The sequence below is a fragment of the Myotis yumanensis genome, unplaced genomic scaffold (genome assembly GCF_028538775.1).
Source record: "Myotis yumanensis isolate MYYU_CA2020_CCGP unplaced genomic scaffold, mMyoYum1.0.hap1 SCAF_2, whole genome shotgun sequence".
Lineage (NCBI taxonomy): Eukaryota > Metazoa > Chordata > Mammalia > Chiroptera > Vespertilionidae > Myotis > Myotis yumanensis.
The window spans coordinates 94,277,201-94,349,289 of NW_027223753.1; the positions used below are offsets into that span (position 1 = coordinate 94,277,201).

The following is a 72,089-nucleotide window of genomic DNA, read 5'->3' on the forward strand; positions in this document are numbered from 1 at the left end:
CAGCATCCAGTGTGTGTGTGTGTGTGTGTGTGTGTGTGTGTGTGTGTGTGTGGTTGTGGTGGTGGACAGGTGCAGCTAAGGAGGAAGAGAAGAAGATAATAGGAAGATATTATTGTCTTGCTTTTCAAGAACTTACAATTTAATGGGGGTAGACAAGATGGCCTCATGAAAACAAATAAACAAAAGGAAAAACTGAAATGGGAGAAGACAAGAAAGTATAGGATGACAACAAGAATTTGTTGAGTGATTAATAAATTGCCAGACAATGAACTAAGCACAGTGTGTGCGATATCCTATTTAATTCTCTCCACAACCTTATACGTTAGGTGATATCATTACTCCTATTTCACAGATAAGACAATGAAGGCTCTAAGTGTTGGGTACTTGGCTCAATTTGCACAGCTACTACTTATAAGTGATGTGTGGTTCTGGGGCCTGAGCTTATAACCACTTCCATGTCCTTGTTGGGGGTGCAATAGAATTGCAGGACAGGTACAAATCAGGAGAACTCAACAAGGCAGAGGTTGCACAGCTGAGCTGGGCTTTAAAAGACAGACTTCAAAGGGCAAAGGAAGGGCATTTTAGGAGGCAGGAAGGAGGATGGTAAGGATGTTATTAACAGGAATAGCAAATGTCAAGAAATGTCAGGTCAGGGGCCTGGCACAAGACATGGGCTCCATGTGGCAAGGACAGGCTCCAAGCCAGAGAGACAGTGGCTCCGGAGGCCACAGGAGCTGCGTAGGTGTCATTCTGGGTACGGCTGGTGCCTGCAGGATGAAGCAATGGGAAATCCCCCATGTTTTCCAATTTTTGGTTTAGGTTTTTGAAATTCCTTTTCTTATATGGTAAATTTAATTTTGCTCACTTCTGTGAGTAATGACTTTGAAATCAGGTCTCAGAAAGGTCAGAGAAAGAGACATCCTGCGATGGATGACCACCTGCAGTGTTGGGTACAGATTCAGTGTGAAGAAGATGGAAATCAAAGCGTCCTGAAGGCCCCGCGCCAGCTGTCTAGGAGTGTGGTTTCATTGAGGGGATTAGGCAGAGGTGCCGGGTAGGGAAGGATGAGCTCAGATTTGGGCCCTTTGAGTCTGAGATGACATCAGGGAGCTGGTGAAGCTGTGCCATTGGCAGCCAGGCTGCAGGTCCCAGCTGAGGACACAGACATTTCTTCTCTTCATGTCCAAGAAGTTCCATGTTACCACCTCCACATCTTTCTTTTGTTTCCCTATTAAATAATAGATACCATATTATTCCAGAGCCAACCAGGCACTTTCAGTCCCAGCACACTCCTAGCCCTTCCTAGGCAGCCCATCTGCACCACAGCCTGGTAAAATGCCTCACCCCAGGAAACCGCTGCTGCTGCCTTGCCCAGTGTCTCCTGGCAGTCAGCTCAGACTGCCTCTCTGCTCTGGAAGAGCGGCTCCTTAACCATGGTCGGTGGTCAGGATATAGCTGTCTGCATGGAGGAAACCGACTTCAACCAGGTCTGCAATGATGCGCTGTCCTGGGGGCCGGCTGCCAGAATCTGAGAGACACAGATGGTGACAATTTCCACTCACAGGTCATCTCGTGTGTGCTGCCTGTGGGCTGGACACTTGGGTAGCGTGAGCTCACTGAACTCATTCAGAACCCACACGGTGTGGTGCTGTGGGCCCAGGCTGGCCAGAGGCAGGTCCCTGAGGCAGGGGGAGCTGGGAATGCACCGGCTGACGTGGGCTCTGTTACAGACCCGGCAGCGGACCTGCCTGGGCCCAGAGAACTCAGGAAAGGCTAGGGCCCATTCTGCACTTCGCCACGTGCTTAGAACCCTAGACTCGCAGATGATTGTACCCCTGAGTTCCACAGCTGCCTCTGTCCTCTCCAGCTGAGAAGAGACTGGGATTCCTTTCTGGGAGTGGTCAGAAAGCACGGTGGGCTTTGTGGGGTGGCTGGAGTTGGAGGAAAGGTCAGTGTGGCCTCTGTGGGTGACACCCTGCAAACCAGTCTGAGTGGGCTGCTTGGAGCACCTTGGGGGCAGCCCCGGCTCCTGGGTTCTTCTAATCACAGTGAGACAATGAAACACTGAGGCTGGGAGCAGCCCCACAGCCATCACACCCAGTCTTCCCGGATAAAGGCAACACTTAGAAGCACAGAACAGGTCTTTAAATTCCCCAAGTAGAAGTAGAAGTAGAAGTGAGAACTTCGACCCAAGTGTCTGAAATTCCTTCACTACCCCCAACCACCTTTCAACTTCTTTTCGACAGGATCAGTAAGGGAAGTTGATAATTTGTCAGGTGTTGTAGCTGCTTTATGAAAATAGAACTTCAGCTTTCTCTGAGGCTATGTGACATTCCCTTTCTCACAGTGCTATGACTCCTCCCGGCCAGGTTATTAGAAACACTAAATAGCTAGCATACAATAGCTAAGATTTGGAAACATCCCAAGTGCCCATCAGCAGATGAGTGGATTAAAAACTGTGATACATCTACACAATGGAATACTACACTGCTGTAAAAAAGAAGGAACTCCTACCATTTGTAACAGCATGGATGGACCTGGAGAGCATTATGCTAAGTGAAATAAGCCAGTCAGAGAAAGATAAATATCACATGCTCTCACTCATTTGTGGAATATAATGAACAACATAAACTGATGAACAAAAATAGATTCAGACATAGAAGCATTGAACAAACTATCCAACCTCAGAGGGAAAGTAGGGGTGTGTATGTGAGGGGGAGGGGGTAAGAGATCAATCAAAGGACTTGTAAGCATTCATATGAGCATCATCAATGGACACAAACACTAGGGGGGTGAGGGCATGTGCTTGAGGGTGGAAATGGCTGGGGAGAGGTCAATGGGGGAAAAAGGAGACGAATGTAATACTTTAAACAATAAAGAATTTAAATAAAAAACAACTCTACATAGAAAAAAAAAGTTAAGTTTCAAATAAATAAATAGCCAGCGTATTTCTAACTGGTGTGAAACAGGTTTCAGGCCGGCTCCAAGGCTTGCTATGCCCGCCTCTGCTCGCAGAAGCAGCCGTGGCTCCCACTGGGAGAAACTCTTCCTGCACACACAGCTCTCTGGTCAGTGTCTTCTCAGCTATAAAATGAAAGTATTACATTGGTTAATCTTTAAATGTTCTCCCAACTCTCACACCATATTATTCTGTAAAAGTAAAGCGGGCCTTCAGTCTCCCTGTGGAGGTCACTCACAGCAGACTTCACATGTGCGAACACAGAGCTGGCGCTGGTAGCAGAGGCTCACGTGCTGACAGGCTGGGTGTGCATGTGACCTTTCTAGAAATCAGCTTGACAGTATGCGTAAAGGGATTTTAAATGGTACATACCTTCATATCTTTTAAGACCCTTTCCCAGGAAAATAATCTAGAGTGAAACAAGCTGTAAGTATATTTAACATTATTTAGTTGTAAATAGTGATAAAAACATTTATTAACAATACTTATTCTATTTATTACAACATTATCTAGAAAAACAGAGAATTACAAACAGGTAAATAAGGTAGTGGTTAAATACAACCATTTTGGTAATACTATGCAGTTACTAAAACCATGTTTTCAGAAAATATCAGAAAAATACTGTACCATAATATGTTGTTTGTTAAATATAAGATATAAAAAGAATTTACAGTAGTCCTTATTTTTAGAAAAAGGATCTATAATTTATATGTGAACTTAAAAAACTGCAAATGAAAGAAAATGCTAAGAGTGAACATATAAGAAATCACAGATGATATTTTTTTAAATATATATTTGTTGTTGATCTCAGAGAGGAAGGGAGAGGGAGAGAGAGGTAGAAACATCAATGATGAGAGAATTATTGATCGGCTGCCTCCTGCATGCCCCCCACTGGGGATCAAGCCTGCAACCCAAGTATGTGCCCTGACCCGGACTCGAACCATGACCACCTGGTTCATAGGTCAACACTCAACCACTGAGCAATACTGGCCGGGCATCACAGATGATATTTTTGAAATTTTTCACAGTTTCTGAATTTTCTCCAGCAAATCTGCATATCTTTTACACTCAGAAAATACATAATAAAACAAAACTAAATCAATAGAATTTCTGCTTCTGTATAGCTGGGATAACATATTTCCCCCTATTCTACTCTCCAGGGACAGCTAAAACCCCCGGACATTATATAAAAATACTTTGAAAGATGAAGAGAAATAGACCAGCTGCAGACGTGGAAACATAAGGGGTAACATAATAGTAAGTTCCTGGGTTTTCTTTTTGCCCTATCTATACCAGCATTAGAGCTGAAGAAGGCAGCAACTCAGAAACATCAACAGGCAGAGAAAAAAGAAAAAAAAAAAAAAAGCCCCAACAGAAGTCTGCCGTCTCTTCCAGAGGGCAGAGGAAAGGGTAACTTAACCAAACAGAAGACTTTTAGACAATAACCGCTCTACTTCAACTACAGAAAACACTTTGAACCACCAGCACAAGCATAAGCCAAATGGAGAACCCAATGTTTCACCCTTGTCACAGTGTAATGAGCCAATACCCCTACAAAGTGGAGTTAGAAAAGGCCAAGCGGGGAGCTGTAGGGTAAGGAGCCACTTCCTCCCTCCTCCTGACCTCCCACAATGTTTGTGGATATCCAATAGGGAAACTAGATTTCTATCTCTACCAGTCAGTAATGAAATGAAGTAGTTGTCTCTCTCCTTTTCCCTGTCGGACCGAGTAGTGTCACAGAAAGCTAGATAAAGTAGAGGGTTTAAATGAGATTCAGAGTCTCATAACATAATGCCTAAAGTGTCCAGGCTTCAATCTAAAACCACTTATTGTACCAAGAGCCAGAAAAGCCACAATTTGAATGAAATAAAGACAGTCAACAGATGTTATCACTGAGATGACAGAGAGGTTAGAATAATTTGACACAGAGTTTAAAGTGGCCATGATAAGATATTTCAACAGCATTTACAAATACTTGAAACAAACAAACAAAAACCTCTCAGGAAATAAATAGAAAGTCTAAGTAAGCCAAGTGGAAATTTTAGAACTGAAATATACAATAATCAAACAATGAAAACTCAATAGCAGAATGGAGGGAAAAAAGATCAGTAAAGCTGAATATAGAACAGTAGAAATTTCCCAAACTGAACAGAAAGAAAGTAGCCTGGAATAATTAACAGAGGCTCACACACCAGTAAGACTATAATGAAAAATAATCTAGCATTTGTGTTATCAAAGTCCCATTAGGAGAAGATATCAAGAGCAGGAATGAAAAGGCACTTAAAGAAATAATGGCTGCCCCCCGCCCCCCCTGCAAATTTTGCAAAAAAACATAAACCTACTGATCGAGATAATTGAGCAAACTACAAACTGAGTAAACCCTAAAATATCTACAGCAAGATATATCAGGTCAAACTTCTTAAATCTAAGGATAAAGAAAAAAATCTTGAAAAGAGACCTTTGGGGAAAGACAACACAAATGACAGCAGATTTCTCACCAGAAACTATGAAGGAAGCAGCACATTTCTTAAGTGCTGAAATAAAAGAATTGTCATCAAGAATCAGATGTTGAATGAAAATAACCTTCTAGTATGAAAAGAAAATTAAGATATTCTCAGATGAAGGAAAGTGAAGATAATTTACCACCAGCAGATCTACCCTAAAAGAATGGCTAAAGGAAGGCACCAAAAATAGGGAAATAAAAGGGAATCTTGGCATGCCAAGAAGGAAGAAAGAACAACACAGAGTAAAATAAAAATAAATACATTTTTCCCCCTTGAGTTTTCTAATTGTTTGATAATTGATGTGGTTCTAAATGTATTTAAAAGAAATGTTTAAGACAATTACATTATAATTGGTGGGGGGAGTAAAGGGACATAAATGGCAGTAAGTTCTCTACACTTCACTTAAATTAGCAATATGTTGATACCAATAGGCTGTGATGTTTACCATCAAAACAGCTATCTATACAAAGAGATGCACTTAAAAACATTATAGATAAATCAAAATGGAATTCTAAAAGCATATTGAACTGAATTAAAATGAAAATACCACACAACAGAATTTGTGGGACACAGCTAAAACAATGTTAACAGGGAAATTTGTACCACCAAGTGCTTAAATTAAAAAAGAGGAAAAAATTCACATTAATAATCTGAGCTGGCATCTCAATAATTTAGAAAAAAGCAAAATAACAAAAGACAAACAGGTGGAAAAAATAAACAAGAACATCAATCAATCAATTAAAGAAAAAAAATAGAAAACTCAGGGAAACAAAAAACAGATTCTTTGAAAAGAACATTAAAATTGACAAATTCCTACAAAGCCTGACAAAGAAAAAAGAGAGAAGATACAGATAACCAATATCAGAAATGACATTGATTATCACTAGAGATTCTACAGACAGCAAAAAGATAATGAGATAATACTGAAATACATAGATTTGACAACTCAAATGAAATGGACCAATTGCTATACAGTACCAACTATCACAACTCACCCAAAATAAAATAGACAATTTGAATAGCCCTATAGCTAAGGGAATTGAATTCATAATTTAAAATATTTTCAAAATAAAATTTCCAGGCCCAGATACTTTCACTGGAGAATTCTAACAAGTGTCTAAATAATTAACAATAATTTCATGCAATCTCTTCCAGAAAATAGAGAACCAGGGGTTACTTCCCAACTCATTTTATAAAGCTAGTATTACTTTGATACCAAAACCAGAAAAAAGAGAGTACATAAAAGAAAAATACTGATGAATATCCTTAATAAGTATACATGAAAAAAATCTTTAGCAAAATATTAGCAAATAGATTTAATCTACATATAGAAATAATTATATACCATGATCAAAAAGCTTTATTCCAGTGATACAACACTGGCAAAATATTCAAAAATCAATAAAATAATATACCATATTATCATACTAATGAAGAAAAACACTACATGATCAAATTATTCACTGAAGAATAAGCATTTGACGAACACCAAAACTCATTCATGATAAAATCTCTCAGAAAAATATGAAAAGAGGAGAACTTCAACTTGATATAAAGCATCTACAAAAATCATACAGCTAAGATTATACTCAATGTTGAGAGACTGAATGCTTTCCTACTAAGATGCAGAGCAAGGCAAGAATGTCTTCTGTTTTAACTCTTAGTCAATGCAGTACTGAAAGTTCTAGCCACTGCAGTAAGGAAGGAAATGAAGTAAAAGGCATACAGATCAAATGAGAAGAAATAAAGATGTCCCTATTGGTAGGTGGTAGGATGACTTATGTGATAAATCCTAAGAAATCTATAAAAACTCCTAAACTAATAATTCTAATATGCTAATAAACTAATAACAAAGTTCTGCAACTTCCCAGAATTTAAGACCAACATATAAAAATCAACTGCCTTTTGGTCAGGCCTGTGGCACTAATGGGATGGTCAAATGATGTGATCTTCATACTGCCAGGAAGCTCTGTACTACCGACAGAATCAGAAGTGTCATGATAAACAGTATAAAAAGCTTCTTTGGGCTCTTCTCTGAAGCCAACCCTTCAGGAGGCACTTCCCATGCAAATGATATTATGCTGGAAAAAATAAGGGTTGAAGCCAAACAACTAAATTCTACCAACAGGAAGTCTGTCAGGGTCCAGGTGATCAAGAATCCTATATAATAAAGAGGTAATATGCAAATTGACCACCACACCCTCACAAGATGGCTGCCTATGACCAGGCTGGCAGGGGGTTAGTGAGGGACAACCAAACGATTGAACAAGCAGGCTGCATTGGGTGACCAGGCTGGCGGGGAGGCCATGAGGGGTGACAAGGCCAGCAGGGGGGGGCAGTTGGGGGTGACCAGGCCAGCAGAGGGGGCAGTTGGGGTGATTAGGTTGGCAAGGGGGCAATGAGGGGCAACTAGGCTGGCAGGGGGGCACAGTTGGGGGCTACCAGGCTAGCAGGGGGGGAAGTTAGGGGCGACCAGGCCGGTGGGGGGTGCAGCAACTAGGTTGGCAGAGAGGGGGCTGTTGGGGGTGACCTGGCTGGCAGCAGGGAGCAGTTAGGGGCAAGGCCAGCGGGGGGGCAGTTAGGGGAGACCAGGTAGGCAAGCAGGTGAATGATTAGGACCCAGTGGTCCAGGATTGTGAGAGAATGTCCAACTGCCAGTTTGGGCCCAATCTCTGGGATCAGGCCTAAACTGGAAGTCAGACATCCCCCAAGGGGTCCTGGATTGGAGAGGGTGCAGGCTGGGCTGAGGGGATGCCGCCCCCCCCCCCCCCCCCCCCAGTGCACGAATTTCATGCACCAGACTTCTAGTAGAAAAAATAAAAATAAAAATAACAGACTTTATATTCAATGACAGTTGCTTGAATTTTATTGATGAAAACGATAAAGTTCTGGTTGCTGGATTTGGTCACAAAGGTCATGCTGTCGGTGACATTCCTGGGGTTTGCTTTGAGGTTGTCAAAGTACCAATGTACTTCTTTTAGCCAAATGCAAAGGCAAGAAGGCAACACCAAGATCATAAGTTTTCATGTTGAAAAAACAGTACTAATAAATTTTTATATGCAAAAGTTAACTGTATTTCTATATATCAGCAATGAACATGTAGACACCAAAATTAAAAATACAATTCTATTTACAATTGTTAAAAAATAAGAAATACTTCAGTATAAATATGGCAAAACTTATAGAACTTGTATTATACAAACTATAAAATGATAATGAAAGAAATTAAAAAAGAGCTAAATAAATGGAGAGACACATCATGTTTATGGATTGAAAGATGCAACATAATAAATAATAGTAGAAGACTGAATAAAGTCTTCAAAGATATCTAGTTCTTAATTCTTGGAACCTGTGAGTGTTACCTTTTATAACAAAAGGAATTTTGCATATGTGATCCAGCTAACGAAACTGAGAGATAATCCTGAATTATGGGTCCTAAATATTGTCACAAGTGTCCTTATAAGAGGAAGTCAGAGATATTTAACATAGAAGGGAAAGTAGGAGATAGGCTGATGAAACAAGAGAGGGATGTGTTTTGAGGATGGAGGAAGCAGCCAAAGAATGCAAACAGCCACTAGAAGGTGTAACAGGAAAGGAAACAGTTTTGCTCCCACAGCCTCCAAAAGTAATTCATTTTGTCAATACCTTGACTTCATCCTAGTGCAACTGATGTGAGATTCTGTCCACCAAAACTGGTAGAGGATAAATTCTTGTTGTTTTAAGTCAGTAAGTTTGTGGTAATTTATCATAGCTGCAATAGGAAACTAATACATAAGTTTAATGAAATTCCTACCAATATCTCAGCAAGTTCTAAATTTATATAAAAAGGCAAAGAAATTAGAATAACTAAAAGCAATTTAAAGTAGAAGTTAATCTACCTGATTTCATAATTCCTGATATATCTATAGTAATCAAGGTGTGATATTAGGGGAAGATAGGCACATAAATCAATTGAACAGAATAGAAAACACAGAAATTGACGCACACAAATATGTCCAACTGATTTTTTTTTCCAGATTCACTTACTATTGTTAGGTCTGGTCAAATAATTGAATCGATACCCCCTCCCCTGGGAACTGACCTTTAGACCACTTCACAATGGACATTCCCTTTCCCTTAGACCACCTTCCATTTGCTAAGATCTTTTTCTTTCCCCTCTGGACTTTCCCAGGATCTGGACCTGCCTAGAGAGTTTCCCGCCAAAAAAGCCTATCTAGAGTACTTTAAAACCTCTGACTCCCTATCCCTGGGGGCTGGCACCTTTTGGGGGCTCAACCCATCTGGTCTCCAGATGACCTAATAAATTCATAATCCCTTTCCACTTTGGCCTCATGCATTCCTCCTTCAGTGACCCTAACTCCATTTAACTAGAAACTGGTAGTAAAGAACAAATGAACAAAAAACCCCATAAGACATTGAAATGAATTTTTCTAAAAAAAAACAACTGAGTAATTAGATCAATAGACTGTGCTGATTTTTTCTATGTGATATTTTATTCAAAGTCCTTTTTAAAAATTTATCATCACCCTCAATATATATTCAGCAACTTATTTGCTTGATGCCCATTTTACCTTTGACCTAATCTTGAATCATATTCTACATTGTTGAAATTTACAATACATGTTTACAATATTTGCAATGTATTTCTGAATAGCTATTGTTTTACAAAGCCCCTAACTGACCAATTTACAACTAAAAAACATCCACTATAAACTTATTGCCAGTTAAGTTTTAAGTTTTGCTTTATCTTAATAAAAGTAATGTTTAGAAATGATACCTGTCATCCCTCTCCCTCATCCCCAAAGGACTTATAGTATTTAAAAAAAGGGCAGTGGAATCTTGGAAAAAAAAATGGGCATAAACCCATTTAGGATTATTTAAATTTTCAGTATACTATTTTCATTTTTTATTGATTTTATTGGGAGGCATTGGTTAATAAAATTATGTTTCCAACTGAGTTTTGATAAAGATGCAAAAGCAATTCAATGTAAGAAGGGTGCTTTTTCAACAAACAGTGCTGAAGCAAGTGAACATCTATAGTAAAAAAACAAACAAACAAAAACAAAACACCTTGACCTAACCCTCACATTTTATACAACAATTAATTGAAAATATCTGATATGCTTAAATGTAAAGCTACAAACCTTTTAGAAAAAAGAAACATAAGAAAAATCTTCAGTAATGAGGGCTAGGCAAAGAGTTCTTAGATGTAACACCAAAAGCATAATCCATAAAGGAAATCAAATTAAATTGGATGTCATAAAAACCAAAAACTTTTGCTATATGAAAGCCCTTTTAAGATAATGAAAATATAAGCTACAGACTGAGAGGATATATTTGAAAACCACATATATGACAAAGGACTACCATCTATAGAACTCTCAAAACTAAACAGTAAAAGAAATCCAATTAAAAAATGGACAAAAGTTGTGAACAGACATTTCACTGAAGAGGCAAATAAGCTTATGAAAAGATATGCAACATCATTAGACATTAGAGAAATGCAAACTAAAACCACAATGAGACATCACCACACGTCTCTCAGAATGGCTAAAATAAAAAATATTGACACCACCAAATGTTGAAGAGGATGCTGAGAAACTGAATCATTCATCCATTGCTGGTGATAATACAAAATCATACAGACACTCTGGAAAAGTTTGGCAGTTTCTTAAACTAAACATGCAAATACCATGTAACACAGCAATTGTAACCCTGGAAATTTATCTAAGAGAAATGAAAACTTATGTTCACACAAAAACCTGTACATAAACATTCATATGGCTTTATTTATATCTAGAGGCCCGATGCACGAAATTTATGCAAGAGTAGGCCTTCCTTCCCCCAGCTGCCGGCACTGGTTTCCCTCTGGCACCCGGGACCTGGGCTTCCCTTGCAGCTCTGACTTTGTCCGGAAGGTCGTCTGGAAGGATGTCTGGTCTAATTAGCATATTATACTTTTATTATTATAGATAACCTCAAAATGGACATACCTAAATGTCTTTAAATGGATGAATTGTTAAATAAACTGTGGTATATCCATGCCATGGAATATTACTCAACAATTTTAAACAAACAAAAAAACCCAAAATTACTGATACATACAATAACCTGGATGAATCTCCAGAAAATTATAGTGAATAATAAAAATCTAATTTCAGAAAGTTATATACGATATGATTGCATTTATGTAAAATTCTTGCAATGATAATGATATAGAAATGAAGAACAGATTGCTATTTGTCAGGGGTCAATAGAGGTAGGACAAGAGAAGTGGGTGTGGTTATAAAAGGACAACATGAAGGTTCCTTATGGTGATGGAAATCTTCTCTGTCTGACACTATCAATGTCAATATTCTGGTTGTAATATTACACTACATAGTTTTGCAAGACATTACCATTGGGAGAAACTAAGCAAATGGTACATGGGATATCTGAATTATTTCTTACAACTGTATCTGAATCTGTAATTATCCAAAAATAAAAATTTTGATTAAATAAATAAAAGCAAATATGAATTTTCAGTTTCAGCTCTGGTCTGACATGTAAAAACCTTAGAAGTCACTATTTCCACAATTACATCAAGAAAAAGCTGAAAAAATAAAATCATCTACTTTTCTCAGTTCCATCAGAGAACTGAGGTTTGGGTAAACCATCACCCCCAAATCTGGAGAGACAGGCACACTAGAGAGACACAGCCAAGATATGCTGACCAGAGCAACAGCAGTGCCATAAACTAGTGGAAATACTTAAGCAGTACTTTGGATGAATTCCTGAAGCTGTTAATTAGCACACAAGTGAGAAATTTCTTTTTTGGCGGTGACGGGGGAGTCCCAGTCTTTGGGTGGCTACCATACTTTCTTGTACTTTACCTCTAAGAATCCCACCAGTTTTACAAGATGAAGATCCAAGAAAAATCCTCTGAAGGCTCTGGCATGGGGAGAGGAAGAGCAGTCTTGTTGAAGTGTGCCAGTGTCTTCTCCATAACAAAGGCCTAATCTCCAGGGGGAAAGAATATACCAGAGCCTTATTTCAGTTGGGGGAAGGAACTTTTTCCCTCAAAGCTCCTCTAGCTTTCTTGTCTCCTTATGAGGGATAAATATAGTCAACAGGGGTACAAAGTACAAATGTAATAAATGTGATCAGTTGTAAGCATGCTAGATATTGCTCCCACTATATCAACAATTATTTTAAATATGAATTGGTCTAAATACAGCAATTAAACAACAAAGATTGTCAGAATGGATAAAAAATAAGACCCAATATATGTTGTCTACAAGAAAGCCACTTTAAATATAAAATAGGTTAAAAGTAGAGAAATGGGAAAAATATACCATGCTAATGCTAATCAAAATCACTATATTAATTTCATACAAAGCAGACTTCATCACAAGAAATACTATCATGAGTCAAGAGGAGCATTATGTAATGATAAAGGGGTCAATTCTCTAAGAATACATGACAATCCTAAAAATTCATGCATCCAAGAAAAATACATCAAAATACATGAAGCAAATGGGCAGAACCTAAAGAAAAAATATAAAGAAATTATTATAGTTGAAGACTTTTTAGCAGTCTTCTGACAGTAATTGATTAATCAATTGGGTAGAAAATTAATAAGGATACAGAAGAACTGAACAGTATTATCAATCAACGTGAACTAAATGACAATCATAGAAGACTCCATCCAACAATAGCAGAATACACATTCTTCTTAAATTCATATGAGATATTCAGCAAGATAGACCACATACTAGCCCATGAAGTGCTCTTTAACAAATTTAAGAGAATAGAAATAAGACAAAGTGTGTTTTTTACAGTGGAAATAAACTAGAAGTCAGTGACAGAAAAAAAAAAATAGATGGAAATTCCTGAAATACTTGAAAATTGAACAATGAACTTTTAATAAAATATCCCAAGTATAAAAAAAGAAGTCTCAAGAGAAAATTTTAAATATTTTGAACTAAATAAAAATAAATATAATATATAACATCAAAATTTGTGAGATTCAGTGAGCTACACTGGCTGGGCTATGGGAACTTTCTGTACTATGCACTTTCCTGTACATCTATATATATTCTAAATAAAGATATTTTAAATTTTTTTTTTTTAAGATATTTTATTGATTTTTTACAGAGAGGAAGGGAGAGAGATAGAGAGTCAGAAACATCGATCAGCCGCCTCCCGCACATCTCCCACTGGGGATGTGCCCGCAACCCAGGTACATGCCCTTGACCGGAATCGAACCTGGGACCTTTCAGTCCGCAGGCCGACGCTCTATCCACTGAGCCAAACCGGTTTCGGCAAGATATTTTAAATTAAAAGAGTGAATAAGATATTCTTTTCTGAAGAGGCTAATATTCATATTAAAGGTCAGCCAATAATATTGCATTTAATAGACACGTAATTATAAAGTTAATCATAAAGACATATATTTTAATGCAATTTACAAATTATTTATCTATACATCTATTTTTAAATTAAAAAAATATTTTTATTGATTTCAGAGAGGAAGGGAGAGTGAGAGTGAGATAGAAACATCAATGATGAGAGAGACCACCACCAGACATATGCCCTTGACTGGAATTGAACCCGGGACCCTTCAGTCCACAGGCCGATGCTCTATCCACTGAGACAAACTAGCTAGGGCTACATCTATTTTTTTAAAAAAAAACAACTTCTGTTTCAAACCTGGCCATTATGGATGCAAAATGAAAGAAATGATCCAGGCCCTTAAGAAATGCAGATTTCCTTAAGAGTTTCTACAACTCTGGTTGTTCAGGGTTAAAATGCTGCAAATCCCTTTTCTTTGAAAGGCCATAGGCATGCAGCATTCTGAGCCTAGAGCAGGGGTGGGCAAACTTTTTGACTCGAGGGCCACAGTGGGTTCTTAAACTGGACCGGAGGGCCGGAACAAAAGCATGGATGCAGTGTTTGTGTGAACTAATATAAATTCAAAGTAAACATCATTACATAAAAGGGTACGGTCTTTTTTTTTTTTAGTTTTATTCATTTCAAATGGGCCAGATCCGGCCCGTGGGCCGTAGTTTGCCCATGGTTCGTGGGGTTTTAATTTTATTTTGTTTTTAATATATTATTTGGAATTCCCAAAATGTTCAACCTGTGAGGCAAGATGGCAGAAACCTTTCTAATGCCAGGGCATCACGGTGGACTTGGTGCTCAGATCTCTGATGGGCATCCCACATCACAGAAGGATGTGTAAGTGTTTCATGTTTATAAAGAGCCTTTTATACCTCATGTGATTTCTCTTTGTGCTCTATTTTTTCTGTTATTGGAACCCTCCAGATTCAGTGCTGCAAGCCTGGCCATGCCTATCATGTTGTAGAAGGGTTTGTAAGCCCTCTCCTGGGTTAGAACTCCTCAGTGGTCATGGAAAAGGTGTAACTTCTTAGTCATTTCAGTGAGATTTTGTCTGAACAGCCCCTCAAGTTTTTCGGAAAAGGAATGGACTAATGTGGCTCTTAGCGTCCACCCAGGCATCTCTTCCCAACTCTGCATTCAGCAACATCATGTGGAAGCTTTAAATTGACCATGGGGTTGGGGGAGAGCTTTACACCATGGAAATTGGCAAATGCTATCAATCTGGGTTTTCCCACCATCACCCATGCCCACCCCTCCCCTAGAAAGCCTACTGGTAAACATTTGCCAGCACACCACTGCCAAGGGGTGACAGCTAGCTGTACTTAGGGGAAAGGTTTCTGAATTTTGCATGGTAATTGTCTCCATATTCTAGTGAGAGTGAACTTTTTAAAAGATAAATCTGACCCTCTCATATATTTGCTTAAAACACTTCCCATTACTCTTAGGATAGAGATCTTAATATGATCTTTAAGGCCTTAAGTGGTTTGGCGGCTGTCTCTCGCGTTGGATCGCATGTAGGGTGGAATACTGCCAACTTTTTCCAGTAATCCTAGCCTTCTTTCCATTCCTTAAATGCCACTCACTCCACCCCATGTGCCCTGAGATCTGTGTACAATCTATGCCCTTATGTGTAGGTTTGTCAGGGACTGCCCCAGTTTTAACACCGAAAACATTGTATCTTGGGAGCTCACTAAGACACAGGCAAACCCTTCTTACATGGAACTGTTTTGTTTTCCATTCATTTATTTACTCTTTGTCTTACCTCAGTTCAAGGACCATCAAAACAGAGAAGTTTTCCCTGACTCTCTTGTCTTTTCCCATTTTCCTCACCCAGACAGGGTTAGCCTCTCTATCATACACTTTGATAACACCTCTACTTCATAGTACAATACTTATTGTGGATTTAATTATAGATTTATCCTTGGGATTGTTTGATTAATGTCAATCTCTTCACAACATGAGCACAGAGACCATGTCTTTTTGGTTCACATTGCAGCTATAATGCCTAGCCCATGCCCAGCACCCAATAGGCACTTAAATATCTGTTGAATAAATTAATAAATAAAAGAATTCCTCATCCAACAATCTTTCCACAACATAATTGTGCCCCTCTGGATTGGAACAGAGAATCACACGTGCGGGACAGGAGAATAGAAAAGATGGCTCTAATTGGATGGAAAAGCAGAAGACTAGAGCTTTAAAAAAATTTTAATGGCATGCAAGAGAGTTGGGAATGTGTCAAAATCAAATGCCTGCCTTCTTTACAGTTTGTGCCTGTTGTAAGCCCCAAACATGGCAGCAGCAGCCTGTGTGGTTTAAGGTGTCAACATATGACCATTGTATCTAGACACCCAAGCATATGCTTTCATTTTGGGTAAGGCTGCACTCCTATTTGAGGCTTATTTTGTAATGTTTGATCCACCTCAATATAATTGAAGTAGAAAAGCATCTTATTTAGGAACCGCAAGCTAATGCTGAAGCTCACCATCCTTTCTACAGGAGGAGCATGTGAGCAAGAGTTCCCACTGGCTGCAGCTGTGCTCCCACCACCACGTGAAACCTGACCAGATGCCCCACAGGGCTGTGGGCCCAGGATAGGACTCTGGAAAATGTAATTCCATGCACACTCCTGGTTTACTGACAACAGTTGGTAATTAGTGTTGAAATAGGAACAGCAAACACACTCTGTCTAAGCCTTGTTTATTTACTTCCCTGGTCCACCAATTAGCTAACACTTGTGGGTGGGAAGTGCTTTTGCTTTAAGGAATTAGTTATAAAGAGGATCATTTTTGCACACCACGAGGAATAGCAGCCTCCCTAGCCCCCACCACAATCACCTCATACATTCCTATTGCTGTCTGCTGGAGTCACAAGAAATTGTGCCAACTGGCATCTGTGGGTGTACGTTTTTAACTCACTAGGGAGAGAAGCAAGGCAAACATTTTTGTAAGGCTATTTAAAAATTATTTGCAAGGAAAACAATTTTAAAAATGTATGGCCATTTTCTTGATGTTGAAGAAGTGCTATACCCAACATCCAATTCCAGCAGGCCAATTTTCTCCTGCAAGATTTATAAAGCAAACACGCTAAGCAGACAGAAATCAAAATAGTCACATGTTTCACTTTAATAGAACTTCAGTAAGAATTATACCCAGACTACGCAGACAGTTTTAGAGCACTCTCGTCACGGCATCCCACTTTCTCTCGGAACCCTTGGGTGTGTTCTTGTTCATCAGCACCAGGAGCTGCCTGGCAGCCGCTGTCAGGTAGAAAATACACTGACAAATTGAAGGCTGGGCCTTAAATCTTTCAAGCCCATCAGGAGTTTTATTTTTCAGCAGGCACACATATGCCACATTTCTAAGTGAAAACTGTCATTTCTACTCAGAAATCCCTGCTTCTACTTTGGTAAATGTGAAGTCTAGAATAATCTACCTACACATACTGTTAGACCACAGCTCACTCTTAGAGGTTCCTTAGCAGGTTGTAGGAAGGTTTTATTTTTATTGTTTTTTGAGACAGAGTATCCAAACATAGTAGAGGCCCTTACATAATCACCCTGGGGGGGTGGGGCAGGGGCGGGGGATGGACATCAATGTTCTGATGTGTGCTTATCTCTGACTTGTCCTCTGCTGTTTTATATTTCAGGAGCCAGCCTTGACCCACAGTGCATACAAATCTGTGTAAGAAGGCTTCTGGTTACAAAGAGATTGGGCTGCATTTACAGTCGGATTGAGGAAGTGTGCATGTTGAGCGATGTTTTAACTTTGCATTGATTCCTTCAAGGGCTGCATCTACTTTAGAATTGGCATATCTGTGGCATGCAGGCTGTCTCCCCTCCACACTGGCACCCATTACAGCCAGTGATTCATAGCACCACTTCCTGCTGAGACCAAATACAGCCTCAGAATCTTTCTCAACACAGTGCTCCAGAGAGCAACCAACAATCCAAGAAATGGCTCAGCATTAAAACTTGCTTGCCACTCCCTTGTCTATACATTTAGACTGTTTAAACGAAACAGCACAAACTACTCCCTAAAGCAACTGGCACTTGGGGGGGCGGGTGAAGGTGGAACTATGATCCATTACTTAAAAAAACAAAAACAATTATTAACTTTGGATGCATCTCCACCATGTCTGTGTTTTCACTGTACTCAATTTGAATTGTTAGTGCCATGTGCACTGAAAGTGTGTCTGCCTTTTCTACTATGCCAGTGATGGCGAACCTATGACACGCGTGTCAGAGGTGACACGCGAACTCATTTTTTGGCTGATTTTTCTTTGTTAAATGGCATTTAAATATATAAAATAAATATCAAAAATATAACTCTTTGTTTTACTATGGTTGCAAATATCAAAACATTTCTATATGTGACACTGCACCAGAATTAAGTTAGGGTTTTTCAAAATGCTGACACTCTGAGCTCAAAAGGTTCGCCATCACTGTACTAGGCTGACCCCCTTATATTCAAGCTCCCTCCCTAGCTCCAAACATCTAATGGGGGTGTTGTTGGTGCTAAATAGATGCTCATGGACTTGGATTGAAAGCATTTAGATGACTTACCCAACTGTAGCTCAGTATTTCTGCAAGGGAAGCTAAATGCTTTCAGGAGTCCAGGCAGCACTATGTCATGGGACAAATCCAGGGATGGCAAAATGCAGGAGTGGGGGGCAGGGCTTCCAAGTACTTTAATTGTAATTAGAATAAAAAACCAGTGCCTCAAACTGCAGTTGCTAATTCAAGGTATATCCAAACCAGAAGAATGCTTTGGTCAGCAAAACTGGACAGGAAAATCTCTTGAGAACAGCTGTCTCATAAGATTTCCGTTACCTGCTGCTTCCAGTCCAACTGAAAATACCTCCGGGACAGCCTTTCCAGTGGTGGTTTTGGCACTTCTTCCCCCAGATGGAGCCCACAAGTGCAGGAGTGCACAGAAATCAAATGTCCTGGGAGGAGAGTTGATTAAATGTTTTCAAACCTCAAAAAAGAAAAAAAAATGAAGCAATCAGTTCAGGTAGAGTTCAAGTTTTGGGGTCAAGCTTCAGGGACCCCTGAGACTCTTTTGTAGTGAGGCCATTAACTTACTCCTTGAAATTGTACCCCAGAGAGCTTATCAAGAGCAACAGTCTTAGTGCACAGCACTGCCCCCTCTTTGTTTCGTGTGGTCCGTTTGTCACAGAGTGAGCCCAGAGTCATGCTGCATTCTGTCTGCTACAGGAAAATGCGAGCCAAGTCACAGAAGAATTCCTCATTCATCTAGAGTCAGATGCCGGCTTTCTTTTCCACACTTCCTTCTACTTTCCTCTTGAAATCAGAACTTCAAATGGCTGACCCCTGCACAGATCTGCTTCTCCTGCAGAGATACTATCATTTCAAGCTGCTTTTTCACATGAAAACCCTGAAAGGCCCTGGATGACACCACCACCACCCTCCCAAGATGCTGACAGATGAAGCTGGAAAAACACACATCAGTATATGTTTGAAAACTAAGAAATTCCAAGGTTTTTGCCTAGTCTTGAGCACTTTCCAGATGTTACCCAGTGTGGTGGACTTTAGGGATGCATTGCTGTTTTTCTGAATAGGAAATCAGGCTTTGTTTTTACTTGAGTGCACGAATAATTCATGAAATATCTGCCTGGGACATTTTAACTGCCCTGTCACTGAGGGGTTCTCCCTTCTGCTCCCCACCCCTTCTGTCTTTGTGATACTGTCTGCCTTTTGCTCTGTGGGAAGGAGTTATGGATTTTGATTATTCCTTACAAAAGAAAGTTAACGACAACTTTACTGCCTAAGTTGATAACATGATGACAACCGAAAAAGAGCAGGAGGAGCCCAGGAGGAAGCAGCCAGAGCCCATGTCTGTGTGGCAACAGGAGAGCCCTCAGAGTTAGCCACCCTTATGTGATGGGGGAGGGGCAGCTCAGAACAAAGATTCTTCAAGGCTTCTTTAAGCCTGTGTATTACTTATTCACCCATTTACCAAACACTGATGAAGAGCTAATTAAGTGCACTTTGTGAGAAACACAGAAAGGAATGTAGCTTTCTCTCCCCGCATGAACTAGAATGCCCCCGTCACAAATAAAGGAAAATATAATAGTCTAGAGGTTGATCCGATGTTAGAATATCTTCATCTTTTTTTACATGGACTACTAAAAAGAATTGTTATCTGGAAAGCAGCTAACAATCCTTGCAAATAGAACTGTGTTCTCATTTGTCCTATGAGCTCTGTGTGAGCACAAAATGTAATAAAGGGTTCTGTCCTTAAGCCGGGTTACAGACACCAATAGATTAGGAGGGCATGCCTCATCCATTTTTTTACAGTTTTGAATATGTGCGTGCACACACACACACACACACACACACACACCACACACACACATCTAGTCATGTGCCCCATAATGATGTTTCAGTCAACAATGGACCACATATCCAAAGGTGGTCCTGTAAGCTGGTAATGGAGCTGAAAAACGATTGCCTGGTGATGTCCTAGTGGTTATAACATCATGGCACCAGGCATTACTCACATGCTTGTGGTGATGCTGATGTAAACAAACCCTGTGCTTCCAGGATAGCCCATACATTAAGGTAGTGGGTTATACCACCTAGGTTTGTATAAGTGCACTCTATCATGTTCACACAACACCGAATTGGCTAACAATGTATTTTTCAGAATGCATCTCCATAGTTAAGTGGTGCACGACTATATATAAAACAATTCCAGCAGAAGGAGAAATTAGTATATAACAGGATGACTTTTTAAAATGTTCTATTTGAGCAAACTCATTGCCTGTAACACCATGTGGTGAAAGCAGCAATGAATGGAACTCGGGTTTTCTTTAATTCCTGACTCCCTTCCTTGTATTCCAACTACAATAGAGCTTTGCATTCTATGTTAGGTTCATTTACACTGTGTAGCTACAACCTAAAGTTCCATTTTGAAAACAGAGAAACAATGGATTAGGTGGAGAGAATAAATTGGAATTTTAGAAATAGTATTGTCATTTACCTTGCCGTATATGGCTGCCATACCAGACCACATTAAGAAAAACCCACCTGTTGTTTCATTCCGTCATTGATCTATGCAAGGTAGCTGCTGTGTACCACGTATGATCAGACATGCTATAATATGAAGGGAGACAGGATTGTATTTGGAGCAGCCCAGGGTATATGGAATAAGGAGACCCACAATGAGAGACTAAGAAAATTAAGCTCAAGAACGGCCAAGAGGTTGTCAACAAGGTTTTCCATGATATGAAGTCTTTTGTATTTTCAACATCCTCATGCATGCACACAGAATCTCTGGGTTTAAAAGAAGGGCATTTTTTTTTAACAGAAAGGAAACACATAGAAGCATAAATATATCCCCAAACTTTGCACCCAGTCCATTCAATGGCTGTGCCACTACCACTGTCTCTGTTGCTCTGTCAGTGAGATCTCTTAGCCTCTGTGTCAGTTTGGAGAACATCCTTTAACTGAAAGAAAACTTCAGCTGAGGAAAAACAGAACCACAACATTTTAGAACAGAGTTGACATGCTTTTTCTGCAAAGGAGCAGATGGGCAATATTTTCAGCTTTGCAGCCTCTGTCACAACTACTCGACTCGCCTTGGATAAAGCAGCTGCAGACGGTGCATAAGCACATGTGGTGTGTGTGTGTGTGTGTGTGTGTGTGTATGTGTGTGTGTGTGTGCTCCAGTAACACTTTATAGATAAAAACTGGCTGTGGGCTGGATTAGATCCACCTGCCATAGTTTTCTGATTCCTGTTTTGGAGGATTCAAATTTTGTTTGTTCACTTGATTTGTGGTTTTAAATGAGGGTGCGTGTGATAACAGTTGCAGTTCCTAAGGATGCCCATAGCACCTAGATATGGGAAGATTCCTATACATGGCAATACTAAGCAGGTGTGCCCATGTGACCGCATATCCTGCCAGGAGACTCCAACACATCGCTTCCTCCCCAGCCTGATGACAGGAACGCTGCTTTCAAGACTTGACCTCTGAAACAAGGGGCAAAAGTCAACGTTTTTCATCTGAAGCTTGCTACCTGATCCAGCAGCCTCAAGGGAAATTTTAATTTTAATGACTCAGACGTCCCCCCTTCCCCTGCTACCGCCCCCCTCCCCACTTCCCAATTAGGTACAAAACTAATACTATTCATTTGGGATATAGGACTCTGTTATATGTTGAGAACTACCTTATCTGATACTGATCTAAGGACCCATATCTACCCTACCAGGATCCAGACCCACTGTCCCCACCAAGAAGAGAATGACAGGAGGTCAGTGAGAGCTCACCCCTCATTCTCTCTACATTAGAACGCATGCAGAACTATCTGGCCTCACCAGTCACTTTCATTAGGTTAACATGTGCTCATTTAGTCAAACGGGTGAAACTGATTTATGCCAGACTTGAAGGACCAGGAGCTGACAAAGCAGATGGGCTTTGTGTATGAAGACTGGGATTCTTCGGGTTTGAAATTGGTGAGAAATTCAATTTAAATTCACACCCTTTTCACCTCTGAGGCAAGCCCGAGGCCACCTGAATCAAAACCAGATGGACCCTCAGGCCTAAAGACAACAAATAGTGGTTCAAACTCCTGTCGGCACAGGACCAGCAGAGCGAGGGCTGCAAACGCAGCCAGCTCGTTTCTAGAACTCACTGTGATGCATATTAATATTCCCAGATCTGGAGCGGAGCCTCAGCCCTTCTACCCCCAACACCCAAGAACATAGCATCATTGTAAACTGTTATTTGAGCTGGTTTACTTGAAACTCGGAGCTCCCTGCCCCCCAGGCCCCCTTCCTTTGCAATGTGCCCCTAGCAGGGGCTGGTTTGTTTTGGCAAGGAGAGCAGGTGCCCTCCCAGCGCTGAGATCTGAGCTCCGCTGGGAGTGTCAGCGGTGACCTGGAGTCTTGGGTGGCCGCCTTCACGCTCTCATTTCCCCGTCAGCTGATACATCTACCACCCACACACTGGAAGTTTCCGGCAAGCTCAGAGATTCCTGAAGGAGGGAGCCTTGACCTCCTCTGCTCCCCAACCCCCGCCAGCCGGACCCTCTGGAAGACCCAGAGCACGCTGGGAAATCTTGGGCTCTGCTTTTTCATAAACAATGAGGGAGGTGAGCGTTTAGAAGTGTGGTCTGTGAAACATTAGCTTCCAACTGGTCATTGAAATAGGGCCTTGTAAACAAATGATGACTTAGATGTCTCGAAGGCTCTTCTAAATTGCCTTTGAAAAGAGGAGAGGGATCAGTGGGTTGTTTTTCAGAGCCTGGGTTTGTTTGGGGACCCTAATCACATGGGCATCACTGGAGGGAACTCTGTTCTCAATATTCTATCATTAAATCTCCATGTATCACACCGCAGGCCAGGAGCTCTCTAACCCGCCAACGAAGCTGTCAAGCAGCCCTCTCCACTGTCGTGCAAATCTAGCCTGAGAAGCCCACAGGGGTGTGGTGAGCTTGGATTCCATTTCTCTCTTCAGGCACAAGACATGCATTCAGATTATGGAATAAAATCTTTCTCATTGATTTACTTCTATACCCATCACATCGTCCAGGCTCTGACCTCATTCCCACCTCCAGAGACCTCATGACACCCCTGCAGAGTTCAGAGTGAGTCCAGCCCATGTTCTTTGTGTGGGTGCAGGTGCCAAACCCCATGTAGCCCAGATATCCTGCCACAGGCCTGGCTGTCAGCTATTCACTTCTAAAAAGGAAGATGCAGGTCAAAGTGGAACTCTATGTTTTCTCTGTCCTCTTCACCACATTGCAAAAAATTCGAAAGGGAAATAATCAGAGCGTGTGGGTGCTGGGGGCTCATCCAGAAAATGACCAGAGGAAGCAGGCACTGGAGCAGCCCTCCCCACAGGCAAGGTTTCAGCTTGGTAGTGCCCATTGCCAGGGGCTTTATAGAATTGTAACTGGACTAAAACAAAGTCCTTTTTCCTCAGAGTCTAAGAGAATCTTTCCTTTCACAGAGCATTTAAAATCATTACAGGAATTAGGGACTTAGCAACTCCATTACCTGCCGATGGGGGAGGGGCAGCAGATGGGAAGTGTATGAGAGAAGACACAGGGAAGCCTTGGTTTCCATAGAATATGGTGGGAATTCCTATTCAAGAGTTTATGCCCTACAGTATTTATTTAGTACTTACTGCATGGCAGGCACACTGCTAAACACCACCTACATTATTTTGATTGATTCTCACAGAAACTTTTATCATATCCACTTACACAGAAGTAATGGAGGCTTAAAGACAGTGGCTTACCTCAGATGTGGGAGCTGATTTGTGTAGCGGGTAGCATTGACCCAAGAGGCCAGCCCTGCTCCATGACCACAGTGCTGATGTTCCTCCAACAACCAGCAATGCCAGCCTGCTGACCTATTTGTCTTGTCTTCAAAGGGTTGATGATCCAGTTGGGGTGGCTGGTTTAGGAGGCAGTGGGAATAACCCAAGATGCTTACCCAGAAGAAATCTAGGAAGACATGGAGGTTTAGAACTGAGAGCATGAGTCCTGGGAAGCAGACACACATGCACGGGCACATCCCTGCTGGTCACTAGCAGCCTGAGGGACTAGTGATGAGAGAGGGTACCTGTCGAAGAAGCAATGGTCGTTTAACTTTTTGCTCCCTCCTTCTGTACTTCACACATTGAACTTGTGACTGTGGTGAGGGAGGTGTGGGTTATGTTGAGGGTAGAGCAGGTCTTCTGAAATGTGTATTCTCAATGGACTAGTGGATTCAAAGTCAAAAGTGGAGAGGGGATGAGGCAGGACTTTCAGGCTGGGCTGGGCTTTGCTCAGGGAGGGAGTGTGCATCATGTCTACACCTTCCAGTGGCTCTCAAACCCTGCTTCCCAGCCTGTGAGGTTTTGCATTTGCTGGGAGAAAGAAGATGAGAGCACAGTACTGGCATGGCCAGGCTGGCCAGCCGGCACCCCAGGATCCAGGGTGAGCTGCTTTTAGTGCTGGAAGTCTGGGTCCAGGAGGCCCTTTCAGCCTCTTCCCAGGACAATTGGTCAAAGTGTGAGTTGACCCCAAATATTAGCATCCACCGCTAGAATAGACCCCTTTGAACTCTTAGTTTAAAACCTCTCTGTAACTTGTCCTCTTAGGTCTCAGGTGCATAAAGAGCTAAAATGTGGGGTGGAGACAGAAATAGAAAGTAAGACATAACCAGTGGTTCTTAACTCTGGCTGCTCCTTAATATGGTTGGGGAGAATGTTAAAGAATGCTGAGGCCCAGGCCCAGATGGCACGATTCAGAAACTCTGTCATGGGGCCCAGGCATCAGGTGATTTTCAAAGCTTCCCCTACGGTGATTCCACTGTTGCTACAGGGTAGACACCCACTACTCAGCTTGGGGACTGCGGGCAGGGTGGGACCAGGTCAAACCTGAACAGCAGCATGAGAAAGAGGCTTGAGCTGCAGCAAATCTCAGAACGTATTCAGAAAAATCTACATGGACATGGACAACAGTGTGGTGAAGGCGGGCAGGGGAAGGTGGAGGTGGAAGAGGGCATAGAGAGGATAAATGTTGATGAAAAAAATAAAATGAAATAAAATAAATAGCAAATCTAACTTGTGAACCAGAACAGATCTATTGAGTATATGTATCTGTGTACCAGTATATAAATATCCCCCAAAGAATATATATATATGTACTAGAAGCCCGTTTCATGAAGATTCACGCACTAGGCCTTCCTTCCCCTGACTGCTGGCACCAGTTTTCTTCCGGCACCCGGGACCCAGGCCTTTGGTCCGGCTGCAGTGGAGAAGCCAAGCCTCTTCAGTCTTCAGTCTTCAGTCTTCACTCCGGCCAAAACCTTCAGTCTTCGTTCAGCACCTGCATATGCAAATTAACTGTATCTTTGTTGGGTTACTTTGCATAGTAGCTCTGATTGGCTGGTGGGCATAGCGGAGTGACACCAATTTGCATGTTTCTCTTTTATTAGTGTAGATGTCTATTCTTATTGTGTATTTTATTGCATATATATTTTATTGTATATATAGTATATAGTATATTTTTATTGTGTAACTACACATTATAGTATACATAGGTATATACTAGTATATATATAAACTAGAAGCCCAGTGCACAAAAATTTGTGTACTCGGGGGAGTCCCTCAGCCCAGCCTGTGCCCTCTTGCAGTCTGTGACCCCTTGGGGGATGTCCATCGGCTGGCTTAGGCCCGCTCCCTGGGGGATTGGGCCTAAGCTGGCAGTCAGACATCCCTCTGGCAGCCCAGGAGCCCTTGGGGGATGTCCACTTGCCAGCAGGGACCAGGTCTAAGCTGCAGTCGGACATCCTTAGCGCTGCTGAGAAGGCAGGAGGGGCACCCGCCATCACTGCTGTGCTGGCAGCCGTCAGCCTGGCTTGTGGCTGAGCAGAGCTCCCCCTGTAGGAGTGCACTGACCCCCAGGGGGCAGCTCCTGCATTGAGCGTCTGCCCCCTGGTGGTCAGTGTGTGTCATAGTGACCAGTCATTCCCAGTTGTTCTGCTGTTAGGGTCAATTTGCATAGTACCCTTTTATTATATGCCTGGTGCATTGGTGGGGGCAGGCTGTTTTTCCCTGAAGGGTTTCCCGGATCAGGATGGGGGTCCTGCTGGGGTGCCTGGCCAGCCTGGGTGAGGGGCTGAGGGCCGTTTTCAGGTTGGCCACACCCCCTTCAGGGTGGGGATCTCTGCTGGAGTTCCTGGCCAGCCTGGGTGAGGGGCTGAGGGCTGTTTGCAGGCTGGTCAAGCCCCCCAGCAGGGACCCTCACCCCTTGAGGGTGTGGCCAGCCTGGGTGAAGGGCTGATGGCTGTTTGCAGACTAGCCAAGACCCCCAGCAGGGACCCTCACCCCTTGAGGGTGTGGCCAACCTGGGTGAGGGGCTGATGGCTGTTTGCAGGCTGGCCAAGACCCCCAGCAGGGACCCTCACCCCATGAGGGTGTGGCCATCCTGCGTGAGGGGCTGATGGCTGTTTGCAGCCATGCAAGCTTCCAGTGGAGGCTAGCTGGAAGCAGGTATCTGGGATTTATTTATCTTCTATAATTGAAACTTTGTTGCCTTTAGCGAAGGCCACAGCCAGCCAGGGCAGGCGGGAAGCTTGGCTTCCTCCATCGCCGGGGAAATCAAGCCTCCTGCTTGATCCAGTTCTGTGGCTGCCGGCCGCCATCTTGGTTGGGTTAATTTGCATATAGTCGCTCTGATTGGCTGGTGGGCTTGGCTTGGGGCATAGCAAAGGTACGGTCAATATGCATGTGTATATATATATATATATATATATATATATACACTAATAAAAGAGAAACATGGTAATTGGCGTACGACCGCTACCCTTCCCATTGGCTAATCAGTGTATCCTTATGCAAATTAACTGTCAGCCAAGATGGCGGCTGGCAGCCAGGCACTGAAGCGAGCAGGGAGGCTTGCTTCCTCCAGGGACTGCAGACTCCAATGTTCCCCGCCTCACTTGCCGGACTCTCAACTGCAACTCTAAGCAACTATTACTATGTTGCAAATAAGAAGCTAAACAAAACGGGCTTTCAGTCAGCCCCGGACCGCAACATTGTATCCATGTTTTCAGCAGCAAGGCCTCAGAGCTAAAGCTGGCCCAGAATAAAAAAAAAAAAGAAAACAAGGAGCTGTTGGAAGCTTTTAGTCAACTGCCAGGCGGAAAACGGCCCTCAGCCCCTCACCCAGACTGGCCAGGCACCCCAGTGGGGACCCCCACCCTGATCCAGGACACCCTTCAGGGCAAACCAGCCAGCCCCTACCCATGCACCAGGCCTCTATCCTATATAGTAAAAGGGTAATATGCCTCCCGGCACTGGGAACAGCATGACAGGGGGCAGCGCCCAAACCCCCTGATCAGCCCTGCTCTGTGCCTGACAGGGGGGAGCTCCCCAATCCCCCGATTGCCCTGCGGCTCTGTGTGTGACAGGGTGCAGCGCACCAACCCCCTGATCGGCCCTGCTCTGTGTGTGACAGGGTGCGGCGCCCCAACCCCCTGCCCCCACGGGCCCTGCTCTGTGTGTGACAGGGTAGAACCATAACCTCTCCATCGGCCCTGCCCTGAGTGTGACAGTGGCGGTGCCCCAACCCCCTGATCTCCCTGCGGCTCTGTGTGTGACAGGGTGCAGTGCCCCAACACCCCCCCTCCCCATGGGCCCTGCTCTGTGTGTGACAGGGTAGAGCCATAACCTCCCCATTGGCCCTGCCCTGAGTGTGACAGGGTGCAGCGCCCCAACCCCCTGATCTTCCCTGCTCTGTGCGTGACAGGGTGCAGCGCCCCAAACCCCTGATCGGCCCTGCTCTGTGAGTGACAGGGAGCAGCGCCCCAACCCCCTGATTGGCCCTGCTCTGTGAGTGACAGGGGGCAGTGCCCCAACCCCCTGATCGGCCCTGCTCTGTGCGTGACAGGGGGTGGCGCCACAACCTCCCCATTGACCCTGCCTTGAGTGTGACAGGGGGCGGTGCCCCAACCCCCCAATCAGTCTACCCTGAAAGTGACTGAGGGTGGCATTGCAACCTCCCGATCCGCCCTGCTCTGTGCATGACGGGGCGGCGCCCCAACTCCCCAATCGGCCCTGCTCTGAGCCTGACCAGGGGCTGCACTTAGGGATTGGGCCTGCCCTCTGCCACTGGGGAGCAGGCCTAAACTAGCAGGTCGTTATCTCCCGAGGGGTCCCAGACTGTGAGAGGGCACAGGCCGGGCTGGGGTACCGCCCCCACCGAGTGCACAAATTTTTGTGCACCGGGCCTCTAGTATATATATATATATATATATATATATATATATATACACATACATATACATATATATATATATATATAGCTTGTTTGTGTGTTTGTTTGTTTGTGGGATATTTGATTTCCACTGTTTACTAAAATAAGTTTCCCTGTTTAGGGAAAAGGCATGAGTAGAATTGGGTAACCACACCACTGAAGCTACAGGGGACACTAGCAGCAAGGACAAAATGATTACTTAGGAGACCTTCTACTTTTTACTTTTGCAAGAAAGAAAAGAAAGAATGGGTGAGAGGGAAGGAGCAAGAATCCCTTTCCAGAAATTTAAACCAAGCCATATCTGGAAAGCAACAAACTCCGTGACAATGCAAGCTCCAACAGAGTGGTGACTTTGAAGTCACTATCATCTACAGTGGTTCTCAACCTTCCTAATGCCGCAACCCTTTAATACAGTTCCTCATGTTGTGGTGACCCCCAACCATAAAATTATTTTCATTGCTACTTCATAACTGTAATTTTGCTACTGCTATGAATTGTAATGTAAATATCTGATATGCAGGATGTATTTTGGCCACCCCTGTGAAAGGGTCGTTCGACCCCCAAAGAGGTCGCGACCCACAGGTTGAGAACCGCTGATCTAGAAAGTCATGCTTTCAACCCAGCAGGATTAGGGCCCATCAGGAATGTGCAGGAAAGTGATCGTGCCTGTTCTGTGAGGCTACCAGTGAGCAGAGGGGAGGTGGGTTTGTCCCTGACTTGATGGCTAAGAAGCTAAATTTGTGTTGACATTATTTAAGACTTATGTATCAGGTGTTGCTTGCAGAGGTAACATCTGTCAGAAAGGGGTCTATGTACACTTTTTCAAAATCTCCGTACTTTGCAAGATTACAGTTGCCAAACTCACTGTATGGTGGTGGAGTCAGGTAGAACTGGCAATTTGTAGACATCATCTGCGCTTTCATCACCCCGTCATGAAGCATTTGCACTGCACTTTATATTTGCAGTGTACTTCACATTGTATTTATTTGCTCCAAGGTTTACTATTTGAAAAGATTTTGCTGGGTAAAGTTACAGAAGCCATTTAGCAAAACCAGTCTCCTGCGCACTATCCACATGCTGAATAACAACCCATAAAATACGTCTGCTTCTTTGTTTCAGATAATGAAATTGAGGTCCCGGAAAATGAGAGCTTTCAGTACTGTCTACACATATTATTTTCTGAGGGGGACTTTGGAAACTTTGGTCCCTGAGTTTGTACTTTATATTTTACATTTTTTTATCCTTTGTGCCATTCTTCTTCATATTCCCACACTGGGGTTCTTTTTTTTTATCTACTTATTTCACATTTTTATCAACGCATAGGACCTTTATATATTTTTTTTTGATGCGTTGGTGATCTTTAAAATGTCATTGATGAGAAGGAATATTCTCATTTTGAAATCATCTGCATTTGAACATGAAGTGTGTAATAAAAATAGTAGACCTATATAATTTTATTAACCTATGTCACCCCAATAAAGTCAATAAAAATTTTAAGGAAATTTAAAAAAATAGAATGTTTTTAATGACATAAAATATAGTAGAAATTCTATCACTTTAATGTTCATATTTTCTTTTGTTCTTGCCTCTTTCAGTGAAAATACTATTGTCACTAATGTGGGTATCAACCATCTCAAATCCTTTCTGTAAATAGGAGATGCGTGAGTGAGTGTGTGTACTGGTGTGTGTGTGTGTGTGTGTGTGTGTGTGTGTGTGCGCGCGCGCGCGCGCGAGCGCGCGAGAGCTCAGTTTTCAGACTAATTTATTTATCTTTGTAATAGCTCTATGAGGAGTGGGGAGAGAGTCATCTTCTTGTTCTGAAAGAGGAAACTGAAACCAAAATTGATTAGTCAGTGATTAAGTTCACAAAGAATCTTAGGGAAGCTGTGTAGGGGGTTGGGAGGATAGTGTTCAGAAGGTGGCTAAGGGTTGGGGTGGGGGACCATGTAGTAACCAGTGAACCAGGCAGGTGACCTTGGACAATTTACTTAATCTTTTTTTCACCAACAACTGAAATAATATCTTCCATGCCTAGGTTTCTCTTATGACAAGAAAAAAGATCATGGTTTGAAATGTTTTATAAACTGCAAATTACTATATGGGTGTCAAGAATTATTTCGTTCAATATTGTGCACCCTCAATTTGTCAACTATTGCCAGTTTGTACTGTAAACTTTATCTTTTATGCATCCCCATAAAAAAGCCTAGTGGATAAATTTTCTTTGTTCAAAGCTTAGTCTGGCTTCACCCATTATTTAAAATTAGTTAAACCTGGAAAGGAATAAATATTAAGTGAGTTATCAGCTGTTAAAATGCATATACATTTTTGGGGACACACTGTATACTTGTGACACATTACTATATATATCAGCGGTTCTCAACCTGTGGGTCGAGACCCCTTTGGGGGTTGAATGACCCTTTCACAGGGGTCACCTAAGACCATTAGAAAACACATATATAATTACATATTGTTTTTGTGATTAATCACTATGCTTTCATTATGTTCAATTTGTAACAATGAAAATACAGCCTGCATATCAGATATTTACATTGCAATTCATAACAGTAGCAAAATTACAGTTATGAAGTAGCAACGAAAATAATTTTATGGTTGGGGGTCACCACAACATGAGGAACTGTATTAAAGGGTTGCGGCATTAGGAAGGTTGAGAATCACTGCTATATATGTACCGTACACATAAACAATGCATTATTAGCATGCATATAAGCATAACTAATGGACATAAGACACTGGGGGGTAAGGGAGGGTAGGGGTTTGTCAAGGGCGGGGGGGAAAAAAGGACACTTATGTAATACCCTTTGTAATACTTTAAGTGAAAAATAAAAAAAAACAAAAAACAAAAAACAAAAAACAATGCATTATTATTAAAATTGGGTTGAAGTTATTTCATTTCAGAAAGGGCCAATGCATGCTCTAAACTGGGTAAAATAAGCTTTTGCTCTAGACCTCTTGACATAATAGAACTGATTTTTAAAAATAATTTTAAAATGAGATTCTTATTTAAGATAGAACTATCTATATATATAAAAGCCTAAGTGACCGGTAGCTATGATGTGCACTGACCACCAGGGGGTAGATGCTCAACGCACAGGCATGGAAACATGAAACAGACTGATGAATCTCAGAGGGAAGGGGGGAGGAGGTGGGTGAGAAGAGATTAACCAAAGATCTTATATGCATACCAGAGGCTCGGTGCACAGATTTGTGCACCAGTGGGGTCCCTCAGCCTGGCCTGCACCCTCTCTCAATCCGGGACCCCTCAGGGGATGTCGGACTGCCAGTTTCGACAGGGGGACCCCACTGGTGCATGAATCCATGCACTGGGCCTCTAGTCGTATATAATAAAAGGCTAATATGCAAATCAACTGAACAGCAGAACGACTGGTCTCTATGACACACACTGACCACCAGGGGGCAGATGCTCAATGCAGGAGCTGCCCCCTGGTGGTCAGTGCACTCCCACAGGGGGGAGTGCCACTCAGCCAGAAGCCCTGAGCCAGGCTCACAGCTGGTGAGCGCAGCAGTGGTGGAGGGAGCCTCTCCCACCTCTATGACAGTCAGACATCCCCTGAGGGCTCCAGCACTGCAAGAGTGTGAAGGCCAGGCTGAGGGACACCACCCCTCCCCCACCCCTGCAGTCATGCATCAGGCCTCTAGTTTATAATAACAAACCTCAAATGCCTCCATCAAAAGGTTGTTGTAAGGCTGAAGCACATTTTATGAATCTGAGTAGATGCTAGTCCTTCAAAGACATTTGGGATAAAATCACATTGATGAAAAATATATTACTTTCTCTTTCAAGGAATAATATTGCTCCTTCTCCGTTTCCCTTAGCTTATGGAGTAAATATTAGAGAAATTCTCTGTCTTTTAGAAGCCAGGAAATTTAAGAAACCCTCAAAGAGAAGCCCAGCAATATGATGGGCTGAGCCAAGGCCTAAGGCCCGAGGCACATAGGATTCTGTCCAGCACTACTTTTCTATAGCTTCACCTCAACTTATGAGTGTACTGCTGTTCTTTAGAAAGCCTCTTCAACTTTCTAGGAAACTACACCAAGAAAATAATCTGAAATGTGAATTTCTGATTTACTTGGACTGTTTAGAATAGCAACACTAGAAGAATGTTTAAATGTATGTTGTGTATGCATATGTACAGTCAGACATTAATATGGTATTTTTAAAGAATGTTCATTAATATTGAAAAATACTTTATGATACAATGTTAGAAGAAAAGGTAAAATATAAAATCAGAAATTTAATCATTCTGCTTTTATAAATGTGTATGTGAATAGAAAATATATTAAAAGAAAACATCTCCAAATAACAGCCACAGCTTTCTCCCAGTGATGGGGATGACAAAATTCAATTTCCTCTTATACTTTGCTGTGTTTTATACATTTTCTACAATAATAATATATTATAATTAGAAAAAAGTCTCACTTTATCAAGGAAGTCTTTTTCATGGATATGAGTTCTGTTCTGACTCAGCAATAATCTGTGCTGAATAAGAACTTATTTTTTCAGCTTCCAGTTACCTTTACACAGCCCTTCTTTTAAGAAAATGATGCAGCCTGGCCGGTGCTCAGTTGGTTGAGTGTTGTTCCATGCACTGACAGGTCATTGGTTGGATTCTGGGTCAGGACACATGCCTAGGTAGTGGGCTCGATCCCCAGAGTGCAGGAGGCAGCTAATTGATATTTCTCTCTCACTAATGTTTCTATCTCCCTCTCCCTTCCTCTCTTTCTAAAAAATCAATGAAAACATTAAATTACCTGCTGTAACTCCTGCCAGACTCTGCCTCTGTCTGTAACTAGCCCACCAGGGTGTCATGCCATATCGACAGGACTCACCATTACAGGAAAGCAGGTAAAGGGATTTGAAAAAACAAATTCCCTTGTCTGCTGGTTCAGAAAATACTTATTGAGCTGCTGCTCTCCCAGGCACATTTTTAGTATTTTATGTTCAGCAAGTTGGTCTGAGGGCCTGGATAGAGAGATCTGGGGCCATGATTTGAAGCTTCATTCCTTTTGGAAACTGTGCCCAGGTAAACATTTCTCCAATGTGTCAGTTCTCTGCACATATTAGAAAAACTCTGAAACATGACTTTGAGTTATTAATTTTAAAAAGTGTTCAATGAGAATATTCTGTATGTCAAATTCTAGGTCAAGAACAGTGGGCATGAGAGAATGTGCTGAGAGCTCCTCTTCTAGCCATGCAGCAATGCTTTCCTACCGTGTGGCCCGCCGACGCGACCATAACACATCACTACTGCTCACTGTGAGGATGCGCTGAGGCAACTCTGTGTGGCTCCCCACCGAGCGCTGGAACATCGCCATTGTAAATTTCCACTCTATCAGTTATACTTGATATTCAAGCGCCGCCTTTCTAATTCTTCTGGTAAAGTTTATATGCACCCTGACAAATAAAACAATGGCTCCCCTCCTCTTTGTAGATGTACTGTGAAACCTGTGTATATAGGAGACCATCATAATTTAATCTCCCATCTGCTGTAAACAAAGCTTCATTCTCTTAGTACATATTATTATTCTGAATACATTAACACTAGATTTATCAATATCACCCAGGAATTAAAGTATTTGTCCCAAACAATATACAAAAACAGTCTACAATTTCCCCTAATACTCCCACTTCTTGACACTCCCTGAGGCCCAGTCACTGATTCTGAGCTTCAGAATCAATACAGTATTAGAAGTGGGTGATAGTCAATAGCAAAAACCCTCTGCCCAACTTACTACAAGTTTCAAAGCATCTGGAATGTCAGTATTCTGTAAGCTAGCAAAGCTAATGAACAAAATCTATGGGGTGAATACTTATGACCAACAATTCATTTATCAACAAAATATAAAAAAAGTCTTTGATAATATAAAAAATGTATTTGAAACACTTTTTGTATGTAGGAGCATTATAACAGAGATTCCCAAGCTTTAGTGAACATGTCAAATTCTAGGCCAAGAACAGTGGGCAAGTCCCCTGGTATCTTGTAAGAATGCAGGTCCCAAATCTGTAGGCCCACAAATGGGGTCAGAGACTGCATTTTCACCAGACTCCAAGCAATGCTGTTGCTGCCAGTCCCCAGATCACACTTGGAGGAGCAGGGATCCTCAGATTTACCTTATAGAGAGAAAAATGAGCATTGAGGGAAAATTCTGAGCTATCAAAAATAAAGAACTTTCTTTTAGAGCAAGATAATAAGCTTCAGAAAGTTCTTCAATGTGTGGGTCTTTGGGACACTGTCTTTGGAAGGCCAGGCATGGCAGAGGGGAGTCACTGTCATGGCCAACGGCCTCAGAGGTGGGAGGTGTAGGAAAGAAGGGGGCTTTGGCCACCACAGCCTTCGTGTGGGGCCTGGAGGCAACTTATCTTTAAACACATGGGCCAAGTGAAACATGTAGTATGAAAACACTTTGCAGAGTACAATATAAATGTCGGGTGATATTATCATCATCATTATCTTGCAGAGTTCTGAATCCCGAGGCCCAGGCTTAGCTTAGAGGGTGTGGAAAATAAAAGAAACACAATGCCTATTTCAGAAAGCACTGGGAGGCACTGAAGGTTTCTTGAGATGAAATCTGGGGCCACTGGGTGGGAAAGGGAGCAATCAGCTCATTTCTTCTTACTCCAGCCCCTGCCTGAATTGGCTGTTCCTACCCATGACGACCCAACCTCGTCCCAGAATGAAGTAAGCTTGCCGAAGGACCTGAAATGTGCTGCTTGACCTTTCCAATTACTGATTTCTCTCCACAGCTTCCATACAACCTCACCCAAAGCACATGTGTACAGCAAATTTTCTCATCTCATCAACAACATCAAAGGAAATAAAACACTCTGTTTTCCCCTAATATGTTCTACATTCCACCCATCTGTCTATTTATCCAACTGTCTATCCATCCATCATCTATCTATCTACACATGTATGTTGTGCTAAATAGATATGGTACATATAATATATATTATCTATTTATATAAAAACCCTAAGTGTAACACCCATCATGACCAAGGCTCGACCAACCGGAAGGAAGTCAGTCCTGCAGGGGTCGCCTTGGCAACGGCTGTGCCCTCCCTGAGCTGTTTCTGGCGAGGGTGAGGTTTGAGGCAGGAACCAACCCTCGGAGCATGGAGGCATATCTTTATAAAGTTTTAATACATTATATTAGAGGTCGTGGTGGTACTGTTTTACCTATAGCATCTTCAGGAATTGCTGCAAATTTACTTCGCGGTGGAAGAACCTTTCATTCCCAATATAAATTACCAGTTCCATTAAATGAAACTTCAATTTCTAGACTTGATATAAACAGTGAAGTTGCTAAAACTATTAAAAAGGTCCAACTTCTCATTATTGATGAATGCATCATGGCATCCAGTCATGCTATAAATGCCATAGACAGGTTACTAAGAGAAATTATGAATTTGAATATTGTATTTGGTGGGAAAATTCTCCTTGGAGGGGATTTTCGACAATGTCTCAGTATTGTACCGCATGCTATGCGATCTGCCATAGTACAGAGTTTAAAGTACTGTAATGTTTGGGGATGTTTCAGAAAGTTGTCTCTTACAAAAAATATAAGATCAGAGGATTCTGCTTATAGTGGATGGTTAGTAAAACTTGGAGATGGCAAACTTGATAGCAGTTTTCACTTAGGAATGAATATTATTGAAGTCCCCTGTGAGATGATTTGTAATGGATCTATTATTGAAGCTACATTTAGAAATAGTATATCTATAGATAATATTAAAAATATATCTAAACATGCAATTCTTTGTCCAAAAAATGAGCACATTCAAAAATTAAATGAAGGAATTTTGGATATACTCGATGGAGATTTTCACATATATTTGAGTGATGATTCCATTGATTCAACAGATGATGCTGAAAAGGAAAATTTTGCCATCGAATTTCTTAATAATATTACTCCTTTGGGAATGCCGTGTTATAAACTAAAATTGAAAGTGGGTGCAATCATCATGCTATTGAGAAATCTCAATAGTAAATGGGGTGTTTGTAATGGTACCAGATTTGTTATCAAAAGATTATGACCTAACATTATTGAAGCTGAAGTATTAACAGGATCTGCAGAGGGAGAGGTTGTTCTGAATCCAAGAATTAATTTGTCCCCACCTGACACTGGCCTCCCATTTAAATTAATTTGACAACAGTTTCCCGTGATTCCAGCATTTGCAATGACTATTAATAAATCACAAGGACAAACTCTAGACAGAGTAAGAATATTCCTACCTGGACCCATTTTTGCACATGGTCAGTTATATGTTGCTTTCTTTTGAGTTTGAAGAGCATGTGATGTTAAAGTTCTAAATACTTCATCACAAGGGAAATTAGTCAAGCATTCTGAAAGTGTTTTCACTCTTAATGTGGTGTACAGGGAGATATTAGAATAAGTTTAATCACTTTATCAGATATTGTTTGCATTACTGTTGTTTTTATGTCATGTTTTTGTTGTTTTTATATCATGTTTTTTGTTTTTATATCATGCCTCTGTTGTTGTTATATCATTTTGTTAGTTTATTTATTAATAAATTTATATATTATTTTCATATACATTTTACTAATTTCCTTTCATCTCTGACACTTCTATTATAGAGAAAGGGCAAATAGCAATATTAAAATATTTCCTCTAATGAATTCCCTTTTAAAAATATTTTTATTGATTTTAGAGAGGAAGGGGGAGAGAGAGAGAAAGAAACATCAATGATGAGAGAGAATCATTGGTTGGCTGCCTCCTGCACGCCCCCTACTGGGGATCAATCACACAATCCAGGCATGTGCCCTTGACTGGAATCGAACCTGGGACCCTTCATAGAGTGTTCCCCAGGCCAACACTCTATCCACTGAGCCAAACCAGTCAGGGCAAATTAATTCCCTTTTAATGTGCATGAATTTCATGCACCGGGCCACTGGTCTTATTATATAAAGAGCCCTTCCTAAAAGTCCTGAAGGACCGGATGGATGACCAAACAGGGAGTGGTTAGGGACGCCCTTAGACAACGTGATAGGGTGCGAGTTTGATGGGGGAAAGTCAAAGAAATAGGGGGAAAGGTCTTAAGGGTCTGCGGGTTTGGGGTGGTCAGCCAAGGGTAGGTTTGGAGTGTGCTGGGGAAGGAAGAGGAAGATCCAATTGGAAAATAGTTCAGCACAGTACCTTTCTCATTGCAAACCAGGATTTCACCAGCAGTGGACTGAATGGGCAGTTGTTTCATGAGTGCACTTGGGACCGACATGTTCATGGCAGCAGCAGTACTCCCAAAACTTCACTGATTCCAATATTTCCAATGTCAAAGAACAGGGAAATCCTCTCCAACTAGAGGCCCTGGATGTTGCAACGTGACTAAAGGAAACACCACTTAAGGAGGAGCTAGAGGATTGTGGGATTGTGGAGGATTCCTGGGCACCTAGGACTAGAACAGGAGCCTGTTACTGAGCATGTAAATAGTCAGCCCTATAGTCCTCAGTCTCGCAATATTTGGACGTGACTTCTGGGGGGAAATTAGTTTGTTACCTTGGTTTGAAGCGGAGGACAAGAGCTGTGAGTATGACCAGCTCTATGAGGAGTACACATGCACCTCCCAGGAACTACAGATGAAGGGCACTGCAATCGAAGCCTTCAATGAAACCATCAAGATCTTCCAAGAGCAGGGCCAGACTCAAGAGAAGTGCAGCAAGGAGTATCTGGAGCACTTCCGGCATGAGGGCAATGAAAAAGAGATGCAGAGGATCCTGCTGAACTCAGAACGGCTCAAGACTCGCATTGTTGAGATCCATGAGGGCTGCAGGAAGCTGGAACAGGGGCTGCGGACACAGGCCTTGGATAACCGAAATAAGCGCGTAAATAGCCTGAAGCCAGACCTCATGCAGCTGTGCAAGATCCGAGACCAGTACCTGGTATGGCCCACCCAGAAAGGCGCCTGGCAGAAGAAAATCAACGAGTGGTTGGGAATCAAAAATGAGACTGAAGACCAGTATGCACTGGTGGAGGATGAGGATGACCTCCCCCACCATGAGGAAAGAACCTGGTATGTGGGCAAGATCAACCGCACACAGGCTGAGGAAATGCTGAACAGCAAGAGGGATGATACCTTCCTCATCCATGAGAGCAGCCAATGGGGCTGCTATGCCTGCTCTGTGGTGGTGGACAGCGATACCAAGCACTGTCATCTACCTCTTGGCCACTGGCTTGGGTTTTGCAGAGCCCTACAACCTGTATGGGTCTCTGAAGGAGCTGGTGCTGCATTACCAGCACACCTCCCTCCTGCAACACAACGACACAGTTACCATCACACTGGCACACCCCATTGCGAGCCTGGCCTCCCCTTTGTGAATCTTTCTCTGTCTCAATCTCTCTATTGCTTTCTCTGAGTCTCTCTCTTCCTGTCACTCTTTCTATCCCCATCTCTGTCTTCTCTGTCTTTCTTATTCTCTGTCCCTCTAAGTCTCTGTTAGAGGAGCATACCTCCTACACCCCATGTCCCCTCTCCCCATGGGAACTGGCCTCACCTGGCTCTGGCTGCCCCCACCAGTTCCTACAGTTCCCCCAAGCTCCCCCTTCCTGTACCTGCCATGTTCACCAGTGGGTGTACCTGCCCCTGGGGTGTCCAGCTTCAGCCTGGTGCCCTGATTTTTAAGCCATATACCTAGGGTGAGGGCAGGAAGAAGGCAGGAAGGAACTTCGCTGGGCCACTTCCAAGGACCTCAGCTGTGACATTTGGGGCCGGGCAGGTCCCGCGGGTCCCACCCCACAGATTCAACTTCCCCTCCAAACCCTGAAGTGAAATCTGCACTGGTTACCCCCCACATGGAGCTGCTGCACAGAAGCCCTCTTCCCTGAAAAACAAAATTATTAAAAATAACTTCAAGAGCCGGGTTCTATCTGACCCCAGGCTTCCCAGGAACCAAGACTGCTGCAGGTACTGCTGGGCCAGCCGAGATGCACTGCTGACCATAGCACCTCCGCTCGATGCAGTTTCAAGGCTTCTCCTTGATAATGTTGGGTTCTGATTTTGTTTCCTTGACTGTAAACCCATTTTCTCCTCTTTTGGGACAAGAATCCTGGTTTTCTATGCTACCATGGACCCCCCTGCTGCCTGCCTGGCTAGGCTGGCAGGTGGGTTTTGTATGGTACATTGATACTGATGTGGATATGAAACATTGAACTAAAAAAATAAAAATAAAAAGGAAAAGGGATAGTGACAAATAAGAAACTTTGGGGACAGCAAAGGGCAGTTTGTCCAGACTGTTGAGAGCTAAGAATTAGAGTTTAATTGGGATAGAAATCCTGCTAATAGGACCTGATGCCTGCCTGAAATCTGAGCACTCTACTTTTAGGTTTTCCTATTCAAGTTTTTGGAGACTGCCTATTTAAACATTCCTGGTTGGAAAGTGTTTGTATAGAAGCCCACAAGTATTAAGTATTTGCTCTGTTTACCATGCTTAGCTCTCTGTAAGGAATATGGAATAATGTTAAATGCCTCATGTTCTTAAGAAGCTTGACTTTTAAAATAAAAAATACAGAAGAAATATAAATATTAAAAATAAAAAAGCCCTAACCGGTTTGGCTCAGCGGATGGAGTGTCCGCCCGCGGACTCAAGGGTCTCAGGTTTGATTCTGGTCAGGGGCATGTACCTTGGTTGCGGGCACATCCCCAGTGGGGAGTGTGCAGGAGGCAGCTGATCGATGTTTCTCTCTCATCGATGTTTCTAACTCTCTATCCCTCTCCCTTCCTCTCTGTAAAAAATCAATAAAATATATTTTTAAAAAATAAAAATAAAAAGAAGAAGCTTGACTTTTAAAATAAAAAATACAGAAGAAATATAAATATTAAAAATAAAAAAAGAAGAAGCTTGAGTTTTAGGGGCAATCAGGCAGGCAGGCGAGCAGTTAGGAGCCAGCAGTCCCGGATTGCAAGAGGATGTCTGACTGCAGGTTTAGGCCTGATCAGTGGGATGGGACCTAAAACGGCAGTCGGACATCCCCCAAAAGGTCCTGGATTGCGAGAAGGTGCAGGCCAGGCAGATGGACCCCCCACCCCTCTGCACGAATTTCATGCACCGGGCCTCTAGTCTATACTAATAAAAGGGTAATATGCTAATTAGCCTGGATAGACCGGACATCTTCTGGATGTCATTCCAGATGTCCTTCCTGACAAAGTTGGGGCCCGGGCAAAGCTGCCTGGGATCCTGGGTGCCTGCGTCTGGCCCGGACGAAGCCGCCCAGGGTCTCAGGTGCCTGCCTGGGCAAAGTTGCCTGGGGTTCTAGGTGCCTGCAGCCAGCCCAGGTGAAGCCGGCCTGGGTCCCAGGTGCCTGCAGCTGGCCAGAGGGAGAGAAGCCTAAGTCCTGGTTGCCTGTGGCTGACCGGAGGAGGGAAGCCTGGGTCCTGGGTGCGGGGTCTGAGACAGAGGCAATTAGGAGCAATTAGGCAGGCAGGAAACAGGGGCATCAGGCAGGCAGGCAGAATGGTTAGGAGCAATCAGGCAGGCAGGCGAGCAGTTAGGAGAAATTAGGCAGGCAGGAAAGAGGGGCATCAGGCAGGCAGGCGGAAAGGTTAGTGGTGATCAGGCAGGCAGGCAGGCAAGCAGTTAGGAGCCAGCAGTCCTGGATTGTGAGAGGGATGTCCAGGTGCTGGTTTGGGATCAGGCCTAAACCGTCAGTCGGACATCCCCCAAGGGCTCCCAGATTGTGAGAGGTTGCAGGCTGGGCTGGGGACCCCCACCCCCCCGCACAAATTTCATGTACCAGGACTCTAGTGATATATATAATTATATATATAGTCTTATATCTTTAATGAGGTTGAGATTTCTCAGTACTTGTTATTGTGTGTGGTTCATGATGTTATATATATATATATATATATATATATATATATATATATATATACTAGAGGCCCGGTGCACAAAAATTTGTGCACTTGAGGGGGGTCCCTCAGCCTGGCCTGTGCCCTCTCACAGTCTGGGACCCCTCAGGGGATGACCACCTGCTGGCTTAGGCCTGCTCCCCAGGGGATTGGGTCTAAGCTGGCAATCAGACATCCCTCTGGCAGCCCAGGAGCACTCAGGGGATGTCCACTTGCCAGCGGGGAGCAGGCCTAAGCTGCAGTCGGACATCAGTGCTGCTGAGGAGGCGGGAGAGGCTCCCACCACCACCACTGTACTGGCAGCCGTCAGCCTGGCTTGTGGCTGAGCAGAGCTCCCCCTGTGGGAGTGCACTGACCACCAGGGGGCAGCTCCTGCATTGAGCGTCTGCCCTGTGGTGGTCAGTGTGTGTCATAGTGACCAGTCATTCCCAGTCATTCTGCTGTTAGGGTCAGTTTGCATATTACCCTATTATTATATAGGATAGAGGCCTGGTGCAGGGTGGGGGGCCGGCTGGTTTGCCCTGAAGGTGTCCCAGACCAGGGTGGGGGTCTCGCTGGGGTGCCTGGCCAGCCTGGGTGAGGGGTTGATGGGTGTTTGCAGGCTGGTCACACCCCCTTCAGGGTGGGAGTCCCCACTGGGGTGCCTGGCCAGCCTGGGTGAGGGGCTGATGGCTGTTTGCAGGCTGGTCAAGCCCCCCCCAGTGGGGATCCTCACCCCATGGAGGTTTGGCCAGCCTGGGTGAGGGGCTGATGGCTGTTTTCAGGCTGGCCACATCCCCTTTAGGGTGGGGGGTCCCCACTGGGTTGCCTGGCCAGTCTGGGTGAGGGGCTGAGGGCCATTTTCAGGCTGGCCAAGCCCCCCAGCGACGGAAGCTCCCAGCCTTTCCTTTTTTTCTTTTTTTTTATTCTGAGATTTATTTACCTTCTATAATTGAAACTTTGTTGCCTTCTGTGGAGCTCAGAGCCGGCCAGGACGGGCGAGAAGCTGGGCTTCCTCCATCACTGGAGCAACCAAGCCTCTTGCTCGCTCCAGCTCTGTGGCTGCCGGCCGCCATCTTGGTTGGGTTAATTTGCATATAGTCGCTCTGATTGGCTGGTGGGCGTGGCTTAAGGTGTAGCAAAGCTGTGGTCAATTTGCATGTTTGTCTTTTATTAGATTATATATATATATATGTATATATATATATATATATATCTATATCTTTATATATATGTTTTATCAGTATCGTGGGTTGATCTTGGACAGTTAGCAGTAACTTGCTTCACTTGTTGGTAAATGCTGACTTGTCTATGATCTTGTGGACCTGCTATCAATAGAAGTAATGTTTGCTCAGGAATGGGAACTGTTGGTATTTGTTTGCTTATTAGAGTCTTTGATAGGAACAACTCAGAGGATAAAATTACCTTGCTTTTGACAGCTACCTGGTCAAAGACATTTCAACATTGTCTGATTTGGTGTACTGGGGAGAAGAAATTTGGCTTCAAAGTCCAAGTTATGATCACTGGACTCTCAATTAGAATCAGAATGGATGGAAAAATTTGTGATTAAATGTTTAATAACAGTTGACCATAAGAGGTGCATATTTCTGGCACCTCATTTCTCACTTAACATCTATCCAAGTGATTTATTGACCACTTACTCCAAGCAAGGATCCTGGTTATATAGCACTAGAAGCAATATTTCCCATGAAGGTGTTCACAGCCTGTGTGTATGTGTATGCTGGCTTGTGTGTGTCTAAATAGACATATCTGTCCCAGGGTATATGTGTGTCTCGGTGTAATCATCTAAATGTGTGTGTGTGCGTGTGTGTGTGTGTGTGAGAGAGAGAGAGAGAGAGAGAGAGAGAGAGAGAGAACAAAGAACTTCTTCTTCTTCAAGATGATATGCCAAAGAAAAGGTGGAGGCAAGCACAGAGCACTGAGGGGACACACAAGAGGGTCTCCTGACCCAATTGTGGAGGTTAAAGGAAGGCTTCCCACTGGAGTGACATACCTAAGCTGAGACTTGAAGGATGAATAGGACTAGCCAGGCAAAGTGTAGGAGTAATCAGAGGAAAAGGTATATTAAAGGTCCAACATGAGACTATTTTTGCATGAAGGTAACTTTGAGTGTGGGGCAGGAGGACCCATGAGAGTCAGGAAGGGGGAGGTAAGCAGAGAACAGAATATACCTTCTATGTCCACATATCAGAGAGAAGCTCCACATCATATTTCCACCACTCACTCTCTGCTGCAATAATAATCCCTGAAATATTCTTCTGTGGTTTATTCACTGGTAAAACCTGAAAATCTTCAAACGATTTTTCTACCTGATTTCTTTCTGCTCCATGTAATCATTGTGTAACACACACACACACACACACACACACACACACACGAATGGTAGGTGTAGGAGAGAAAGGGGAAGCTTGGCCTCTCTCTTCACAGAAACCATAGCTCTTTATGAACAAGGAGCGCTTCTACCTCCCACTAAAAAACATTCACACAGAGTGAGGCATCTCAACAAGTATCTTAACAATATCCACTCTCCTGTTAATGCAGGAATAGAAGACCCATCTTATGCAGCCAATGGTCTAGATCAGTGGTCGGCAAACTCATTAGTCAACAGAGCCAAGTATCAACAGTACAACAATTGAAATTTCTTTTGAGAGCCAAATTTTTTAAACTTAAACTATATAGGTAGGTACATTGTTATTAACTTAGTTAGGGTACTCCTAAGTCTTAGGAAGAGCCACACTCAAGGGGCCAAAGAGCCGCATGTGGCTCGCGAGCCGCAGTTTGCCAACCATGGATCTAGAGATTCTAGATTTAGGTGAGTTGATTAAAAGATCTGATGGATCTGCCTGGGTGGATATCCAAATAAGTAATTTCTTAAGAACGTGGAACACAGGCATGGGGAGATACACAACATGACGAAAGAAGCCCAAGATAGCATCAGAAATTACCTAATAGAGGAGGAATTGGGGCAGAGGTGATCAGTGCCCCAGCTTTTTCTAAATTTAACATGACTAGCCAAATAAGAGAAATCATTATTGAGAAAATGTGGAAGTGTAGCCAAAAGTTTGGGCGATGGAAAATTATAGTTGAAACATAAAATTTTACAATGCAGGGATTGTAGAATGATGAATGTCTTTTATATTTAAGAATGAAGTTCAATGGACCATCTCTTAGCATTATCCCGAAAGCTTATACATTTGATTAAAATCATAAAGTCTATCTTACAGAGTCAGGAAACAGTGTGCGTAAACCGAAACATTCTACCACCTGGATAACTAGTGTTCTCATTTTCCTTCTATCTTTAATTTAATTAAATGGGTCTTGGTCAATCTAGATTTATTGTTTGTAAACTTTGTGTAGAAAATTTAAAAAAAAGAAATTTTAAAGGATTATTTAAAAGTTTTCACATGGCATCATTTTTCAGGAAATACAAAATCAGACCCAAACTTAGCCATAGTACTTGGGGAAATGACCAATGCATATGACTTGGTGTTGCCTACCTGGATGGGGCTGGAGGTTAACTGGGGACAGACTCTAACAACCCAAGTGAATAGTCCTAGGATCCTTCATGTGCTGACTTAGAGAGGGGTGATGATTAAGGAGGGAGGAGGCCAGCTGGAGAAAGGCTAGATATGAATCCTGGCTGTGCTGTACTCCAGATGTCACTCTGTTCATTTCCACCTTGTTTGCTTCACTTATATCGACTTTCCTAAGCCAGAATCTCAAATACTCATGTAATTGCATGGGACTAGACGATGAGAGAGTGTTGAGGTTTGGAATTACTAACGCCAAGATCTGTCACACTAGAGAGCATTGTGTACCATGAACAAGAAACCCAAAGGAATAAGAGAGTAATAAAATAATAATTGTGGTTATGAGGTAGTTAGCAGATCCAAATTTCTATGATATGAAAACTAATAAAAATGTTTCTCAAGAAAAACTTACCCTAATAGGAAGAAATCACATGATTTAAATCAGTTAAGTTTCGTACAATGAGCATTTATAGAGATCCTCTTATATTTGAGGAACTGTGAATAACAATGGGAATAAACAGATGAATTACACATAGTAATATTGGTGACAAGTCTGTCCCTCCCTATCTCCAACATAAACTGAATGACAACATTTCTAAAGAATTAGAAAACATAATGATTCCCAGCTCGAGACCAGGCACTGTGCTAGATTCTAAGGCTATGACGTATATTAACACAAAGTTGTTATCCTTAAACTATACAGCTTATGTTCATAGGCTATTCAGCTATCTTCCTTTTTCTGCTGCTTTATGAAGAACAGAAACTCTCAGGATTAAGAGTCATCATTCAGTACAGAAATAAACTCTAAAAGATGGTAAAACTTGGTCTAGTTATTTGGGAACATGATCATGTGAAAATATGGGGTTTCCAGAAATGGATAGACAAGACAGAGGAAAGTCTCCCAGTCACTTCCTTAGCATTGAACTCTATGTTATGACATCTATATTCTGACTTGGCACACTGTTATCTTCTGTGGCAATTTTATTCCCATGTATTTAAAATAGGGCCAAGGTTTAGCATATAAAAATACAGAAAAATGCAGTTTATTTTTAGATATGATTGAATTTCAAATCAGTTATTCATTCTTTATCTGAAATTCAAATGTAACTGAGTGTTCTGAATTTTACCTGGTAAGCTAATTAGAAGTTAGCTCTATATTTATGGAGATAATATACCAGTTCTGCTGGGAAGCACCCATATTTAAGCCTGGAGAAACTCTGTTTATTTCTTTAAAAATATGTTTTTATTGATTTTAGCAAGAGGAAGGAGAGGGAGAGAGAGAGAAAGGCATCAGTGATGAGAGAGAATCATTGATCAGCTGCCTCCTGCACATTTCTTTCTGGGGATTGAGCCTCCAACCTGGGCATGGAAATCAAATGGTCACCTCCTGGTTAATAGATCAACACTCAATCACTGAGCTACACAGGCTGGGCTCCGTTTAAAGTTGTCTCTGGTTACCTGAGTTAACTCAGCCCTACTATTCAAAATTTGTTTTGTTTTTATCAATCTTTGAATTAAGCCAAAAATCTTTGTCTATTTCTTTAATGAATTTTCTGAGCTCTTTTGAGTTTTTACCTAGGTAACTGTCTCTTATTGCTTTTCAATTTTCATTTGGCCTCTATCAGATTAATAATTCCATTCATGGTCTTATATTCTAAAAACTATTTTTACTTGTAGTCCAGACCAAGGTACCACATGAGAAATTACTAATTTTAATCAGATTGCATTACAGAGTAGACCCTGGAAAGTTACTTATCATTGACCCAAATTTCTCTGTTAGAAGGAGAAAAGGTGACAGGAAGAATAATAGCAGACTTTGACCTTCTGAGAATGTGAGACCAATTAAAGTAATATTTTTTATGCAGTACATTCGGTTTGAAATGCATCACCTCCTTGATGAAATTAGGATTAGTTAAATTCATTTATTCCTTCACAGATATTTGAATCAGATGGCCCAATGCCAAATGTTAGAGAAAGACTGACCTCATGCGTGGGATCTGGCAGTCCATAGGGGTGTTTCTGACTCAGTGGTAGCCTACCACATGCAGCTACTTGAACTTAAATTTACATCAATATCACATGTGGCCACTAGCCGAATTTAAAGTACTCAATAGCCACACATGGCTGGTGGTGACTATATTAGCACAGATTATAGGGACATTTACAACAGCATCCAAAGTTCTATTAGACAGTACAGATCTATAGGGAAAACAGAAAAAGAATAATGACTTTCACAAATTTGTTATTTATAGTAATTTCAATTATGTTATATGAAATAAACATTCAAGGAATTATGTGATAATATAATAGAGGAAAGCTTCCCTGAGGAAGGGAGTGTTTTGAGCTGAAATGGAAAGAATGGGTTAGAAACTAATACACACATAGTTACGGGACAAAAATAACTCTCCCAGCTAAGGGGCTAGTATGTCCAAAGGTCCTGAGGGGGGAGGAGCAAGCAGCATTTAGAGAATAAACAGAGGCACAAAGGAGGAAGAGGAGAGAGGCACAAGAGGATCCCGGAGAAGGAGGTAGAAACCTGGAGAGCCATCGTTAGGATTGGGGTCTGTACCTGAAAAACCATGGAAGGATCATGTGTGGAAGAGTGATATGTTGAGATCTACACTTATGATCATGACTCTGGCTGCTGGGTAGCAGGTGACGGCTGGAAAACCAGGTGCATGCTCTGCAGTCATCCTGGAAGAGAGAGTATGGTGGCTGGAGGCATGCAGTCATGTGCTCGGCTGCCTAACAAATACTATAGACCGGAGGACTTAAACAACAGAAACACATTGTCTCATTGTTCTGGAGACCAAAAATCCAAGATCAAGGTATCAAAGGGTTGGCTCCTTCTAAGGGCCAGGAGGAAAGATCTGCTCAGGCTTCTCTCCTTGGTGTATAGACGGCTGTCTTCTCTCTGGTTTTCATATGGTCTTTCTTCTGTATGTGCCTGTGCCCAGATTTTCTCTTCTAATAAGGACACCAGTCATGTTGGATTAGGGTCCACCCATGTGACTTCAAATACATTCCCTATCTCCAAATACAGTCACATTCTGAGGTGCTGGAGATTAGGATATGAGCAGCAACACTGATACCTTCTTCATTACAAACTATAAAACACCAGTAAAATGAACTTAAATAAATCTCTGATTGTTATAAAGTGTCAACAAGGTAAACTCCAAGAATAATGCCAAAGGGAAAAAGCTATCTGAAAATAATAAAAACATTTTCAAGCTGAAAATTTTAAGATCTCAGAAAATTCATCAAACAAGTCTAAAATTTTAAAAAATTAAAAAGGAGTGTGTGTCGAACAACTCAGAGAATAAATTAGGAATAACTAGCAATCATTGAAAACTTCCTAGGAGCACTGCTGTGCTGAGCACTTCACCTGCATCAGATCACTAACCCACAGCAGCCCCTGAGGGGGGGTCATTTTCTCCTTTAACAAATGAGGAAATTGATTCAATAACTTGGCCCTGGTCAAACTATCTACCAAGTGACTGAGCCAAGATTTAGACCAGTGTTTGTTTGATTATGCTCTTAAAACTGTATTGCAGAAAAAAAGACAAGAGAAGATACAGAATTTATTCAGCAAGATCAGTACTTTTAAAGGGGGCTCATCCTGTCTCCCAGGCTCAACCCTTTGATTTCCTTTAATGCTAATGAATGCACAGAGAAGCCGACTTGCCCTGCATTGCTCAGAGAACTATGTATAAGTCTGTCCTCTCTGGGAAAGCATTTGTCAAAAAGAGACCAAAAGACACAATTTCCCTTCTAGAAATTGATCTTAAAAATGATTCAGAAACTCAGCAAAAGCATTGCTTAAAACATGGAAGTAGTTTAAATAGATGTAATAGTAATAAATTATTATATGATGTTATATTATGCTGCCATTTAAATGATATTGGAAAACATTAATGATATTAGAAAATGCTCTCATAACTAAGGGGAAAAATTCAAGACTAAAGCTTGTGTATACATAGCATTATCCTGATTTTTTTAAAAGCATATAAACATTGCTGAGAAAAAATGGTTGGAAAAAGCCCGTAAACCATTATGAATGGCTGCTCTGAGTGCTGCATCTGCTAGTGATTTGTATTTTCTTCTTAAAAATTTTTTGTTTTCCAAATTCTCCATAATGAGCATGTGTGAGTTTTATTATAAATATTAATAATTCAATATTTTTAAAAGGACAAATAATAAATTATGCTAAACATGTTACAGAAATAATTATTTTACTTCTTAATTAGTAAAAGAAATTAAAAAGTAAGGAAAACCCTGAAATAGGAAAAGAAATTGAAATAAATGTAATGAAAAAAGAATTCATAATAGTAAAAAAATGGGAAGCAGCTCATATGATGGAGTAATTATTATATTAATCATAATATATAAATTTTTACAAGGTTTTACATAGGCTGCAAGCTAAGAATGTGACCTCCAAAGCCTAAAGTATTTACTATCTGGAACTTCATAGAAAAAATTGGTAGACTCCTGCTATAAAATATTATAGGCAAATTAAATTAATAAAGATTCTGTTACAGCAATATTAGAATGTTATATAAAATAATATTTTATGAAATAGCATAAAATGAAGGCATACATAAAGATTAGAAGAGACCAAAAGCTGTATGATAGCTTTGTTTTTATTCATTCATTGGCACATATTTTTGAAACACTTCTGTGCCAGACCCTATTCCTGCACATAAGAAACATCAATAGACAGAACAGACAAAAATCCCTGTCCGGAGGAGTCCGCATGCTCGAGAGGAAGGCAGACTGTGAACAACAACTTGTAGGCTGAGGGTAAGTGCTAAGAGGAAAAGGTGTGTTATCTTTATAATTGTGAGTAGAGTAGCCAAAGCACTTCTCCTTGTGAAGGTGACATTTGATCAAAACTAGCGATAGGCACTGCCATGGAAGAGGCACTAAGGATGGAATATGCCTGGAATGTTGAGGAGAGGCAAAAAGGACAACAACACACTAAACCTGGTCAATTATGTAAGCTCAGAGAGGTAGTGTGGTGAAGTAAGGTCATAGGGCTTGGAAGACCTCTGTGAGGACTGGCAACAGGGTTTTGAGCAGAGGAGTGCATATTGTGAGTTGCATCTTGAAAGGATGGTTAGGTTGCCATAATAGTCACACACTCTAAGGGCAAAGGTGACATTAGGGACACCGGGTAGCAAGCTAATTATAGAAATAAAATTTCTAAAAAGCAAAGGTGGAATAGCGGCATAATAAGTGGATGCTGCACGGACATGCTCCCAGGACTAAACTGGAATTACAACTAAAACACAGAAAAACTTCTTGAATAATCAACAGAAGACTCACTGGAGAAAACCCTGATAACCAAGGACCAAAAGTGGAGACCACATAGAGACTGGTAGGAGGGGCAGAAGTGCGAAAGGGCTGGCCGGGCTCTGACTGATAGCAACTGGAATTCCAGAGAGATATTACAGCTGTGGAGGGTTGCCACTGAGAAATCTGGGGTCTAATCCCCAAGTTGGGCCATCCAGCAGAGAGCACCAGAACTGGGATGGATACCCACATAACATCTGGCTGTTAAAAGCAGCAGGGTTGCTGTCTGCAAGGAGAGATGGCTGGAAATTCAAGCACCTGCTTAAAGGGCCAATGAACAAAATTCCCTGTGAGCCACCAACCTTGTACTCTGGCATAGGGTGGGCAGAGTGGACTAGAGCTGTATGAAGAGAAGCCAGGATTGGGGGCTCTGGGGTTAGAGCTCAGAGGCAGACGCCTGGGTTTCCTGTGCTGAGTCATTCCTTCGCTTCGAAGGTCATCTTTTTTACACAGACATTTGCTATATAGGCGACCTTGCCTGGGGTTAAGACAGTTGATCCACCCTCCACCCTATTGGAAAACATCTTTCCCACTATGCAGAGTTGCTCCCATTAAGAGACTGAGAATAACCATTAGCCTCAAGGCAGATGGTTATTCAATAGATTGGGGCAATTGCCACACCTGTGGACGATTGCTGGAGGGTAATTCAAGAGAAAATCCTATCAGTCCATAGACAGAGATAGTCTCTGGAGCAAGCATGTCAAACTCAAAGGCTAACACAGGCCAAATAAACATGGTTTAAGTTTATGTAGGCCACAAAAAAACAAAAGCTTCAACTTTCATAGAAACGTAGGTTTATTTCGATAAACACAATGCTGAATACAAAGGGCTGAAACAAATGAGTAATTGTTAACATAAAATAATAGAATATTTTAGTAAAAATTAATATTTTTTTGAACATTAACTTACCAGACACTGAATAACTGTACAAATTAATAAGTATAACGCAAATAAACCTATTTTTCTTGTTCCCCAAAAGCAAAATATTTCCTGTTGCACACACCAAACAAGTCAGCCCAAGACTAATGACCTGGCAATCAGCTGCTAAAATATTCACTGCCAGTATTAGTGGAGAGAATTGGTGCGCCTGCAGCATGTAGAGCACGTAAGGGAAATGAATGCAACATGATTATAATAATCAGTCATTAGTGAACATTGTAGTTTGTTATTAATAATTATATACAACAGGATATTGTAAAAATTAAGTTACAAAATTTTTATTAAAACATTTCTTACATACCGTTATATTGACTGAGCTGCAAAAATATTCATTGTGGGCCATATGCGGCCAGTGGGCCACAAGTTTGACAGGCTTGCAGAGGCTTTGAATCTTTTCCTGATATAACTAATCAGAAATAGTGTTTGACACTGTCCTGCACTAGAGATTGAGAGGCATAGCAGATCTACTTAATACATAGTCACAAACCCAAATAGGCAGCCAAAATGAGGAGACAAAGAAACAACCCCCAAATGAAAGAATAAGAGAATTCTCCAGAATAAGAGATAAATGAAATGGAGATAAGAAATTTATCTAATACAGAGTTCAGAATAATGATGGCAAAGATGCTCAATAGCATGAGTAAAGATAAAGTAGCTTTGAAAACAGAAATAAAGAATGACATAGCAAAAATAAAGAACACATTGGAAGGAATACACAGCAGATTAGGGGAAGCTGAGGATTGAATAAGTGAATTAGAAGACAGGGTTGAAAAAAATCACTCAATCAGAGAACCAAAAGAAAAAACAATTAAAAAACAAGAGAGGGCAGCTTCAGGGAGCTGTGGGACAATATGAAACATCACAATATTCAAATAGCAGGTGTGCCAGAAGAGGTAAAAAGGGAAAACGGTATAGAGAACGTGTTCAAAGAAATAATGGCAGAAAACTTTCCTAACCTGGTAAAGGAAAGAGACATACAAGTCCAGGAGACACAGAGTTCCCCAAGTAAGAAGAACCCAAACAGGCCCACACCCAGAACACATCATAATTAAAATGCCAAAAATTAAAGACAAAAAGGGTATCTTAAAGGCAGCAAGAGAAAAGCAAACTGTTACCTATAAAGGAGCTCCAAAAAGGCTGGCACCTGATTTCTCATCAGAAACTCTACAGCCCAGAAGGGAATGGCATAAATTACTCAAGGTAATAGAAAGCAAGGATCTGAAACCAAGATTACTATATCCAGCAAGGCTATCATTCAAAATAGATGGTCACATAAAGAGCTTCCTGGACAAAAAAAGGCTAAAAGAGTACATCACCACCAAGTCAGCATTACAAGAAATGCTAAAGGGACTGCTGTAATGAGAAGAAGAAACAGAAAGAGAAACATACAGAATTAAAATAGCAATAAATAAGGACCTAACAATAATAATCTGAAATATAAATGGTTTAAATGCTCGAATCAAAAGGCATAGGGTGGCTGAATGGATACAAAAACATGATCCAACTATATGCAGTCTATAAGAGACCCACCTGAGAACAAAAGATAAGATGAGAGTGAAGGGATGGAAAAATATTTTCCATGCAAGTGAAAAGGAAAAAAAGCTGGAGGAGCAATACTCATATTCAACAAAATAGACTTCAAAATGAAGGCTATCACAAGAGACAACAAAGGTCACTACATAATACTAAAGGGATCAGTCCAGCAAGAGGACATTACCCTGGTAAACAAATATGCACCCAATATAGGAGCACCTATATATATAATAAAAACTTCTGGACAATGTTAACAGAGAGATCAAAAACAATACAGTCATAGTAGGGTACTTTAATGCCTTGCTAACTTCACTGGATAGATCTTCCAGACAAAAACATAACAAAGAAACAGTAATTCCAAAGGACACACTGGATCAGATGGATTTAATTGACATTTATAGAACATTTCACCCCAAAGCTGTGGAATATACATTTTTCTCAATTGCACATGGATCATTCACAAAGATAGATCACATATTAGGACACAAAACAAGTCTTTACAAGTTCAAGAAGATTGAAATCATATCAGCATCTTCTCAGATCACAGTGGAATGAAATTAGAAATCAAAAACATCCAAAAACATTCAAACACGTGGAAATTGCATGTTATTAAACAATGAATGGATTACCAGTAAAATCAAGAAAGAAATAAAAAACTTCCTGGAAACAAATAAAAATGAACATACAACAACCCCAAATCTCTGGGACACAGCAAAAGAAGTCCTGAGAGGGACATTCATAGTACTACAGGCCTACCTCAGAAAACCAGGAAAATCAACAATACACTATTTAACCACACAACTTAAAGAACTAGAAAGAGAACAACAAGAAAATCCCAGAATAAGTAGAAGAAAGAAAATAATAAAGATTAGAGCAGAAATAAATAACATAGACACTAAAAAAAAAAATACAAAAAATCAATGTAACCAAAAGCTGGTTCTTTGAAAGGATAAACAAAATTGATGAACCATTAGCCAGACTCATCAAGAAACAAAGAGAAAGGACTCAAATAAATAAAATCAGAAACAGGAGTGGAGAAGTAACCATGGACACCAGAAAAATACAAAGGATTGTAAGGAAATACTATGAACAACTATATGCCAACAAGCTGGACAATGTGGATGAAATGGACAAATTTCTGGAAAAATACAATCTTCCAAAACTGTATCAGTAAGAATCTGAAAACCTGAATAAGCCAATAACAACTAATGAAATAGAAGCAGTAAAAAACAAACAAACAAACAAACAAACAAACAAAAAACCTCCCAGCAAACAAAAGCTTGGGTCCACACGGCTTCACAGGAGAGTTTTACCAAACATTCAAAGAAGAACGAACACCTCAAACTATTCCAAAAATTCAAGAGGAAGGAATACTTCCAAGCTCTTTTTATGAGGCCAGGATTACCCTAATTCCAAAACCAGATAAAGACACTACAAAGAAAGAGAATTACAGGCCAATACCTCTGATGAACATAGATGCTAAAATCCTCAACAAAATATTATCAAATTGGATCCAGCAATGTATTAAAAAGATCATACACCATGACCAAGTGGGATTTATTCCAGGGATGCAAGGTTGGTACAATATTTGCAAATTAATAAATGTGATACATCACATAAATGAACTGAAAGACAAAAATCACATGATCATATCAATAGATTTCAGAAAAAGATTTCAAAAAGTACAACACCCTTTTTTGATTAAAAATCTCAGCAAAGTGGGAATAGAGGAAGCATATCTCAACATGATAAAGGCCATGTATGACAAACCTACAGTGAACATTACACTCAATGGAAAAAAACTAAAACTATTTCCCCTAAGAACAGGAACAAGACAGGGATGTCTGCTTTCATCACTCTTATTCAACATGGTAATGGAAGTCCTAGCCACAGTGATCAGACAAGAAGAAGAAATAAAAGGCATCCAAATTAGAAAGGAGGAAGTACAATTCTCATCATTTTCAAATGACATGATATTGTACATAGAAAACCCTAAAGACTCCACCAAAAAAGTACTAGATTTAATAAATGATTTTGGCAATATAGCAGTATATAAAATCAATAGCCAAAAATCAATGGCTTTTTTTATACACCAATAATGAATTCTGGGAGAGAGAAACTAAACAAGCAATCCCATTTACCATTGCAACAACAACAATAAAACTAAAATACTTAGGAATAAACCTAACCAAGGAGGCAAAAGACCTGTACTCGTAAAACTACAGAACATTGAAAAAGAGATAGAAGAAGGTATAAACAAGTGGAAGAACATATCATGTTCATGGATTGGTAGAATCAATATCATTAATATGTCCATACTACCCAAGGCAATCTACAAATTTAATGCAATCGCTATTAAAATACCAGCATTTTCCATAGATCTAGACAAAATATTCCAAAATTTATATGGAAGAAAAAAAGATCTTGAATAGCTTCAACAATCTTGAGAAAGAAGAACAAAGTTGGAGGAATCACAATACCAGATATCAGGTTATACTACAAAGCCACCGTAATCAAAACAACCTGGTATTGGCACAAAAACAGGCATAAAGATCAATGGAACAGAAAAGAGACCCAGAAATTGACCCAAGCCATTACCCTCAATTAACATTTGACAAAGGAGGCAAGAACACACAATAGAATAAAGAGAGTCTCTTCAATAAATGGTGTTGGTTAAATTGGACAGACACATGTAAAAAAGTGAAACTAGACCACCAACTCATACCATACATAACTATAAACTCAAAATGGTTAAAAGACTTAAGTCATGAAACCATAAAAATCCTAGAAGAAACCATAAGCAGCAAAATCTCAGACATCTCTCATAGCAACATGTTTATGGATACATCTCCTAAGGCAAAAGAAACAAAGAAGAAAATAAACAAATGAGAATACATCAAAATAAAAAGCTTCTGCACAGCAAAAGAAACCATCAGAAAAAATGAAAAGGGAGCCCACTGTATGGGAGAACATATTTGGCAATGATACATCTGATAAAGGGTTAATGTCCAAAATATGTAAAGAACTCATACAACTTAACAGAAGGAAGACAAACAATCCAATTAAAAAATGGGCAAAGGATCTAAATAGACACTTCTCCAAAGTGGACATATGAAAAAATGCTCAAAGTCATTGATCATCAGAGGGATGCAAATTAAAATGACAATTAGGTATCACCTCACACCTGTCAGAATGGCTACCATCAACAAATGACAAGTGCTGGGGAGGATGTGGAGCAAAGGGAACCCTCATACACTGCTGGTGGGAATGCAGACTGGTGCAGCCATTATAGAAAACAGCATGGAGTTTCCTCAAAAAATTAAAAATGGAACTTCCATTTGACTCAGTAATTCCACTTCTGGTTAGATTTTGGATATATTTTAAAGGGGAGATAGAGCAAAAATGATTTCTTATGAGAGTATGTGGATTGGGAGAGTAAAGAATATTACCTAAGGTTGTTTTTTTTTTTTGTAATGAACCAATTTAATTATGTGGATAGGAAAGACTAATGGTGGGCTGAGGCTTTTTTTTTTTTTTGGCTTCTCTCTCTTTTTTTATTTCAAGAAAAACGATCTTAAATATAATAATACATGCAATAAACATTAATATGGTCTCAGTCTTAACCTATTAGAAATTCAGGTGGAGCCCTGCCTGGCTTGGCTCAGTGATTGAGCGTGGACTTATGAACCATGAGGTCATGGTTTGATTCCCGGTTAGGACACATGCCTGGGTTGTGGGCTCAATCCCCAATAGGGGGCATGCAGGAGGCAGCCAATCAATGATTCTCTCTCATAATTGATGTTTCATTCTCTCTCTCTCTCTCTCTCTCTCTCTCTCTCTGCTTCCCACTCTGAAATCAATAAAAATAAAAAGAAATTAAAAAAAAGAAATTCAGCTGGAGGTGTTAGATATAGTAGTCTGAAGTTAGGGTAGAAATATGGTTTGGGAATTGTCAGCATATAGACAGCAGATAGTACCTAAGTCATCAGATCACCTAGAGGTGAATATAAATAGAGGAGAGAAGAGGACCAAGGACCAAGTTCCAGAACACTCAACTGTTGAGAGTCCAAAAGGAGAAAAGAAACCTGAAAAGGAGACTGAGCAATAGATGCCAGTTAATGCAGGAGGAAAGCCTTGAGTGTTCTGGAAGTCTAGGTCAGAAAGCATATCAAGCCCTAACTGGTTTGGCTCAGTGGACAGAGCGTCGGCCTGCGGACTGAAGTGTCCCAGGTTTGATTCTGGTCAGGGACATGTACCTTGGTTGTGAGCACATCCCCAGTGGGGGGTGTGCAGGAGGCAGCTGATCAATGTTTCTCTCTCATCGATGTTTCTAACTTTCTATCCCTCTCCCTTTCTCACTGTAAAAAATCAATAAAATCTACACTAATAAAACACAAAGATGCTAATTAATCATACCTTCGCTATGCCCCAAGCCATGCCCACCAGCCAATCAGAGCGACTATTTGCAAATTAACCCAACCAAGATGGCGGCCGGCAGCCATGGAGCTGGAGTAAGCAGGAGGCTTGGTTGCCCAGGTGATGGAGGAAGCCAACCTTCCCGCCTGCCCTGAGCTGGCTGTGGCCTCCACTCATGGCAACAAAGTTTCAATTATAGAAGACAAATAAATCCCAGATACCTGCTTCCAGCCAGCCTCCACTGGGAGCTTGCATGGCTGGGGGCTGTGGTCAGCCTGCAAGCACCCATCAGCCCCTCACCCAGGATAGCCACACCCTTATGGGGTGAGGGTCCCCGCTGGGGGGCTTGGCCAGCCTGAAAACAGCCATCAGCCCCTCACTCAGGTTGGCCACACCCTTATGGGGTGAGGGTCCCCGCTGGGGGGCTTAGCCAGCCTGAAAATGGCCCTCAGCCCCTCACCCAGACTGGCCAGGCACCCCAGCGGGGACCCCCACCCTGAAGGGGCTGTGGGCAGCCTGCAAACAGCCATCAGCCGCTCACCCAGGCTGGCCAAGCACCCCAGCAGGACCCCTACCCTGATCCGGAACACCCTTCAGAGCAAAACAGCCGGCCCCCACCCATGCACCAGGCCTCTATACTATATAATAATAGGGTAATATGCAAACTGACCCTAACAGCAGAATGACTGGGAATGACTGGTCACTATGACACACACTGACCACCAAGGGGCAGACGCTTAATGCAGGAGCTGCCCCCTGGTGGTCAGTGAGCTCCCACAGGGGGAGTTCTGCTCAGCCACAAGCCAGGCTGATGGCTGCCAGTACAGCGGTGGTGGTGGGAGCCTCTCCCGCCTCCTCAGCAGCACTAAGGATGTCTGACTGCAGCTTAGGCCTGCTCCCTGCTGGCCAGTGGACATCCCCCTAGGGCTCCTGGACTGCCAGAGGGATGTCTGACTGCCAGCTTAGGCCCAATTCCCCCAGGGAGCGGGCCTAAGCCAGCAGGTGGACATCCCATGAGGGGTCCCAGACTGCGAGAGGGCACAGGCCGGGCTGAGTGACCCCCCCGAGTGCACAAATTTTTGTGCACAGGGCCTCTAGTCATAAATAAAAGAGAGGAAGTGAACACTGGCACTGCAGAAATACAAAGTATTATAAGTAATTACTATGAGCAATTATATTTCAACAAATTGGACAACCTGGAAAATTTGGATAAATTTCTAGAAACATACAATCTTGCAAGACTGAATCATATTTCCAAAATATGAAAAAACTGATAAGTATAAATGAAATCAATCAGTCATAAAAAAAATCCCAAAAAACCAAAGCCCTGACCAGATTGCTTCACAAGGAAATTTTACCAAACATTCAAAGAATAATTAATACATATTTTTCTCAAACTACTTTAAAAGTAGATGAGTAGAAAAGACTCTCGAACTCATTTTATGAGGCCAGCATTACCCTGATACCAAAACCGAACAAAGACATTACTGAAAAAGAAAATTATAGGCCAATATTCTTATGGACATATATAAAAAAAACTTTTGACAAAATAATAGCAAATCAAATTTAGCAATATATTGAAAGGACCACATGTCATGGTCAAATGGAATTTATTTCTGGGATGCAAGGTTGGTTCAATATCAGCAAGTCACTTAATGTGATACACCACATAAACAAACTAAAGAATAAAAATAATATAAACATAGCAATAGATGCAGGAAAAAATTTTGACAAAACCCACATCCATTTATGGTAAAACTCTCTGGAAACTGGGGATAGAAGGAATATTATAAAGGTCATAAATGAAAAGCCCACAGCTAACATCATACTCAATGGTGAAAAACTGAAAATTTTTCTTTAATTTCAGGAACAAGACAAGAATGTCCATTTTCACCACTTTTATGCAGCATAGTATTGAAAGTCCTAGCCACAGCAATCAGACAAAAAACTTTAAAAGTCATTCTAATTAGAAGGGAAGAAGTAAAACTGTCACTATTTGCAGGTGACATGATACTATATATAAAAAACCCTAAAGACTCCACCCAAAATTATTAAGGTTAATAAATTAATTAAGCCAATTTGCAGGAAACAAAATCAATATATAGAAATCTGTTGTGTATCTGTACACTAATAATGAACAATCAGAATGAGAAATTAAGAAAACAATCCTATTCATAATTATATCAAAAAACATACCTAGGAATAAATTTAATCAAGGAGGTTAAAGACTTGTAGTACTTGGAAAATTATAAGACATAAAACATTGGAGAAAAAAATGGAAGAAAATACCAGTAAATGGAAGGATGTATCATGTTCTAGTATACAAAGAATTATCAATAAACTGCCCATACTACCCAAAGAAATCTACAGTTTCAGTACAACCCCTATTAAAATACCAATAGCATGTTTCACAGAACTAATCATTGTAAAATTTATATAAAACCACAAAAGACCCTGAATAGCCAAAGCAATTTTGATAAGAAAGAACAAAGTTGAAGGTATCATGCTACCTGATATCAAACTATGCTACAAGGCTACTGTAATCAAAACATCATAGTAGTTGCATAAAAACAGATAAATAAATCAATGGAGCAGAGTAGAGATCCAAGAAATACATCCACATCTATATGGTCAATTAATGTATGACAAAGTAGAAATGAACATACAATGGGGTAAAGACAGTCTCTTCAATAAGTGGTGTTAGGATAACTGGACAGTTGTATGCAAGAAATGAAACTAGACCACTGTCTTCCACCACATACAAGAATAAAATAAAAATCAAGTAGGTTTAAATGTAATACCTGAAACCACAAAATTCCCAGAAAAAAAACAGAGGCAATAACCATTTGACATCACTTAGCAATACTTTTTTGAATATGTTTTCTCAGGCAAGGGAAACAAAAGAAAAAATAAGCAAATGGCACTACATCACTCAAAAGTTTTTGCATCACAAAGGGAATCATCAACATATGAAAAGACAACCTACTGAATGGGAAAATATATTTAACAATGATACATTGGATAAAGATATATAAATAAGAAACTCATACAGCTTAACACAAAAAAACACACACACTCTAATTTAAAATATGAGCAGAAGACCTGAATAGGACATACAGATGGCCAATAGACATATGAAAAGATGATTAACATCACTAATCATCAGAGAAATGCAAATCAAAACTACAATGAAATATCACCTCACACCTGTCCAATGGCTATCATCAATGAATCAATAAACGACAAGTGCTGGCAAGAATGTTGAGAAAAGGAATCCTCAAGCACTGTTGGTGGAATTGTAAATTGGTATAGCCACTACGGAAAATAATACATAAGTTCTTCAGAAAATTAAAAATAGGAGTGCCATATGACCCAGAAATCCAACTTCTGGGTATTTATCAGAAGAAATCCAAACCATCTATAATAATAAAATAGTAATATGCTAAATAGATTGGGCGTCTTCCAGACGTCATTCTGGACGTCCTTCCTGACAAACCCAGGGCCAGAGGGAAGCCAGCCCGGGTCCCAGGTGCCTGTGGGCAGCCCGAGGGAAGCTGGCCCAGGTCCTGGGTGCCTGCCAGTGGCCAGAGGAGGGAAGCAGTCCGGTCCCGGGTGCCAGAGGGAAGCCGGTGCCAGAGGAAAGTTGGTGCCAGCAGCCAGGGCAAGGAAGGCCTACTCTTGCACAAATTTTCATGCATCAGGCCTCTAGTTAATTAGAAAAGATATATGAAATCCTGTGTTCATTGCAGCATTATTTACAATAGCCAAGATATAGAAGCCATCTAAGTGCCCATCAATAAAAGACTGAATAAAGAAGTACATATGCAAAGAGGGTTAAAAGTAGGTTTACAGTTGTAATACAAATAAATAATACAATAATCCTATATAATAAAAGCCTAATAAGCTAAGTGTCAGGTCATCCGGTCCTCTGTTCAACCAAAGCGTAATATGCTAATGATATGCTAAGGCTGCTCAACTGCTTGCTATGATGTGCATTGACCACCAGGGGGCAGACGCTCCGATCGGTAGGTTAGTTTGCTGCTGGGGTTCCGCTGATCAGGACTGAGCAAGATGGGCAGGACAAGCCCTGGAGCCCTCCTGCAGTCCCTCCCCAGCTGGCCAACCTCTTGCATCCCTCCCCGGCCCCGATAGTGCACTGGTGGGGTCCCTCGGCCTGGCCTGCGCCCTCTCACAATCTGGGACCCCTCGGGGGATGTTGGAGAGCCAGTTTCTGCCCAATCCCACAGGCCAGGCCGAGGGACCCCACTGGTGCAAGAATTCATGCACTGGGCCTCTAGTTAATAAATAATAATACAAGAATACTCTCTGTGTTTTCCATACTCACAACTCTAAACTACTTTTGCTCACCCTTTTATTTAGGTGTTCCTAACTTTGTTGGGTAGATGTTTTTAAGAGTTATATCTTCTTGTGAGATTGATCCCTTCATCATTATAAAATGCCCTTCTTTGTCTCTTCTAATAGCCTTTGTTTTAAAGTCTATTTTATCTGATATAAGTATAGCTATCCCAGCTTTTTTTTTTTCATTCCTTTTGCATAAAATATATTTTTCCATCACTTTATTTTTGGTCTGTGTGTGACTTTTAGTCTAAACTATGTCTTATGTAGGCAACATATGTATAGATGTGAGGGTTTTTTGGTTTTGTTTTTCTTATTCATTCACCCAGTCTATATCTTTTGAATTGAGTATTCAGTCCATTTTCATTTAAAGTAATTATTGATAAGTATGAAGTTATTGCCATTTTATTGTTTTCTTATTATTTTTGTAGTTACTTTCTTATTTTCTTGCTCTCTTCTGTTATATGTTGATGACTTTATATAGTGTTGTGTTTGGATTCCTTTCTCTATTTCTTGTAAATCTTATATATTTTTGGTTTGTAGCTATCATGTGCATCATATATACCAAGCTATAGTTATAGCAGTCTATTTTAAGTTGATGCTTACTTAAGTTTGAATATTCCAAAATCACTACAGATTTTACCTTCCACTCCATGTTTATGGTTTTGGCATTTTTTCTTCTTTTATGTGTGTATATTTGTGAGTATATCTTATTTTATTGTTGTAATTACACACAATCTTCCTACTTTTCCCCTTTAAACTTTTTACTAGCTTTATAGTTAGTTGACCTACTGCTTTTACTAAAGGTTTGCCATTGTCAGTGGGAATATTTTTTTTCTAATAGTTTCTTATTCACATTTTTTATCTTTTTCTTTCTATTTAAGAAAGTCTCTTTTACATTTCTTGGAATACTGGTTGAGTGGTGATGAATTCCTTTAGCTTTTTCTTATCTGAGAAACTCTTGATCTCCTCTTTGATTCTAAATGATAGGCTTGCTGGGTACAGTAATATTGGTTGTAGGTCTTTGCTTTTCATCTTTTAATTTTTGATTCCATTCCCTTCTGGCCTAGAAAAATTCTGTTGAGAAATCAATCAGTAGTCTTATGAGAGCTTCCTTGTATATAACTAACTGCTTTTTTCTTATTGCTTTTAAGATTCTCTTTTTGTCTTCATCTTTTGGCATTTTAATTATCATGTGTCTTGGTGTGGGCTTATTTGGGTTCATATTTATGGGACTCTCTGTGCTTCCTGGACTTGTATGTCTATTTCCTTCACTAGATTAGAGACCCAGTGAAGGAAATAGACATACAAATACCTCATAAATATCATTATTTTTCAAATAGCTTTTTGATTCATTTCTCACTCTCTTCTCCTTCTGGTATCCCTCTGATGCAAATGTTGGTACACTTGAGGTTGGGCCAGTTGCCCTTAAAGCAGTGGTAGCCAACCAGTGGTCCTTGGACCACTGGTGGTCCATGAGGTTCGAGAGGTTGGCGACTGCTGCCTTAAAGTATGCTCATTTTATTTATTTATTTATTTATTTATTTATTTATTTATTATTTTTCTTAATCCTTACCCAAGAACATTTTTCCATTAATTTTTAGAGAGAGTGGAAGGGAGGGAGGGAGGGAGAGAGAGAAACATCAATGAGAGACAGACACATCAGTTGATTGCCTCCTAAATATGCTCTAACCCAGTCTAAGGAATCAAACCCATGACCCTTTGGTCCATGGGCCTATGCTCCAACCCAGTGATTCCCAACCTTTATTTAACCATGCCTCACCTAAGCATCTCTAAAATCCTGATGCCCCCCCTCCACATGACATATAATTCTTATTATTCAAAAAGTGAACTCTTATTCACATGAAGGAAGCCTAAAAGGCCATTAACTTGGTCTAAACAAGCTTCCATCTATGAAAGAGAAAAGTAAAAGAACAAATGGACAGTTGAAGTACTGAGAAAGAAATCACTAAGAAACTGTTAAATAATAATAATAATATGAAGTGATATGAAAAAATAGCAAATAAAGTTTCAAAACATATAATAGAGAACTGAAATACATAAATATGTCACAATATATATTTATATGCTGCATACGAGGTGCCTAGAACCATAAGAAATGCAAAAAATTCACTGTTAATAACTCATTCTCTAATTGCCCCCCTTAAAAACAAAATTTCCCCCCTATGGGGCATGTGCCCCATGTTGGGAACCAGTGCTCTAACCAGTGAGACAAACCAACTAGGACTACCCTCATTTAAATTTTTTTTTCTGTTCCTATTAGGAATTTTCTACTACCTAGTCTTTTAGACCACTGATTTGATCATTTGCTTTATTGAATTTGTTGTTGATTCCTTTAGTGTATCCTTTATTTCAATTATTGTATTCTTTCTTTCTGACTGGTACTTTTTATGTTTTATATCTCCACTAGAGGCCCAGTGCATGAAATTTGTGCACTTGGAGGGGGTCCCTTAGCCCGGCCTATACCCTCTCGCAGTCTGGGATCTCTCAGAGTGATGTCCGACTGACTGCTCCCTGGGCTAAGCCGTCAGTCAGACATCCTTAGCTCTGCTGCGGAGGTGGGAGAGGCTCCCACTATCGCTACTGCGCTCGCCAGCCCTGAGCCTGGCTTCTGGCTGAGCGGTGTTCCCTTTCTGGGAGTGCACTGACCACCAGGGGACAGCCCCGTGTTGAACATCTGCCCCCTGGTGGTCAGTGTGCATCATAGCGATCGGTTGTTCCATCGTTTGAATATTAGCTTTTTATTATATAGGATTTTATCTTTTCTATCTCTTTGTTGAAGTTCTCACTGAGGTCATCAATTCATCTCCTAAGTTCACTGAGCTTCCTTATAACCATTGTTTTGAACTCTGTATCTGATAGATTGCTTGTCTCCGTTTTGTTTGGTTCTTTTTCTGAAGTTTTGTCCTATTCTTTCTTTTGGGACATATTTTTTTGTCTCCTCATTTTGGTAGACTCCTTGCCTTTTTTACTATGCACTAGGCAGATCTGCTATGTCTCTTGGTCTTGACAGAGAGAGCCTTCATGTCAGCGGTTCTCAACCTGTGGGTCGCGACCCTGTTGGGAGTCGATCGACCCTTTCACAGGGGTCTCCTAAGACCATCGGAAAACACATATTTGTAATTAGAAATAAATATTTCACAATATATAATTACATATTGTTTTTGTGACTAATCACTATGCTTTATGTTCAATTTGTAACAATGAAAACACATCCTGCATATCAGATATTTACATTATGATTCATAACAGTAGCAAAATGACAGTTATGAAGTAGCAACAAAAATAATTTTATGGTTGAGGGTCACCACAGCATGAGGAACTGTATTAAAGGGTCGTGGCAGTAGGAAGGTTGAGAACCATTGCTTTATGTGGAGGGTGCCCTATTAAGTCCAGTGATACAGCATCCCTGTTCACTTGGGCTGGGTTCTCCAGGGGAATCCTCTGTGTGTGTGTGTGTGCCCTTCTGTTCTTGGCACATCAGTGTGTGGTGAGTGTGGTGACCCTCAGGTTCATTGGCTGTGATGGCTAACCATGACCACCGTAGATAAGCTGCTGTGTGGGGTCTGACCCCATGGAGTGTTATGTTAGCAGGACTCTGGTGCCAGCTGTGTTGCCCTTTGGGTGTGTAGTTTGTGGAGCTGGTTATGTTGTGCTCTGTTGTGGTCTGAAGCTGGTGACCAGAAGTGGCACTATTAGAAGGGGATCTGCTACTGGCTAGGGTCAGACCCCATTTGTGCCAGGCTTGGGGCCACTTGGTAGGATCTACAAAGTGATATGTGGTTTGTTGCCACTTGTGCTGGGTTTGGGAGAGGCTATGCTGTGAGCTGAGGCTGGCTGCCACTTAGGCCAGGCTAGATATCCTTTTATGAGCACCACGATGTGAGCTGAGGCAAGTCTCCACTTTTTCCGGGCTTATGGCCATTTAGTTGAAGCTGTTCATGGCTGACTGGCCACAATTTATGCCAGGCTTCAGGCCACCTGATGGGGTTATTAGAGACCAGTCACTAATTACATTGGGTGTGGAACCTCTTAGCAAGAGTGACAAGGTACACTGAGGCTAGTTGCTGCTTGTTTGGGATTTGTGGACATTTGAGAAATTTTGGGAAAATTGGCAACACAAGCTGAGAAAGGCCACTCTGAAGAGGAGCCACTAAAGAGGCTTGGGCTGAGTAAGTAAGTTGGTTGGGGTGGGGTCTCAGGGAATCACCAGGGTGGGACAAAGGCATTAGTCAGGTTAATGGAGAGCACAAATTTGTGCCCACCTGTGCTGGGCCAGCTGGATGGGAGAAGAGCTCAACAAAGGATCAATGGTACCTGCCAGTGTTTCCATTCTCAGAGAGAGTTGCTCCAATCTCTGTCCTTTCAGCCCTCACCCTTGGGTTAGTAAATTTTAAAAAATATATATTTTATTGATTTTTTACAGAGAGGAAGGGAGAGGGATAGAGAGTTAGAAACATCAATGAGAGAGAAACATCGATCATCTGCCTCCTGCACACTCCCTGCTGGGGATGTGCCTGCAACCAAGGTACATGCCCTTGACCGGAATCAAACCTGGGACCCTTGAGTCCGCAGGCTGATGCTCTATTCACTGAGCCAAACCGGTTAGGGCAGTAAATTTAATTGTTCCCTATATGTCCCTGGTGCTTTTTGAGCTGCTGCCCCTGCACTGGAACTCAGAGCAAGTGAGTTTGTTCATGAGCACGTCTGTGCATGGGTCCTTTTAGAGCAGTGCTTTGATCTCCTGCAGCCCTTTATGTTTTTCAGATGAAATCCTCACTGTTTTCCATAGCTAGATGTTATAAGGATTCTTCTTCCCTGCATTGGTGTCCCAGGCTAGTGAGCTCAGTGTGGATTGGGACCCATCAGTCCTCAAGAGGAACCTCTGCAGCTGAGATATACCTTTTAATTCTTAATCAAAACACCATGTTGGACCTGCCTTTTCTGCATCTCTACTCCTCCTACTAGTCTCGACATGGCTTCTTCTTTATATCCTTGGTTAGAGGACTTCTGTTTTGCTAGTCTTCAGGTAGTTCTCATTGATGGCTGTTCTATAATTTGGTTGTAGTTTTGATGTGATCATGAAATGAGACAAGCCCAGAGCTTATGTAGTCTGCCATTTTGACTAGAAGAATCCCTCATGCCCTTTATTATTTTATACACATTTTGATGTAAGGAAACTTTATAATCTAGTCTTTAAATGACAAAACATTTATATTGGATTGTTGCTGCATTGAGGAATAATTAACACAGCCTAGAGATGGATAGCATGCCCCTTTCCCCAAGATAAATGCAATGGCATTGTTTTTACTCATTTTGAGTAGAGGGTAAGAACATCTTTGTTTCAAATACAGTTGCATATTGTTGGGTGGAAACACAGAGTTGTGTTTGGCGAAGTACAGAAATGGAAATAGTAGCAGGGTGTCTATATGGTGAGTAAGCAAAAGGGATGAACTGTGCTGTTGGGTCTCACCACCAAATTTTCCCCCCTTCTGCCCTCTGCTCTATGATGCAGGGGATAGGACTTTGAAAAATCATTTCTGGATTTTCAGCTCACTCCATGGTAGGCTATGCCCACTGGAGTTACTTGGCAGAAACTTGAACGACAGGGTAGAAAGATGAATTTGCTCTGTTCTGTTGGCTTCCTGTCTGCTTGCTGTTCTTTTGATTGCCATCCTAACAACACTTCTTCAAAGCAGAAGGTACACTTTCTTCTTGAAGCAGCAGCTGAAACAAGTTTGAAGTTTTTCTGAGCCACAAGCACCAACCGGCTTGTGTTGCCTTCTCAGGGGTCTTGATTTCAGTTCAGTAGTACCCCTCCTCTAAACTCAGAGATACACCAGTCAAGTAGCACATCCTCCTCAGGGGTCCATTTTGACTCTACAAGCCTGTTATGGGTTAAACTGCATCCCCCTCCCCAACTCATATGTTGAAGTCTAATTCTCAGTACCTCAGAATGTGATTTTATTTAGAAAGAGGGATCATAGCAGATGTAAGTAGTTAAAATGAGGTCATTAAGTTGGGTTCTAATTCAATATAGACATATTCATACACAGGGATGACAACATGTGAATATGAAGGCAGAAATTGGGGTGATGCTTCTACAAGCCCAGGAATGCCAAAGATTGCCAGCAAAACATCTTAAAGTAGGGGTGAGACCTGAACAGATTTTCCGTCACAGACCTTAGAAGGAACCAACTCTGTTGACACTTTGATCTTGGACTTCCAGACTCCAAAACTGTGAAGCAATACATTTTGTTTGTTTGTTTAAGCCACCCAGACTGTGGTACTTTGCTATGGTAGCCCTATCAAACTAATACAGGGCCCTTCCTCCAAGTTTCTAAATTTAATAATTCCAACCTTTGCTCTTTATTCCTCCAGTCTGGAAGAAGGTAGATGCTTCACAAAATCACTGTCCTTATGATATCATATGTTTTTTCCTTTTGTCTTTTGAGTTATATAATTAAATTTATGCCAAGATAAAGATTCTTTATTTTAAATTCTATCTGTTAAAATATCTTGTATAGCCCTGACTGGTGCAGCTAAGTGGTTAGAGTGTCAGCCTGTGCATCTAATGTTCCTGGGTTTGATTCCCAGTCAAGGACATGTACCTGGGTTGCAGGTTCAATCCCTGGCCCCAAGCAATAGATTTGTCTCTCTCACATTGATGTTTCCCTCTCATTCTCTTCCCCCCTCTTTCTCCCCACTCCCTCTCTCCCTTCCACTCTTTCTAAAAAATCCATGGGAAAAACATCTTCGGGCGAGGATTAACAAAATAAACAAACAAACAAATAAATAAATACCTTGTATACTTTATACCTCCTGACTGCACTTTGGCTGATACACCTAGTTTTCTTACATGGGAACCAAGAATAGAGGACTTAAACAACTCACCCAAAGTCAAAGAGTGTCAAAGCTAGGTTGGCATGGTTCTCAAAATTATTTTCTTAGTATCTTAACAACATATGACTACATCTCCACAAACTAAAAATCTGACTCAACTGGTAACTGCACAAGTATAAGACAGGATAAAACCCTTTACTTTAAAAGCTGAAGACTGACTTTATCTATTAATTAACTTCTTGTCTTTGCATATATTTCTAACCTACATCAGCTCAGATCCTCCTAAAGCAGAGACAGTCTCAGCCAGGCTAGTGAGTCTTTGAGTAAATGTTTCCCATTGGAAGGATTCCATATCTGGCAAGAATGGGCCACTCTTAGTATTCCTGCCATGCTCAGTCAGGATAGCCCTGTAGGTTCAAAAGGACCATGGTTTGAGGTTGTTAGTCAATTATGCTCTCCACAACAGATTTTCCTTAAGGAGATCTAATACATACATCATCATGGCTGCTGCATAACCTTTTTCTCCATGCCCTGTCTAGCAGTTACTTGGTGGTTCCTCTGGGCTATTCTTGAGAGGAAATTTAGAAGAAGGAGTTCATTGGGGTGAACAAACCCCCTACCAATACAGTTGGTTGCTGGTCCAGTATTGGTCCTCATCATCCCTTCTACTGTACCCATTCCTCTCACTATTGGTTGTCATGGTGGCCTTGATGGCATGGTGATGTGATTCAAGCCTTCATTTTAGGGAGTCTGAGCCATTGATAATCATACCCTTTCACATCAGGATTACTGCACCTTCCCATTCCAGATTATAATAGAGCACCCGCATAGATCACCTGAACTCCACACACATTCCTCTGCCTCCATTGTGTAACAGCAACCTTACCTCCTTTTGCTGGGGATATAGCATAATGTAAAGGTTGATGATTTAATACATACACTGTGTCCTGAAGGATAGCACCTATCCCTTAGTGTTTCCTCTAACCTAGCACTTCATTTCAGCCTTCAGAAGGCGATTCCAGTGATCTACAAGACCAGCTGCTTCTTTAGGGAAAGGTTGTGATACAGCCAGTGGATCCCATGGTTCTGAGACCACTCCTGCACCGCCTTTGCTCTGACATGGGTTTCCTGGTTGACTGTTGTACTGTATGGAATTCCAACTCTATGGGATCAGGCTTTCAGCAAACAGCACCTGAATAGTGGTGCTGACTGAAGCTCTGAGGGAAAGGAGAACTATACCTAAAAAAGATATCTATCCCCAGTAGCACAAACTACTGCTCTTCCAAGATGGAAGGGGTCCAATGTAGTAGACTTGCCACCAAAAGGATGATTGATCTATTTAAGAAATAGTGTCATAATGCGTGCCCAGCATAGGTCTCTGTTGCTGACAGATTGGATGTTTAGAGACAGCAGTAGCTAGACTGGCCTTGTTAAATAAGAATTTAAGCAGTTGAGCCATTGTACCAGCTTTAAGGAGGCCAATGATAACGGCTGTTCAACCTGAACTGGCTGAGTTGTTTGCCTATTTCTGCATGTATAATTAATGGTGGACATCAACATGTGATATAAAATCTTAATCCTTTGTGCCTTCTCCCCAGTTGCATGCCTTTGTTCCAGATCTGTTTGTTTTTGGTCTGCCTTTCTGATTCCTCTACTGGGGTTTAACAAAAATTCACACAGATGCCTCTGACACTAGGGTCTGCCACAGTATGTCGTACCAGTAGCAGAACTGAATGTTGCATGACCCATTGTAGAGCCCTTTCCTGCTCCAGGCTTCACTTAAAATTGGTCGCTTTCTGTATCATCTGATATAGAGAATATCCTAGGCATACAATGTAGCCTGCAGAACACTTCCTTCTGTGTGGTAAGGATGCGAGATACAGCAGTTTATCTGCTACTTTGGAGGGGATATCTGGGCACAACTGGACCCCTAAAAACTCTACTCAAATGACCCTAGAATTTTTGTATGGTTTAATCCTCAACTTTTGAAGCACTTATATCTTACCAATGCCTGCAACATACTAGCCACCACTTGTTTGGCCTGTCCAAACAGTATGATGCCATCAGTGTAATGAATTAATGTGATATTTTGCAGATGTTGAGTGGTCGTTACTTCCTTGAACTGATACTGAGGGCAGGAAAGCTAGCATAGTCCTGAGACAAACTACAAGTGAATGTTGTCTATTCCACATGAATATAAACTCTTTCTGATTCCTAGAAAAGAATACAAATCAATAGAATGTGCTGTAGCAACAACACCACGTCTAGCCCCAAGCACAATATTTGCAAATGGAGCTACTTCTTAGCTGAGCTTGGGTGGTCTGCACAGATACAGAAAAGATAGAAAACTTGATTATTTTTTGTGTGTTTAAAAAAATATGTATTGTTGAAATTATTATATATGTTCCCCTTTCCCCCCATTAACCCCCTCCAGCCAACCTCCGTCCCCAGGCTTTCACTACCTAATTGTCTGTGTCCATGGGTTATGCATATATACATATAAGGTCTTTGGTGGATTATCTCCCACCCACCCTCCCCCACCTTCCCTCTGAGAATTCAAATTCGGTTCCATGTCTCTGGATCTTATCTGTTCATCAGTTTATTTTGTTAATTAGATTCCACATATGAGTGAGATCATGTGATACTTATCTTTTTCTGATTGACTTATTTCACTTAGCATTGATACTCTCCAGGTTTCTCCATGCTGTCTCAAAGGGTAAGAGACCCTTCTTTTTTACTACTGCATAGTATTCCATGGTATAAATGTACCACCTTTTTTATCCTCTCATCTACTGATGGGCACTTGGGCTGTTTCCAGATCTTAGCTATTGTAAATTGTGCTGCTATGAATATAAGGGTGCATACATTCTTACTGATTGGTGTTTTCAGGTTTCTTAGGATATAATCCTAGAAGTGGGATCACTGGGTCAAATGGCAGTTCCATATTTAATTTTTTGAGGAAACTTCAAACAAGTGGAAGAATATACCATGCTCATGGATTGGTACAATCAACATAATTAAAATGTCCATACTACCCAAGACAATATACAGATTTAATGAAAACCCTATTAAAATACAACAGCATATTCACAGATCTAGAACAAATACTTCAAAAATTTACATGGAACCAAAAAAGACCTCGAATAGCTACAGCAGTCTTGAGAAAAAACAAAGTTGGAGGAATCACAAAATCAGATATCAAGTTGTACTACAAAGCCACCGTAATCAAAACAACCTGGTATTGGCACAAGAACAGGCATATATATCAATGGAACAGAACAGAGACCCCAGAAATGGACCCAAGTCATTACACTCAATTAATCTTTGACAAAGGAGGCAAGAGTATACAATGGAGTCAAGACAGTCTCTTCAATAAATGGTGTTGGGAAAATTCAACAGATACATGCAAAAAATGAAACTAGACCACCAACCTACAGCATACACAATAATAAACTCAAAATGGATAAAAGACTTAAATGTAAGTCATGAAACCATAAAAATCTTAGAAGAAACCATAGGCAGAAAAATCTCAGACATCTCTCATAGCAATGTGTTTATAGATACATCTCCTAGGGG

The 72,089-nt window shown here is 41.3% G+C and overlaps 2 pseudogenes; both read left to right on the forward strand.

Annotated features, from left to right (window-relative positions):
• The first annotated feature begins 926 nt into the window (after positions 1-926).
• On the forward strand, positions 927-8,482 carry LOC139002487 (small ribosomal subunit protein uS12-like; annotated as a pseudogene).
• A 27,637-nt stretch (positions 8,483-36,119) lies between these two features.
• On the forward strand, positions 36,120-38,993 carry LOC139002489 (phosphatidylinositol 3-kinase regulatory subunit beta pseudogene; annotated as a pseudogene).
• The last annotated feature ends 33,096 nt before the right edge of the window (positions 38,994-72,089 follow it).